At 43.2% G+C, this 72,089-nt stretch overlaps 1 long non-coding RNA gene across 1 annotated transcript; it reads left to right on the forward strand.

Annotated features, from left to right (window-relative positions):
• Positions 1–27,922: 27,922 nt before the first annotated feature.
• LOC132250647 (uncharacterized) lies at positions 27,923–46,695 on the forward strand. The gene is made up of 3 exons (XR_009462245.1): positions 27,923–27,981; positions 38,901–39,138; positions 45,954–46,695. It is a non-coding gene; the product is annotated as an uncharacterized LOC132250647 (long non-coding RNA).
• The last annotated feature ends 25,394 nt before the right edge of the window (positions 46,696–72,089 follow it).

Below are 72,089 nucleotides of genomic sequence, written 5' to 3' on the forward strand. Positions count from 1 at the left end.
TTTGCAGTCCCCAGTTTGCAGTGCAAGGTGGAGGGCATCTGGCTATTCTGATTCTGGGCTTTTCTGGTCATCATGTGGTACTGGGAATCTTTTTCCCCCCTCTTTTGTTGCTATGATTATCAGGGTTTTTCTACCTTCCTCGGAAGCATTGGATATTGGCCACAGGGAAGGCTGGGATTTTTGGCTACTTTGTACCATTGCTTTTACTGGGACTTAAATAACCAAGAGGTTCCTGGATAGAGGGTCTTTCTTATTTCCTCAGGGTCAGACTTCTTATCACATTTGGGATCAGGAAGGAATTTTACTCCACAATCAAATGAGCATGAGCTGTAGACTTATTTATTTTCCCTTCTTTGTCATGTATCCTCTGCCTTGGACCTCATGAACATATTTAGCAAACTACTTTGTGTCTTGGTCCCACTGTGCCAGGAAACATACAAATACTTATATTAGAAAAAATAATAGCTGGGTCAATATTTATTACTTCCCAGTGTGCTAAAATTATGCAGAGTTCTTTACCAGGTACACAACAAACTAAGTCCATTTTCTGAGAAATAAACTGCTTTGTGCATGTGGGGGAAGGGAGAATATTACAAATAGGGAAAAATGACATTGAGGCCTTCACTGAAGCACATTTATCTGAAAATCAAGATAATTTTCATTCTATTACTGTCTGCCCTGCCAGCTAAACAAATGACAATACACCAAATCTACAATACACTTCAAATAGTTCAGTCATGTTTGTAAATTCAAAACATAAACTGGTGAAAAGGAGAGAAGGATGCTGCTATAAGAAACCAGCCATGATTCTAACAAATATCAGGTGGTGTTTAACACAATGATTCCCAGAGTACAATATTTTTCATGTCTTCTGTCAGCATAGTATTGGTGAGACAGTGGGAAAAGTGAAACTGTTTTCATTGCAGTCAATATTGATAGGAAGGAAAAGAGACAAAGTTCAGAGATCTTTTGAAATCTTTAAAACTAATAAAATATCAAAAAAACCTGTCTCTTTGAGAGCACACAGTAAAAATCTATGGAATTGATTTTTTCTTTTGATACATTCAAACAGATTCACAGTTCAGGATATAGTTCAGAATGAAACCTGAGAAACTTTGGTCAGAAATGACATGCTTGGCATTTGAAACAGGCCCCAGGCACTTCAAGAAAGTCTCATATTTGATTGAATTATGTTGATAGAGTATAGTTGAAATTAAGTGCTAATTCAGAGCAGCCAAAGATTGTACATGGAAAATCTGTTCCCACATAAAAGATTTTGTGTGCTCAAACTTGCCATTAGTCCTTAAAAACTGGGTTTAGTTGAAGGAACAGTTGAATTAGTTCAGTTATTAAAAGGAAATTATTTTTTATATACCCAAACACGCTCATTTGTACCGTGTTCTGTTAAAAATATTGGCCTCTAAACTAATGCATTGTAGATTCAGTTCCAAAGAGTCAGGGATGTAACTTCCAGTTTCATTTTTTTCTTTAGGTATGGGTGGGCATGTCTACACATGCATTTATGCCATCTTAGATTCACGGTGCAGTAAATTGCTATGCAGTAAGTGGGAATAAGCCAGCATCTATACTTGTAGGCACTAAAGCACATTAACACTGTATGTGGACTGCCTTGGGACTAAAGTTAGTCCCAAGTCAGTCCATATGAATAGTGTTACTGTTCAGTAAGGAGTCTACACATGCATTACTGTGCGGTGCACAGCAACTAATTGGGTGTAAATTTGATACCTGTATGTTGCAGGTATAAAATTTGTGCTCAAGTTGGCGTAAGTTACCATATTTACTGTGCAGTACAGGCATATGTAGATGTGCCTGATATGTATTTTCACTGTTACAGAATAAATATGGAAGCCTCAAAAACAAGAAAGACAAAATCCTGACATCCACAACCAGAAAAAAGGTAAGTTATATTAAGTTTTGTGATGCATCAAACTTAGTTGTATAAGGTCTTTATTCAGATGATCAAACATTGAGGGTATCAGTAAAATAATATACTTTTAAGATGCATCTTTATTCTTGATAATAAGATCCTCCTAAGTGAGAAGATTAAAAAAAGTTAAAAAATGAAGCACAAAATGTACACTAGGCTGTAGCTACTTACTATGGATTGTATTACTTTGTAAGTCATACTATGGATTGTATTACTTACTAGGGATTGTATTACTTTGACACAGTAAAAGAATGTGTGTGCTTCCATGACTTGAGAGCTATAGCAGCTGTACCTTTTGCTGCTAGAGTGATTGCCTGAGTTAGCCATAGGACAGGGATCAGACCAAAGAAAAATCCATTAATGCTCCATCTTGGAGAGTGTGCGTAAGGTTAACACCAATATCCTGTAAGAGACACAGCTGTTGAACTCCCAAATACACCTTGAAAAGATATAACATATGATATTGATAAATGATGTCAGTCATGGGAAAAGGATTGGAAATTGGGAACAGGGAATGTTTTGGGTTTCTATGAGTCCAAAATATGCTGGCAAAACTAAATACATATTTATAGACACATCAAAACCTTGCAGGTATTGAGATGGTCGATAAGGGTGCTGACAAACATGGAAAAAAAATAATGCACTTTATCAGAAGGAGCAGCACATTAGTTCAACCCAGCTCTGCAGCATCTATATAGATTGGACACTTCAGTGGGGCTTTTTGGCACTTTTATCTAATAGCTGATTCAATGAGTGATTAGATAAAAGCACCATAAAAGCCCTGCTGAAGCATCTGATCTATACAGACATTGGGCAGGCCAGATCCAACTAACACAATGCCTCTTCTGGGCATCAGCATGCCGTTTTGGAGTTTGTTTGTCTTTTATGACTGTAAGCAGCTTAAATGGCTTTCTCAGATTTAGAAAACCCACAATATTTTACTAAAAAAGAAAGACCACAATACATGAAATAGGAACAGGTTTAACAGCGAATAATTCTGTATTATCAACAATTACTTGCTTTGAAATCGTCAATAAAACATATCTAAAGATAAAAAAGAATTGGCAAAATATTGATCCCATTAATATCTATGGACTCATTGCAACAACAAGCAATGAAATAAAAGATGCATTCCATGAAGAATGTACCCAAAGATACGATAGTCTTCCAAACTACATAATCAAAATTTTTCTACGTGACTGCAATGCCAAAGAAGGATATGACTTCTTGATAAAACTAATTAGTTTTGCCACCTTTTAAATTGCATCTGTGAAGAACACCAGCTTTCCTCATAGGAATATTCATTTGTATATGCTTGCACCCAGGAATGAGTTACTATGAATCTGATAATTGTTATGAAAATAAAGTTAACAATTCAAGACACAAGAGCAATATCCAGAAACCTAAGGGAGTTTCAACTATTGTCATGTTAATGCAATAGCATGAGAGGGACCTGCTGCAAAAAATAATAAAATTATACATGATCTGCAGATACAAAACAGAATCCCTAAGGAATACAAAATAAGCCAAGAATGTCAAGTAGTCATTAAGAATAGATTTTGAGCTTTAGAGGATTGTTGTGTGAAGGTTACAGTGTATGTTGATAAGCTATAGTAGTCTTTCAGAGACAGGGTAGAGAGACCTGCAAAAAAAAATAAATAAATAAAACCAACCAAAAAACTACAAGAACAACCTCCAAATATAAAACATAAAGGATGGCTTGATGATCATTGTAAAAAAACCAACAAAACAATTGATCAACATGGAGAAAGAATATATGGAAGAAAGGATATCAACTAGGAGCATGTCTGGTAAGGGAAAAAATGTAAATATGTACTATTATTAAAATATGTAATTATAGAAAGATGGAAGAAGCACTTTAACAAGCTTGTTAATGGAGACCTTCAATAAATGGCCATTTTTTAGAAAGCTGAGGTGTTTGCAAAAGTCCGAACAGAACCATGAAGAAATCAAAACACTCGGGAACCACCAGTGCCAAGTACTAATTAATGTTATCACCGTATTATTGATAATAGATGAGGATAAACAATTTAATTGGATTGAAGTTTTAAAGAAGTGCAAAGGAATGGAACGATGTGGTCATATGCCCTATTTTAAGGAAAGGCTACAAATTGGAATGTAAGAAATATTATAGTATCTTCCTACTCATTACAGTTTAACACAATCCTATTTTGGCCACTTTTATGTATGCCTATCCCTCACATGAAAGTGAGACTGAGGAGTATCAATGTTGGTTTAAGAAAAACAAGTATACTGTGAAGCAAATATATTCAGTTAATCAACTATTTGAGAAAAGAAGGAAATATAACTGAAATATATAATTTTTGTTTATGTTATAGATATTATATTGCAAAATGTTCCCTGTACCACAATGAAATGTAAAATACCTGATCAAATTATTGGGAGAGTAAAAATCTGTGGTTTTGATTCAAAACTAGAAAATTCACCATTTGACTTCCACACACTACTTCAGTTCACAGACTCTTCCTTCACTACCTCCTTTTTGTTCTAAAACATATCATTTAAAGGCCCCCAAAAGACTACAGATTATTTTTTTCCTGGTTCCAGCTTATCTGCAGGGGTCGTAAGTGTAAGGCCTCTGCACTCAAGTCAGGTAACTATATCAGCAACACTTAATCCCTTAAGCAGGGCCAGTTGAGCTTTAACCCATGGATTGTTCTAGGGCTGCTTTTAAGGAGCTCTTTCAACACCTGGCTTCAGCTGTGAGTGGCTCTTACCCATGTGACATCCCTAGTGCCTGCTCTAGTATCCTTGTCCATGTACCTAGTCCCTAAACTTCTAAACTGGTTTGACATCAGCTCATTTACAGACCTCAACTTCTGGTAACCCCTCTGGCTTGGCTCATGAACCCTGGTGTTGACCCCAGCTCACTTCCTGACATCTAATTCTGGTAACCCCTTGGTTTACCTCTCACTTACGGATGCTCTATAATTTCCCCCAGCTCTAACCACTAGGATGAATGCCTCTGTGGACCCTGACAATAGAAGTATAAAAATAAAAGAAGCATCACACTTGGTCAGAACAAAGTTCATCATGTCTGATATTCTTTCCTGATAGTGGCTGCTTTAGTGGATGCTTTAGAGCAGGGGTTTCAAACACACCTTGCACCTTGGGAAAAATGCAACGAGCCTCACAATTTGAAAGCTAGATCCAGCCCAGGGCATAGGGTGGTTCCAGACCAAAGCATGCAGTAGCAGTGCCAACTCTGGCTCTGGTCAACTCTGTCTCTGATCCAGGGCATATAGCATAGCTCTAGCTCCTGCAACTGCCCCATGCCAGAGCTGGATCTGCCACCATGTACCATGGTGGTAGCTCTAAATCTGGCATGGGACATACAGCAGTGGCCCCAGCATTGGGCTAGTGGCCAAGGAGGGTTTGGTGGTTGGATGATGACCAGAGCTGCTTTACCCTTTGCTCATCCTCCTGCCACCGGTTACCATGTCCACTGGGAACCAAGGACCCTGGTTTCTGTGGCAGACTACTCCTTCTGAAGAAGGTAATTAAAAATGATTATCATGGATTCGACAAGGGCAAGTCATGCTTGACCAACCTGATTGCCTTCTATGATGAGATAACTGGCTGTATGGATGCCAGGAAAGCAGTGGACATAATACATCTTGACTTTAGCAAGGCTTTTGATACCATCTCCCTCAGCATTCTTGCAAGCAAGCTGAAGAATACAAGCTGGCAGGCTCAGTGGGTAGTAATCAATGGCTCAATGTCTAGATGGCAGTTGGTATCAAGCAAAATGCCCCAGGGGTTGGTCCTGGGGCAATTTTGTTCAATATCTTCATTAGTGATCTGGAAGATGGGTTGGATTGCAGCCTCAGGTAGTTCATGGATGCTACCAAGCTGGGAGGTGTAGTAGATACAGTAGAGAGTAGGGCTACAATTCAGAATGACCTAGACAAATTGGAGGCCAAAAAATTTTCATGAGGTTTAATAAAGACAAATTCAGATTCCTGCATTTAGTACAGCAGAATCTCATGCACTGCTACAGTTCGGGGACTGACTGGCTAAGTAGCAGCTCTGCAGAAAAAGACCTGGGGATTACAATGGACAATACAATCGATGTGAGTCAGCAGTGTGCTCTTGTTGCCAAGAAGGCTAACAGAACACTGGGCTGCATTTGTAGGCACATTTTGCCAGCAGATCTAGGGAAGTAATTATTTCACTCTATTCTGCACTGGTGAGGCCACATCTGGAGTACTGTGTCCAGTTTTGGGCCCCCCACTATAGAAAAGATGTGGACAGGTTGGAGAGAGCCCAGTGGAGGGCAACAAAAATGGATAGGGGGCTGGGGCACATGACTTCTGAGGAGAGGCTGAGGGAACTGGGCTTATTTAGTCTGCAGAAGAGAAAACTGAGGGGATTTGATAGAATTACCTCAAGGGTGGTTTCAAAGAGGATGGAACAAGACTGTTCTCAGTGGTGGCAGATGACAGAACAAAGAGTAATGGTCACAGGTTCCAGCAAGGGAAGTTTAGGTTAGATATTAGGAAAAAACATTCTCACTAGGAGTGTAGTGAAGCACTGGAACAGGTTACCTAAGGAGGTGGTAGATTCTGCATCCCTGCAGCCTTGGCTTTACAAAGCCCTGGCTGGAATAAGCTATTTGGGGATGGTCCTGCTTTGAGCAGGGGTTGAACTAGATGACCTCCTAAGGTGCATCCCTTCCAACACTAATTTTTCATGATTGCATGCTTCTGTGATTCTCTAACCATGCCTCCCTCCCCTCTCTCCCTTCAGCTTCTGATAGGCTGGCATGCTGGATAGAGTGGTTTTGCAGGCTGGATCTAAACAAATCATATATTTCACACCCTTGCTTTATAGGTAGAGTGTACAAAAGGATATAAGAAACAGGGCATGTGTGAAATTATCTGTCCCCTGCCATACCATCCCAGATCAAAGAAGTGTTTATGTGTTGCAACCCCTGGTGTTCCCCCCTTTGCTAACTGTGGGGGATATCTATGTTAATAAGCTGGTTAGTAAATCAATTTAGTGTTTTGGTTTTTGTTTTTTTTCTGTCTGCTTATTACTTGACTTTGCTTTCTCCAAAGATTCTTATTTGGGGTTAGGGATATCTTATAAACCTATAGGAGTTTGGGTCTCATAGCAATGCCTGAACTAGGTGTGTTGGCTATGACAGTTCATGGGCATTTGAATAGGTCTACCTGAGCAATGCAACAATAAAGGTATGCTAATGAAGTGGTCTGAATGGAGAACCAGTTTGCCTCAGACACCTTTTCAGATGTTTTGAGTTTGGAACAATGGAAAGCTATCAGAAACTGAAGAAATAAACCAGATGGAGGAAACGTCTAAGAAAGTGCTTACAGGAGGACTAAAGGGGTAACACAATGAGATGGGAAGGACTGGGAAAGAGAGAGAGGCAGGTTTGCATAGTAAGAATAGTAGGGGACAGTTTTTCGACAGGATTGATGGAGATCAGAAAAGAACGTCAAAAAGGTATCTGGACTTTACAAGGATGTGTTAGAAATGGGTGAGCTGGCGTAATAAGTAATCAGATTGCTTGTTGTGTAACAATCTCAATTCTGAGCTTGCTCTTTACTGAGAAGAGCAATGTTGTGTTCATTGGAACTCTGGGCAAAGCCTAGTTATGTATGTTTGACTGCCATTATCTATCACTGAAAAGTTTAACTGAAAAATTTAACTGAAAAATTAAATTGTAAACAGAAAACTCACATACTGAATGAGATTCTGGAAAAGTGTGTGTTTATGTGACAAGGAATATGAGGAGTCAGTACCAGTCCCAGGGACCCAAATAATTGGATCATGAGGTCTCAGCTCTAAGGAGGGAGTACTAGATGGATTGTATGCATGACAAAAATGTGCTTAGGAACCCCATTCTAAGGGTGTCTGAAATTATGTTCATTTTCTTGGAGGCTTAATAGATGCAGAGATTCAGTAGCTGGATCCCTTGAAGCTGCTCAATCAATGAATCCAGCTGAGGAGGAGCTTGGTCAGATTGTCCATGATCCAGAGGTCCCTAAAATGATTATGCAAGGGGGGACTTTTTTCTTTTTATTCCTCTGCATGATTCAGATAGAGTTTGAGCCTCAATTTGCGTTACAGATTCTGGCTCTTTTTTTCCCTTTTTTATTTTCATTTTGCAGCTTGCATGGTCAAAGTTCTGCTCTGATTTCTATACTTGGAACTGTGCTTAATTGCTACACATGTAATTTCTAGCTCTTATATGGCATGAGACATGGTTTTTAGAAAAACAGAAAATAAATCTGCATTTTACATTTGGAAAGTGAAATCACTTTCCCAGAAAATCTGTGACATTCCTTAATGCCAGACTAAATAGCAACTATCTGCATCTGGTCAGAATATCTAGTTTCAGGTGTGGTTCATCCCTTTATATTTAGTAAATGAATTAAAAATATCATTCAGCTTTTTTTGTAGCTGGCATGCTAAATTACTGCTCTTCTTAGCAGAGGCCATTTCTGTCCTGAATATAACAAAGGAACTTTTTGCATTGTGGTTATGAAATTCTTAATAGCTCCCTTCTCCCTTCCCACTGGCTCAGTTTTCCTTGTAGTAGCTTCAAAGATGCTGAGCTACAGGTCTCCTTAGACTTAGTATGAGTGCTGGTACCTTTAGGCCAATATTTTACTCGAATTTAAAACACGGCACTACATTGTGAAGAAATATAATACTCTGTTTTGTTAAGGTGGCAATGGTAATAGGTCTAGGAGCAGCAAGATACTAGGAGCAGGTAGCAGCAGTGGATCTGGAGGAGGTAAGGGATCCAGTATGTAGGTTTGATGCCAGTGGCAAGAGGTGTGATGGTAGCAGTGGGTCCAGGGGAGGGCTTTGAGGGTTACAGCAGTGAACCAAGTTTGTCACTGATTGACATGGCCCATACAACCAAAGGTCCCCAAATTGTATCACAGACCATGCCCCTAACTTTCAGTGGCCTTCCAGAAGCTCAGCGGGCCAGATAGAGCAACTATATAGGCCAGATTGAGCCAATGGGCAGTATATTTGACACCCCTGATTTAAAGGAATTGTCAACAGTCTCAAACGCAAATGTATTTTTAAATGGTGTTGCAGTTTGCATTGCATTCTTCAAAGCCTGGGTTTTGTGAAGACTATGTTGGCATTTCCCCTTCCACATTGTTCTATTCAATAAAAATGAGGACTGAAAAATAATATTCTTTGGCCATTGATTTAACCTGCACATCTGATTTCAGCGGGATAAATTCTGCTTTGATTATTTTTTTACAAACAAACCCACTGGCAACTTGATACATGACTTGGACAGGCCTCCAGCTGCCCCTAATGGGAGCACCCAAAGGCAAGCTGGTTCGAAGCTCAGAATGGACAAAGTGAAAATACAAGTAAAGACAGAAATCTGGGGTTTCTGCAGTGCTGGCAAAAAAGCATGGGTCTGGAACATGGAAGAAAGGTACTGGAATATGTATTAATAGTCTCCTTAGGAGACTACAGATATGGATTTTAAAATTAAAAAGAACAAGAAAAAAAAAAGAGGCAGGGGAGGGGGGCACCTGCTGCAGCCAAGTATACATTCTGTATGCTTCTGACAGCACCCTGGAAGGCATCCCCGTGAGCTTGACACCTTTGAATTTTAATTTTATTGCAGCTAGTTTAGAGGAAAAAGAGAACCAGATCAATGAGTTCTCCGTGGTGCTGTTTATCAAAAGTATAAGCCAGAGCAGAATTTCATGAAGTCTGCTTGGTTGGGAGAGAAGATTCCAGTGAATCGAGTTTTAGTTTCAAGCTTCCTTGAGAAGCTGATTTTTAATAAGATTAAAAATTTACATTCCCCACAGCTTCCCTAATTACATATTGGAGGTGTTATTCATGTCCCCTATGCTCAAGAAGTACATAAAACAGGGGATTGGGAAAGGTTAACTCATTTCTTTGTTAGTCAATCACCTGTGGTTTCCTGTGTGTTGATACACATGTTCCTTCTAGTGTCCTGGTAACTGGAAAGCTATTATTAGTGCAAATAAAGCTATTGGCATATACTACTAGCTCACTTGAGGATGCCTGGATGGGAAGTTTACTCAATTGTCAGGTGTTTAGATGGTATGAATAAACTGATTCAAATATTGCAGCTGTGTTCTGAGCAAATTAAAAAAAAACCTGAGGAAATGAGCGTTATTTAAATTCAAGCATGTCTTATATTATAGAAGAAATGTGATTGGTTCTTAGTTGTGCATTACCTATAATGAGGTATGGGACACTTCTTGAGCATAATTGTCCAGGAGAGTTAATTAACTCCAGATGGTCATTAATTCCTCTGGAAAGCCCTGTTGTTTTACAAAGTTTTATTACCATTATGTAATTAGTGTGTGAATGTGTGTGCACATTGCAAACACTCTTAAGAGTTCCTCTTCTTTTTAGTTAACGATATATAACAGAGATACAGGATGGATTACTTTTAAATGTTTTTACATTCAGCAATAGAAGAGATTTTGAAAGATATAGAAGGCAGTTAGACACCTAAGTGGCTTTGAACATCTTTGCCAGAATTCCTCTATAATTCTCAGGCTTTGAGAAGTCTTTGTAAAACTAATAATGATAGAAACATATCAGTGCTTGTGTTAGCTGCTGATGTATTCTTAAACACAATTTCCAGGATGCTTCTTGTTTATACGTAAATTTAATACAAAAATGTAATGAAAACATAATTATTTATGAGGTAAATCAGATACCTGAAAGCTGGAACATACCAGACTTAAGGTTTCTCATCCAACTTAAATGCTGTTGCCTTGTAAAAGAGAAGAAAATGGAGATTTTTTTCATAAAGCATGTGCACAAATGGCAAGGTGCCAGGGCCAACACAGGGAGTTACTGGCCCAGTGCCTGCTGCATGTGGTACTAGCGAATGGCAGTCAGCCTTCCCAATTATGTTCTGGATCCAAATGTACTGGATGGGAGAGCCTCACATCCTTCTCTCTCTTATCCTCCCCTGAAACTCCTAGCTCTTCCCCACACAGTGGCTGTGGCTAGTGTTTCATCTGTTATTTTACTGTGACCTCAGATAGCTCATGTGGTTAGTTCCTTTAGATAGCTTTGTCAGTCTATCTTGGAGAATACAAGTGAGAGGAGGAAACAGTGTTTTTAAAAAAATAATTTCCACTCAGAATTTGAGGAATAATTTAACAGGAGAAAGAAAAGGCATTTCCTTCATTCAAGAGCACTTCACTGGCTAAATTCCAAATGTCAGCTGCAACCAATGGCGGCATGCAAATTTCTCAGAAAAAGTAGTTTCACAATACTTTTTGTAATGGAAAGTGTTAGGCAGCCCAAATATAGGGATTGTTGCCAGTTTACATGGCCAGTATGACCAATGCCCAGTGTGTGTGGTAAGTATAGAGCTACATAAGTTTGGGGCAAAGTGTTTATATGTATGGCATGAAAATGCATTCTTATGTTGCTCCAGTATGATGCTGAGATGTGCCATGACTGCCCTTCACATAGTACCTTCCAAATTGGAAGTAGTGTAGCCAGTTGTGTGTAGCAGCATGGACATACAAATAAACTTGTTTGAGGAGGAGAGGCATATCTCAATGATGTGCTTTCCAGGTGTATTCCAGGGGTAATGGATATGTATGTGTGTGTGTGAGTACATATTCCCTTAGGGCTCCTATACATGTGCAGGTACACACACACACACGTGTATATATAATAAAACAATATATAATAGAAATAATCCCAGTAGTGCATTAGTCCTAAGTCTGAGTACTCCTGAGCTGCAGGGATAGAAATGTACAAGATAATGGAAGTATAAGGATGGCAAATTAGATGTTCCAGTTTATCCTGTCTTATCATATGAGAGAACAAAGGGTTATTTTATTAAATGGAAAGGCAGCACATCCAAATGCTAAAAAGAAATAGTCTGACATATTTTATAATTGGGCTGTCAAACTCAATGCCACAGGAGATCACTAAGGCTATGAGTTAACTAGGATTTAATAAAGGATTAGGTACCCATATGGACAGTGAGAATATCCATAGTAGTATTAGAATTAAAAATGTATGGAAGAGGTATAATGCCTCATATTGCATGTAATAAGTCAATCTCCAACCTAAGGAGAAATTTCCCCTGTGGAAAAACCTTCAGATGCTCTTCTGAAAGCATTTGCTAGTGAAATCTTGGCAGAATACTGAGTTTTTGGATCACTACTTTGGCTACTTTGCCTGATTCGTATTTTTCTATGGATTTTGTTTTAGTCTAGATGAGAGGCGAAAAAACCCACAAGTAATTCTGAATTTCCTACTAGTTCTAATTATATATATATAAAAAGGGCTTAGTCTGTCTGTCTGTGTCTGTCCATAATGCTCTTGGGGGGCGTGGCTCTCAACAGGACATGGCTGTGGCCAGTGCTGTGTCAAAAATACCCATCAAGAATGATGGGCAGGGCGAGAGGGGAAGGAGTGCTGCCACTCACCACCCCAAGCCACTGCTGTCTCCTGGGGGTGGTGGTGTGGGGCTGGACACTGGTGGCAGGGGGTGGTGCATGGCCGGATGCAGCACAGGGCGGTGGATGGTGGCAGCAGCTGCTGCATGCAAGCTTACCCCCTCCCTACTCCTGGGAGGTGGTGGTGGAGCAGGGTGGTGGGTGGCGGTGCACCATCCCATCAGCCATTCGTCACAGGCAGTTTGCCAAGAATGACAGGTGGGATGGGTGAATGGGGACAGAATACCATCACCCTGCACCACCACCGCCTACTGCTGATTGAAAAAATAGTGTCCTGTAACAGAGTTGCTATTTTATTGTTGCAGGGAAAAAACAGCTAGCAAAATGTTAAACTGTGATATGTGCCTCTCCATGTAAATGCTAATGAATGTTAAATAACCTAGAAACAGATATTTGAAGCCAGCTAGACTGAGAAGTGCAAGGCCAAAAAAAGAATAGATTTTTTTTTCTTTTGTTGCATGTGTGCACGTAGTCACCATGACAGCTAGGAGATGGAGTGTTGCATTAATGAGCAAAAACTTTCCTCTATTGACATTTTCACTCTGGCCTTCTGTCCATTCTAGAAGCAAACTTATAAACTATGAAAACCTATATAAGAACCTGTTATCCAAACAAGTTCCATGGAACAGGGACTGTGGCTTGCTCTCTATCTTGTACAACACCATTCATATTGCCAGTTCAGCGCCAATACAAGAAAACTAAAAATTGTAATAAAAAAAAAAAAAGTATTGGTGTGGCCAAAGTAGACGGTTAGGAAGAAGTTAACTGCAGAAACATCCATATACTGAGTGCCCTGATTCAATGCCCACTGATGTTATCAGTGCTGTTTCCACAGATTTCAATATGCATTAGATAAAGCTTGAAGTAAGCAAAGTAACACATTTCATATAAGCAATTTCATATAGAGATCTTCACTTGGTTTGCACAGTGTGGCACAGTATTATCCTGGAAAGAAAAATTATGTTCTGGAATAGTCAGTGATGAAGTCTGTGTTATGTAAACAGTTTGAAAACAAGTTCATATTAACAGCTGACAAGGCCTTCTGTTATTTGAAGAGGATTGTGTGCTGATTATTTGGTTGCAGAAAGGAAAGAGGTGGTAGTGGCAGCCTGCCACTGTTGAGACTTTGGGGATTTTCCCCTTTTTTGGCATTGCAGTCTTTTTTGGCATGAATGTAAAATACAGGGATCTTTATTAAAGCAAGTTGAGAGAGAGTTGTATTAATGGGAGTGTCTAAATTTACTTGTTTATTCATGTTCTCTGCTATTTTATTTCCTAATAATTAAAAAAACAAACAAACAAGACTATGCATCTTGTTGAAAGAAAAGTTCAGACAGTGTTAGCATTTGCTTACCTGGCTAAGAAACACAAGATTCCCTAAGAAATTAAATCCTTGCTGCCCTTGCAGTTAAGAAGGAAATGCTTGATGTAGTGCTTTTAGTGAGAATAATCAATAGAATTGTAAAATTAATGAATGAGAGGCAGCAACTCTTCCTGTCTATGCCCAAAAACCCATGTTAAATTGTATTTTAGGAAAAAAACTGGTTTAAATTTATAGTGTTCTAGGAAAATTTTATACTACTTTTTACTGTATGAGCAAGCATTGCCATTGGAGCTAAACTGACATTTAATTATCCATATACTATCATTTTTCTCTAACTGTACTTATGTTGGCTTGATATGTTAGTAATATGGGCTGTACATATTTTAGTTGGCTTAATTAAGAAAATTATGCTCACTGAAGCACTGAGAGACTCCAGACCTATAATTCTGGGGTATTTATTGTAAGGTGATGGATTAAACAGTAAGATGTTTAGCTAGGCTTGGGTACAGAGTCAAATTTTCAAACTTGGGATCCAGACATTAGGCACATACAGAATGCAAATACTTTACATTTGTGTGTCCCAAAAGAAATTGCTATTGCAATTATTGTTTCTTATTTGATTAGAGTAAGTCAGTTCAGGAAAAGAGCAATGGATCGTTTTGTCAATGAGTTTCTTGTTCAATAAATGACACCAGCAAAAAACAGGTTAACAGAAAAGGAATGAATGATTACAATAAAATCTACTAGAATTTCTACTAGGCTCCTAAATATATTCTAAGTGCCTAATGTAGGGGTTAAAATATGCATTTATGTCCTAGATTTACATATCTAAGTTTGAAAATTGATCCCAGCATGCATTTCTAGTTTCGCATTATTTTTTTCAAAACCAGGCTGGTCAGTAATGACCAAATGTGTACAGTAGTAGTATGTCTAATGTTCTGAAAAGGGGATGGAGGTGGTGAATCATGGAGGGTCCACTACTTGTGCACTTGGTATTGGTGCCAGGCTGAGGGATCAAAGGAGGCATAAAACTGCACCCCTTCCCCAGATTCTCTGCTGACTATGTCAGGTAGTGGTCTTTTGGCATGTTGATGTTTATAAAATGATGTTTTTCACATAATGAACAAGTTTCTGTATCACAAAAACTTGCATACAATTTGGCTTATATGAGCAAAATAGCAAGGGATTGAACAGACATGCTAAAATAATCAAATCTCTACTAACTGACTCCTTCAGTTCAGTTCTGGGAAACACAGACAGTGCAGACCCATCTGTTTTGTTATTAGCCACCCTTTACCTGTTCTGAAACAAAAGGTATAGCTTTTGTCTATGAGGCTGACTTTCCAACACTTCTCCAGAGCACTGAATTTGCTTGAAGAACAGGGAAAGATCACTTTATTTTGGTAATTATATACAAGTTGAATCTTCAGTAACAGCTTTATTGAGGTAGTCTTCTGCCTTTCCTGCCATCCTAGCAACGAGCAGGGAAAAAGATTACTCTTGTGAGTAATGTGACTGATTAATGTGGCATTAAATTGAAGCAAGATAACATTTAAGTTGCCTGAAATGGGACAAAGCTATTCATCAATTGACTTTATTAAAACAGACTGGCCAGCTTCACTGAGACTGAACACAGGCATTGGCTACTTAGGCAACAGGAAAGCATAGCAAATAGATGTCCTGTGCCATCTTCTGTCATCTTTTCATGTACATTATTTGACTTCCTTTATTTCTTGATGGTAGCAGCCTCTTATTGTAATGTTACTTTACCCTGTGCATCATTTATTGCCAATTGCTGTTAATATTATTACCTAGGTTGTAGTTTGACTTGGCAAGTGGAACTCCATTGTGTGAGGCATCTTGCAAAAATATGATGCCAAAAAAGCTCACAATTACAGCTTACTATAAGAGTGTTCATTTTAATATTTTAATTTTTTTTTTAAATTCTATGTAGCTGCATGCAAGAGTAAGTGGAAATGATGTGAGGTTTTTTAATTTAATGAGTGAAATCTAAGTTAATGTCTGCAGACAGTAGCTGATTGACAGCTCTGAAAAATAAAGTCTTTGGTTCACCTTTCAGTAACATTGGTGGTAATGCCATGCTAGTTTAATTTAAATCTATTCTGGAAGGTGTATTAGTAGCTTTGTTTACATGTTTGGCATTCATAGTGACATTATCAATAAAACTACCAGTTATGATGATGGGTTTTGTGGTGTGGACACTCATTTGCTGGTTAACTGGATTAACACTAATAGCATTGGGTAGGCCATAAAAACTGTGAAATAGTAGATATGAGCCAGATTCAGAAGGCTTTGTACCTCAGTGGTGATCTCTTAATCTTTCCCAATTATGTGGCTCATGCAGCTGTAGAATGTGCAACAAAGAAGATTCTATTGAAGGGCTGAACCTGCAATTTGCATTTCAGCACTCTTCTGTAACTCCTTATGTGGTACACATAGCTGATGATTAAGAGGGTTGTATTAGTGTTTAGCACTCAACCTGTTCTGACTTCATAATAGCCACTGCATTCTTATTTCAATAGAAATTCTGATTTCATCTTTTTATTTGTATTTTTAATTGAAGAAACTGGATCTCTTTGCAAATGTTCAAATCAGCTCTGAAAAGAGAAACAGGTGTGACATATAACTTGCTCACCAAAAAGAATCATATTTAGTTTTAATAAGTACATGCTTCTTTTTCTTAGTAGTCACAGGATGAAATCTGAAGATATGGGAGGGCCAAGATTTCACCCACAATAGCCATCATTTATTATATATAAATCTACTTTGTGTACAACCAGACTCTCCTCTTTGAGGTAAAAAACACTTCCTGCACAGCAGGCTTGACAGCATATGTCTAAAAAATGTTAATATTAAAAGCAGAAATATTTGCCCATTAAACAAAACAAAGAAAAGAGAGAACCCATGAGCAACCTGTTGCAAGCTGTCCCACAGAGAACTGCATGTGCATCTTCCCAGTGTGCCTAGTTAAGTTGTGAAAATCTCTCAATGAGTGTGTGCAAAGCAGGACAACATGTGCACATTCCGCTGCAGGTGCACGAATCCCAGCTTGTGTATACAGATTAGGGGGATCTATTTTTTCAGGAAGAACATGCAGATGAATAAGTATACATATTTATCTATGTCCATTTGAAAACTCATGGCATTGTCCCTGCAAAGCAAAACAAAAAGAGTCTATTTTTTGTGCACTGTAGTCAGCTCCTGTCACTAAAGGTGACTCTTTGCTAAGCTCTTAGTCCACTGGAAATGTTTTTGTGCTTGTTTATTGGGTAATTAAGCAAGAGTCTTACTCCTTAGTAACTGCCATTTCTTAATTAGGAAATTAATTGAATGCAAAGTGGTCTCACCATATATCACTATTTGAAGCAGGAAAATTTGGGCATGTGATCATAAATTCTTTAAAATAGCCGTGTTCATTATAAAGTTATGCTCAATTTATCTAGATTTTTTGGCCTTCATTAACAAATGACTGATCGTTGGACATTGTTTTTCAATGATGCACTCTGACCACTAACAACTGTCCATCACAAATTCATAGCTTAATAAACAAGAATATTTTCTGTATTGCCAGACTCTACCTGCCCCATATGCATACATGAAAAACACTTTAAAAAATGTGCTACACTGGAATCACTTTCATTTGGAAAGCTAATAAAATCAAAGACGAGGGGAGCAGATGTTGCTTCTTAAAATATAATATATTACACAAAATTGTTGGCATGATAAAAAGTCACTAGGACAATACAAAAGTTGTTAACTGAAATTGAGACCTGGCATGATGCCATTGATTTGAACAGAATTATATGCATATTAAAACTGGCCCATTAACTTTTGCCTGCTTTTTGCTAAACATAAAGTTGTACATTTTGTATTCAAACATTTTATTACCAAGATTAATAACTTCTTTCTTATAGAAGAATTCAAGAATATAAGAAAGAAATGGCTAGTAGAATGGAAAATGTGTAAACTCTTTTAAAAAGAAAACAAAACAAAATATAATATAATTGCTGGGTTAGTGGTTTATGCTGTGCAGACAGAATTCAGATCCTGACTTGGATCTACTACTTCATGTTTAGGTAACATTTCGGAAGATTCATGAGCTCTCAAAATAACCCTATCTTCACTTTCTCATCCCTAATGGGAAATTATCTGGTGCAGGATCTTTACCCTCAGAGCAATAGCTCTGCAAATCTCATTTATATTCTTACTATTAGAGATACAGTGAGACTGGATGACTCAGAAAACTGGTTTTGTGATCTAGAGTACTTAGTTCTAGGTCAGTATCTGGCCAAAAGTAAACATTGTTAATCACTGCTGAACTATACAAAATACAATGGTGACACAAATTCATTACAGTTCTCATTAAAGTAGGTGCTAATAACATTCATAGTCACTAAAGAAAAGCCAGTGATTAAACAGGATGGTGCCACTGTGTCCAGAGATGATTGGTGGTGGTGGTGGCATTCCCTGTGTTGAGACTGAGGGCCAGTAATCCATCTCTAAGGTGTCTAAACAGAACTTTGGCAGAATTTAGGTGCCTTTGAGCCCCTTTGTTGCCCCCACACCAAACCTTGAATTTCTGCTGAGGAGCATATACCATTCATTCATTCTAGATGAACCATGTCCCAGGAATGAGGTGAATTTGACATTAGAGTGGTGCTGGGTACATGCCAAGAGCTGCTCTCAGGTTCACTGTCTCAGATGTTCATCCCCAAGTGTTTATTTGTTTTTTTTTTGGGGGGGGGGGGTAGAATCAGGATTCTGCCTACTGGTAAGTGACTAGGGTTGAAAGCTTAACAAAATGAGATGGATACTTTCAGTAGCACATATCAAGTAATCTACCTAGAGGGAAAACATTTGTTTTTACAGTAGACTCGAGGCCTGGTTTTTTTCACCGAAGCACCCCGGGCTGATTTTCCATTCTGCTTTCCATTCCTTTTGCACAGCACCAGTGACTACACTAAATGCAAGGCAATAGTGAGTGAGGCCCATTTTTCTAGAACATCTACTTATTCCAGCATACCTTTCTTAAGGTAAGAAACAAGAAGGTAAGAAACAATGGACACCTTGGGACTCGGAGCGGGGGGGCAGCAAAGGCACCAGTCGCAGGGCTCAAGTGCCTATATACTAATGCTAGGAGCATGGGGAACAAGCACGATGAACTAGCGCTCCTGCTTGCACTAATAACCTATGACTTAGTGGGGCTAACAGAAACCTGGTGGGATTCATCCCACGACTGGGCGGTACATATTGAGGGCTATAGACTGTACAGAAAGGACAGGTCGGGGAAGAAAGGGGGGGGGGGGTTGCATTTTATGTCAGTGAGCAATATACATCAACCCTCATCAAGACAGAATCCAAGGTTGAGGAAGTAGAAGGATTGTGGGTTAGGCTACATGGGGGGCAAGGAGAAAGGGATTTGGTGGTAGGGGTCTGCTACAGACCCCCACATCAAGGGGAAGAAATAGATGCGGGGCTCCTGAGGCAACTCTCAGAGACCATAAAAGCTTAAGAGGCGGTAGTCATGGGGGATCTAAACTACCCGGACATCTGCTGGATGATGCAGACAGCAAGGTCACATCGCTCACGCAGGTTTCTAACCTGTGTACAGGACCTCCACCTGACACAGGAGGTGCATGGTCCCACTAGGGGGAATGCCATACTGGATCTGGTATTGGCAACAGGGGATGACATGATAGGGGACCTCCAGATCGGTAGCCATTTGGGAGACAGTGATCACCTTATAATAGAATTCAACATAAGACGGCGAGTGGGTAAGGTAACTAGTAGGGTGAAAGTGCTAGACTTTCGGAAAGCTGATCTCAATGCACTCAGGCGATTAGTCAAGGACGCACTGCAGAGTAGGAGTTTTGAAGTGATGGGAGCCCAAGAAGGGTGGCTGTGCCTTAAGGAAACGATCCTTCGGGCACAAAGCAAGACGATCCCCGAGCGAGGCAAAAGAGGGAAAGGGGCCAGGAGGCTTCCATGGCTGACCAGAGAAATCCAGGGCAGCCTAAGGGCCAAAAGGGGAGCACATAAAAAGTGGAAACAAAGTGAGATCACTAAAGATGAATATACCTCCTCTGCTCGTGCTTGTAGGGAGGCCAAAGCTACCATGGAGCTGAGGATGGCAACCCAAGTAAAAGACAACAAGAAATTGTTTTTTAGATATATAGGGAGTAAAAGGAAGGCCCAGGGAGGAATAGGACCCCTGCTAAATGGGCAGAAACAATTGGTGATGGACAGAGGGGACAAGGCTGAACTCCTCAATGAGTTCTTTGCCTCAGTGTTCCTAAGTGAGGGGCACGACAAGTCTCTTGCTGGGGTTGTAGAGAGGCAGCAGCAAGGCGCCAGACTTCCATACGTAGATCCTGAGATGGTGCAGAGTCACTTGGAAGAACTGGATACCTTTAAGTCGGCAGGCCCGGATGAGCTCCATCCGACGGTGCTGAAGGCACTGGCCGACATCATTGCAGAGCCACTGGCGGGAATATTCGAACGCTCGTGGCGCACGGGCCAAGTCCCGGAGGACTGGAAAAGGGCTAACATGGTCTCCATTTTCAAAAAGGGGAGGAAGGAGGACCCGGGCAACTATAGGCCAGTCAGTCTCACCTCCATCCTTGGTAAAATCTTTGAAAAAATTATCAAGGCTCACATTTGTGAGAGCCTGGCAGGGCAAATTATGCTGAGGGGAAACCAGCATGGGTTTGTGGCAGGCAGATCGTGCCTGACCAATCTAGTCTCTTTCTATGACCAGGTTACAAAACGCCTGGACACAGGAGGAGGGGTGGATGTCATATACTTAGACTTCAGGAAGGCCTTCGATACGGTATCCCACCCCATACTGGTGAACAAGTTAAGAGGCTGTGATGTGGATGACTACACAGTCCGGTGGGTGGCAAATTGGCTAGAGGGTCGCACCTAGAGAGTCGTGGTGGATGGGTCGGTCTCGACCTGGAAGGGTGTGGGCAGTGGGGTCCCGCAGGGCTCGGTCCTTGGACCGATACTCTTTAATGTCTTCATCAGTGACTTGGACGAGGGAGTCAAATGTACTCTGTCCAAGTTTGCAGATGACACAAAGCTATGGGGAGAAGTGGACACGCCGGAGGGCAGGGAACAGCTGCAGGCAGACCTGGATAGGTTGGACAAGTGGGCAGAAAACAACAGAATGCAGTTCAACAAGGAGAAATGCAAAGTGCTGCACCTAGGGAGGAAAAATGTCCAGCACACCTACAGCCTAGGGAATGACCTGCTGGAGGGCACAGAGGTGGAAAGGGATCTTGGAGTCCTAGTGGACTCCAAGATGAACATGAGCCGGCAGTGTGACGAAGCCATCAGAAAAGCCAATGGCACTTTATCGTGCATCAGCAGATGCATGACGAATAGGTCCAAGGAGGTGATACTTCCCCTCTATAGGGCGCTGGTCAGACCGCAGTTGGAGTACTGCGTGCAATTCTGGGCGCCACACTTCAAGAAGGATGCGGATAACCTGGAGAGGGTCCAGAGAAGGGCAACTCATATGGTCAAGGGCCTGCAGACCAAGCCCTACGAGGAGAGACTAGAGAAACTGGACCTTTTCAGCCTCCGCAAGAGAAGGTTGAGAGGCAACCTTGTGGCTGTCTTTAAGTTCATCACGGGGGCACAGAAGGGAATTGGTGAGGATTTATTCACCAAGGCGCCCCCGGGGGTTACAAGAAACAATGGCCGCAAGCTAGCAGAGAGCAGATTTAGATTGGACATTAGGAAGAACTTCTTTACAGTTCGAGTGGCCAAGGTCTGGAATGGGCTCGCAAGGGAGGTGGTGCTCTCCCCTACCCTGGGGGTCTTCAAGAGGAGGTTAGATGAGTATCTAGCTGGGGTCATCTAGACCCAGCACTCTTCCCTGCTTATGCAGGGGGTCAGACTTGATGATCTATTGAGGTCCCGTCCGACCCTAACATCTATGAATCTATGAATAAAGGCACGTACTTCTACTACTCATTGGCTTGTTGTAAGAGGTAATACAACTAGTTGCAGACCTGAAATTGTAATGCATGACACATTTTTAATTTACCTGTTCTTTACAACATAATATGTGATTGACTAACCATGTTGTAAAAGGTAACAGAATGTACAATTGCAGTTTATAACAAGCATATTGCCACTGAAACTGCATACTTGAAGGAGTGTTGAACTATTAAGATTAAGACAACAAAATGTAATGCTGACATGTAAGGAACAAAACATGAGTACATCAGAGCTCTTGTTTAGTACTCAGTCAAAGCTTGAAATACATATATACATGTTTTCACAGCACCTTCTTTACAACGATTATGGTTAAACTATATGCATTTAGTGGAACTGGTGACTGGCACTGATCAAAATAAAGTTTTCCCACTCACTGATTTTGCTTGATTCTACAATATCTATATACAATTCTTCTGGTATGCTTTCAAGTGTATGCACCTGACAGAATGCTTCTTCTTTTAAAAACTAGAAAAGAGTTTGCCAAAGGCAGCACAACATATGGGGCATTGTCGTCTGCCACACATGCTACATACACTCTCTCACTTAGTCATCTTGCCAAAGAAAATTTGACTATGAGATGTCTTTTTCTGGCCACATTCCTTCATGCCTACTACATGGATGACCCTCTGGGTGTGTCCAGACAAGCACACATGTGCCTTTTGCCCCATCTCAAACCCCTCTGAGATGGGGCAAGTGGCATGTGCAGGAACGAAAAAAAGTTCCCCACGCTGCAAGTTTGCAGTGCGGAGAGAAAATGAGACCCCTGGATATCCAGGGGTCTAAAAATAACGAAGCTAAATAAAGCAGGGCAGGCAACTGGAGGCTGGGTCCTCCATGGAGATGCTCTGGCTGCCAGGCCGCATGTTCAGCACCAGGGCTCCAGTGCCCATAACGGGTCGGGGGGGGCTGGAGGAGGGAGGAGACCATGGAGGGGACCCCTGCTGGCCATGCCCACTCCCCCAGCCCCCCTGATTCCTGCCTTGCCCAGCCCCACCCCCCACCTGCTGCTCTGACACCCCGATCACTTCTCTGCCCAGCCCCTCCCCCCACCTTGCCCCGACCCCCCAATCACTTCCCTGCCCACCCCATTCCCCCATCTTCCCCTGACCCCCCAATCACTTCCCTGCCCAGTCTCACCCCCCTCCAGCCCGCCAGACGCCACCAAACCCTGCCCTGCCTGGCCCCATCCCACCCAGCCTCACAACCCTCCCCGTGATCCCTGCCCCCACCCCAGCATCCCCATAGTTAAAAAAAAATAATAATCCCCAGCACTTACTGACAGCTCCAACTGCTGGCTGGCTGGCTGGCTGGCTGGCTGGCTGGCTGGCTGGCTGGGGCCCTGCCTACACAGTGAGGGGCAGAGGGACCACCCCAGCAGCCCCAGCCCAGGCCCTCCTGCACCCACTGCCCTGACGTTCATGGGAGGGCTCTGCCAGGAGGCCCTGAAGCCCCTCCATCCCAACTTCTAAGGTAAGTAGAGGCTTTTTTTTCCATTTTTTTCTGGTTTTTTTCTTCTTTATTTTGGGTTTTTTTTAAGTGACGGTGCCTGGGGTTGTGGGAGTAGCCATGGGGGCCTGGGGGTGCAAGTTGGGGGGTGAGGCTAAGCAGGGCAACCATTGGGGGGCTGCAGCAGCTGGCAGGGGATGGGGCCAGGTGGGGCAGCAATCAGGGGGCTGGGGTGGGGCATGTGGGCCTTGAGGGGGAGTGGTAGCCCCTGCAGGGGACATTTGGCCCCTGTTGGGGGGCCAAACCCCCTGTTGGGGGGCCATAGCCCTTGTGTAGGGAACAAACCCCCTGTTGGGGGACCGTAACCCCTGTGTGGGGGCCATAGCCCCTGTGGGAGGTCAGCAAAATATATATTCATGAATTCATGAAACGTATTTAGAGTTCATTTTATTATTATGATAAGGGACATGCTTTAACACTGTAGATACATCAATAAAACTTTGTCCAACTGATCACAGTCTCTGTCTCTCTCTTTATGGTGGTCTTTTCTTTTACTTTTGGAGGAACATGGATTTTGGAGTATTTTACAGAGTGACTTTCGGATTTTTTTTATCAGGGATTTTTCAGTTTTCCAATAGGGAACACCAGAATTCCTGCTAGGACCCTGCCTGCTCAGATCTGGGACCTTGGACCACTGGCTGTGGCTGACTTCCTGGCCATTTGGGGCTAGGAGGACAGACTTTGACAGTTCAAAGCAGGCCACACCCAGAACATCTTTCACGTGATAGCTACATGTGGCAGTAGTGCCACAGAGGCCAACCCTGCAGCCACAGCCCACTTCCAGTTGGCCCAGAGGAGCAGATGCCTCTAGTGGCTGTGCAGTCCCCATCTGGGTGTGATGGGTGTGTAGCAGCTCACAGTCAAGCAGCAGCCCCCACTGCCAGACCCCTGCAGTGGGTAGAGGGTACAGGGAACTCCCAGGGCTGCTTCAGCCGTCCAGCTGGCACAAAGGGTAGTGTCCCCAGGTACCAATTGGCTGGGCCCCAGAAGCTCCTGAAAGCTAGTAGCCCTCAGCTACTTGCCAGGGCAACTTTTTATACTGCTGGGGACAGCACAGCTGCTGGCCCCGGGCTCTAGCTCCCCCTGGCTGCAGATCCAGGAGGAGCCAGGCAGGGTTATCTTGCCCCAAGTGGCACAATTTGCTCCACAACAAAGTGCATGTCCAAGCACGTGCACTGAGGCAAAAAGCCCCAGCTCAAATTTGCACCGCTTCTATTTGAGCTGCTGCAAGCGCACATGCTTGGATGGGTGGATACACCCTTTGGGTGTATTCAGCTCTGCAACTTGGGCCTTTTTGGTTTCTGCTGCCCTACACTTTTGGATAGTCTTTTCTTAGGACCGGTCTCCCTCACACAATTTCCTTTTTTTTCATACCATGTCTTCAATACAGCGAATAATCTTATCTCTAATCAGACAGTCTGTGAAGTTCTCAAAAGCATAGTTTTTACTCTGTCTCTTCAGTGCTGTAAACGACCGATCTAGACCATCTCCCGTTGTTTGTCTGCACATACAAATCTCTGTCCTTCAAGGGCCTCATCCTTTTTGCTCATGCAGCACTCCTCAAGTGTGTTTAATATTACACTTAAATGCACATTTTGGTCTTCTTCAAAAGCCAGGTTTCTTCCCCAACAATATGCACAAAGACAGATCATTTGACCTTGTCATTTTCTTTTCTGCTGCCTTGACTGCCAGGTGTCACTCAGACCTTTGCCTAAATGCCTCCAGTTCTATGCTACATTGCCCAACATCAGAAGGGCAGGTGAGGATTGCAAGACATGACTAATTATCCCATTAGTTAAGTCTGCAGGCAGATTACTTACAGAGGCCCTTGTCCTTCCATGTGGCTTTGTTGCTCCACTTGCTCTCAGTTTCCAACTTCTTTTTGGAGTTCAAACTCAAATTCTTTTGAGGTCTTTCTCATTCACCACTCCTGACACTAGGTAGTGATCCCTGGGCACATTTACATAAGATGCTTTACTGTGCAGTAAGCATCTGCATCTACATATTCAGATGCTTGCTGTGCAATAATTGGCTCTAATCACAGGTAAATTTGCTACCTGCATATGCACGTAGCAAACTTACTCAAGATAAGTAATTGAGCAGTAGTGCACATGTAGACCCCTGACTGGGAGCAAATCTGCTCCTGGGCAGTAGGGGACAGGAAATTGCTCTATATCCCTGGGAGCAACCTGCTGCCAAGGCATGGGATAAATGTCCCCTTGCCCTAGCAGCAGGGGGGCTCCCAGCCCCAACTCTGCAATTGTAGGGCTTGCATTGGAATATCCTTATCCAGCCCAAGCCCTGTGATGGTGGGACCTGGGCTGGGAGATCCTTATCTCCCAGTGCCAGCTCCACAGTGGCAGGGCCAGCACTTGGAGATCCTTCTCTCCCAGCCCAAACTCTGCAGTTGTGGGACCTGGGCTGGGACATCCTTATCTCCCAGAGCCATCTCCACAGTCATGGGGCTGGCACTGGGACATCCTTCTCTCCCTACCTGAGCCCTGTGGTCATGGGACCCAGACTGGGAGATCTTCATGGAGCTGGCACTGAGAGAAAAGGATCTCACAGTCTGGATCATGCTACTGGACAGCTCTGGCTGGGATAGAAGGATTTCCCAGCCCCTGCTCCCCAATCATGGAGCAGGGTCTGGGGAGCCTGTTCCCTGACCAGTTCTGCAATCATGGAGCTAGGTAGGGAACAGGTTATCCAGTATGTTCCTCGCACAGCTCTGCAATCGTGGAGCTAGGCAGGGAACAGGCTCTCCAGCCCCCATCCTGTGATCACAGAGGCAGGGGCTAGAAACCATCCCAGTCAGGGGGAGGTCCCAGACCCATGCCCTGATAGGGTGGAGGATGCATGGGGCTTGGAAAAAGCTGCAGGGGTTGGGCAGGTCCCAGCCCCCTGCACCATTTGTTGGTGGTACATCTAGGGGGCTCACTCCTAGCTGCCCCACCAGCGGATTGGAACAGGGGGCTGGGACCTGTCCCTCCCCTGCAGCTCTTTCCCAGTCCTATGCCCCTGATCGGAGAGCCAGGGACAGGAGCCCCCTGCTAGCTTCCATGAGCAGAAAATCTGCTCCTAAGACCCTGCACATGCAGATGCCTGTCCGGGAGCATTTGCTCATGAGTAATTTACTCACAAGTAAACTGCTCCCAGATCAAATGCATGTTTAGACACACCCACTGACTTCAATAAATACAGGCATACATGAAGAAGAACAACAACAAACTTTAATTGTGGAGCACTAAGCAACTTCTTCATACCCTTTCTCTGCTTTAATTGGCTCATTTACTGAGGGACCAGCTGCCAATACCCAACCAATCTAATCTAGGTAAGGGAGCATCTCCAAATTATAACTTCTATCACCATCTGGTAGAGGAGAAAATACATTGTATTTAGAAAATTACAACTGAAATACTGACTGCTAAATGATTCACAGAACAGAAAAACCCTTTGCCTATAGCAGACTATAAAAAAAGCTTTGCCTATAGCAGACTACTTCTGAAGTTAGATTGCAGGCAAAAAAAGGGAAGTTGCTTGTATATTTATATCCACTTAGCTTCTGGTTGCTCTGCATGTCTTTACTCAGCAGCTATATACCTATAATGTGGTAGTCAGCAAAATGCAGAGGCATGTCTACATGTATTTTTCTGCTAGTATTCAGGACGTAATAGAAGTCTTTTCCTCTCAGGGATTGTTTTACTAGGTTCTGCCAGAGTAGTTTTGAATGTGAACCTTCTTATAGTTTGCTGTCATCATGAATTTTGCAAACAAAATAATCTAGTGTCTACAAGACCTTAGCAGGTAGGCAGGTAGCAAACAGAAGCTCTGTCCACACCATTGGGACTGCTGCTGTTTTAATTATGATGGCAGCACTGAAGTGGCTGTGTTCCCAATTGCTGATCAGCTTTGGTGACAGAAGGAGGTTTTTTTACATTAGGTCCCCCAGACTTTTCTGGAAGAAGCTACTTTACACTAGCAGAACTGGATCCTTTATTCTGGCAGAACATGAGTGTGTCTATATGTTAATTAATGCACAGTGGTTACTACTAAATAAATGTGCAGTAACCAGAGCTAGTGTGCAGTAGTGCTGGCGATTGCCTTTTTAGTGATGCTACTGCTCAGTAGCTTAATAATACTGCACAGTAATGTATTAGCACTGTCCGTGCTGTGGCACACTACTGTGCAGTGTTATTAGGCTACTTCACAGTTAGTGTCTTGTGTTGACATGCCAGCTAGGGGTTTTGCTGGAAGAATGATGTCCACTACAATGGATCTTTACCTACACCCTGCTAACCTAACTCTTTGAAAGACAGGAAGCAGAAGTAGGTAAATCTATCCTTAGAAGAAATGATTTAGTGCTTATCAGCCTAGGAAAGTGCATGTCCACAATTCAGCCTCCTCTATGAAGATGACTGTCACAGAGCACTCAGGTGCCCTGTGCCTGAAGAGGGGAAAACTGCTAGGGAAGGAGCCCTAGCAGTGACTAAGGAGCACAGCTGTGGGTTGCCGGGGCAACCAGGGAAGGTCAGCTGACCAGAGGGGGCAGGGCCTGGCCCTTATAAAGCCCAGGAGCTGAGGCCAGAGGCAGTTCCCTGCCAGCAGCTAGAGAGGTAGGAGCTCCCTAAGCCATGATGTGAATAGAAGCCTAACAGCAGGTATGGCTTGACCTGAGTGGAGCAATGTTGTGGTAGCCAGGTGGCTTACATTTGAGTTCTAGCCAGGAGGCTCAAGTTTGTGTTGCTGTTATAACTGGTGGTTTGGGTGAGGCTATTAGGGGTTGGAGGAGGCCTCATAGGGGACCCACAGTAGCGTGGGGACTCCAGTGCCAGTAGGGGTGCAGCATATGGGGTACATAGACCCTGGCCCCAGAGGGGGGGCACTGCTGAGGAGCCCCAGAGCAGCTGTGGTGATCCCCAGAGAGGGGGCATGGTTGAGAAGCCCCAAAGCGGGTGTGGTGAGCCCCAGAGAAGGGGTACTGTTGGAAAAACCCCAGAGCGGACGTGGCGAGCCCCAGAGAGGGGGCACGGTTGAGGAGCCCCAGAGCGGACGTGGCGAGCCCCAGAGAGGGGGCACGGTTGAGAAGGCCCAAAGAGGGGCCTGATTGGGGGAAAAAGCCGAGACATAACAGCTATTCCATCAGCGAGGCTTGGGCTGCAGTATTGGGGAGGATAGGAGCCGCAGATAGAGCCCCCTGGCAACGAGGCAGTACAATGGCAGCGTCCTGCTAATTAACATCAACTAATTAATTAACAGCAAGGTGTGGCAGGTGAAGGTGGGCGGTTGCCTCAGGAACAGGTGTGCAGGTCACAGTTTTGCTTGGCCCAGAACAGTTACCTGTTACAATGACCAACAACTGTTCAACTTTCAACATATTTACCTTAGTTGGAAAAGCTCAGTCATGAGACCTCAACTTCTGATACATTTTAGTGGAATGCTAATTAGCTGCTTGATGAATTCTGCTCACCTGTTAAGTTCTCTTTTACACATGGCTGATGTCCAACAACAACAAGTAAAGTGTTCTACCATGTATTTTTGACTGTGGTTTTCAGACTGTTTTAGTCACTTGTGATTAGATATGCTTACTTGCCAGAACAATACGTGTTTACTCAGGGATTGCTTTGTGACTGAATATTGCTCAGAGGCAATCCCTGTGTTCTCCAACTTTTTTTCTTCACCAGTAGCCATAGGACACCTTGAAACAAGACCACACAACATTAAAATCACCATAGGTTTCAACCATAATTTATGCCTGGATTTTTGAGTATTTAGAGATGAGATTTTATTTTGGCCCTGCCTTTACTTTTTAACTTTCCAGAAAATTCAAACAGACTTTTGGTTATCTTAATTTCTGAGACATGCCACCAGCCAGTTAGATTGGTCAGGGCCCATGTATTATAAAGAGATTCCATCTGTTAAGCATATGGTCATTTCCGTTAGGCAGTGCAGTTTTCTTTTTTGAATTATGCTCAACTTCTTATTAAATTGCAAAACAAGAAGAATGGGGCAGGTGTCCTACTTTCTGCTTTTGTTTCCTAGCATGCTTCTGTAAATTTAGGTACAAATCCTATCTTGAGGCCTCAAATGAAATTGAATTTAGTATTATCCCATTTGTGGACATCACAAAACTACTACACAAAATCTGGCACAATCTAGTATGGTTTGGAGACTCTTGCTTTGTGACACTCCAAGATTAAATTGGCATATGTGCCAGGATTCAGCAGCACTGATATAGATGCAAGGGAACTTGCATGACAGACACCTGACCAGTCTGTCTTAGCTCAAACCCATATTGTTAGTCTTTCATTTTCATAAGCACTAAACTAGCTGACAATTTAAATACAAAGTGTTTAAGATACCTAGTTCCAATGCCATTTGTTAATAGTGTTTGGAGTGTGATGGCAGGAGATCCATATAAATTATCTGCATTGGAAATAAATTAAGCTGCTGCTATCAAAATATTTTATTTTTAGAGTGAAGACATATGGGTAAGTTTCTGTGTCTTGTATTTTAAAATGTAATTGTATATTTTTCTCGATGGCAGTAGCAGATGGGTAATGGATGGACACAGGTTTTTTCAGGAGAGTCATGTGATTGCCAAGGGCTCCAGAGAGCTTCATCATTCATGCAAGTAAGAAAGTTAACAGGAAAAAAATGCTAAACCACAGTCTTAATTCTAGGCATTAGTTGCATGAGTCAGAGGAACCAATCCAAACTCCACTGAAGTTGATATAAAGATTCCCATTTGGATGAAACACGCACGTTTTCAGAGCCATTCTTATTTTGGCAGCTTCTTATAGATTACCTCTTCATAAACACATGGACTGGGTTAATCATGTTTAAAGACTCCCTTCATACATTTCATACAAATTTATAACCTCACTCAGGAAGAAAGCAAGCTTTTAAATAAATTCATATACCAAAGTAGAATTCTGGTATCAGGTGCCCAACAGTTTTAATGTCTACGTGGGGATTTACAAATGCTTAGCCATCAAGAAATGCTTCCACCTCAGCAAAAGTTAGGTTGGCAGAAAGAGACCATTTAGTATAGATGGAGGTAGCATACTATAGGTCAGGGGTTTTCAACCTTTTTTAGTAAGTGTACTTTCAGTTGCCGGATGCAGAGCAGGGTGGGGGACAGGGGCATGGCTGAACTCAGAGTGGGGGTGAGGAGGCATGCAGCCAGATGCCGAGCAGTGGCAGCATAGAGGGGCACCGCTCCCTTTGCCTGCCCTGCTCCTGGGAGGTGGCGACACAGGATGATGGTTGATGGCGCTCTGTTCTCATCCACCCACATGTATCACCTAGGGCCTTCCCAAGTACCCCTGGGGACATAGGATCATAGAAGTAGGGTTGGAAGGGACCTTGTAGATCTTCAAGTCCGACCCCCTGCCTGGGCAGGAGGAAAACTGGGCTCAATTGACCCCAGTCAGATAGGCATCAAGCCACTTAAAGACCCCCAGGGTAGGAGCTAGCACCACTTCCCTTGGAAGTTGGTTCCAGATCCTAGCCGCCCTTACTGTGATGTAGTTCTTACGGATGTCTAATCTAAACCTACTCTCCAACAACTTGTGGCCATTATTCCTTGTTATCCTGGGGGGCACTAGGGGAAACAAGGTCTCCCCCAAACTCTTCTGGCCCCCCCTAGTGAGTTCATAGATGGTCACCAGGTCCCCCCCCAGCCTTCTCTTGTGAAGGCTGAACAGGTTCAGGTCCTGTAGCCTCTCAGGGTAGGGTCTGCCCTGCTGTTCCCGGATCATGCGGGTGGCCCTCCTCTGGACCCTCTCAATGTTGTCCACATCCCTCTTGAAGTGGGGTGCCCGGAACTGGACACAGTACTCCAGCTGTGGCCTGACCAGTATTGCATAGAGGGGGAGGGTCATTTCCTTGGACCTACTTGAGATGCACCTGGGGATGCACGATAAGGTCTTGTTATCCCTGCCGACTGTGACCTCGCATTGTTGGCCCATGTTCATCTTGGCATCAATGATGACTCCAAGTTCCCTTTCTGCCTCTGTGCTCTCAAGAAGGGAGTTTCCCATCTTATAAGTGTGCTTCTGGTTACTACTGCCCGAGTGCAGCACCCTGCACTTTTCCGTATTGAAACGCATCCTGTTTTTGTTAGCCCACCCCTGCAACCTATCCAGGTCTTTCTGCAGTCTCTTCCTCCCTACTAACATGCCCACATCACCTCAAATTTTGGTATCATCAGCAAATTTGAACAGGTTGCTTTTCACCCCATCATCCAAATCGCTGATAAAGAAATTGAACAGTGCGGGCCCAAGGACCGAGCCCTGGGGGACTCCTCTGCCCGCTTCCCCCCAGGTCGAATATGACCCATCCACCCCCACCACCCTCTGAGCACAACCATTCATTGTGAGTGCCCTTGGTTGACAACCCCTGCTATAGGTAGTCGGTGACTTCCAAAAGAGTGGTTTTAGCAAGAAAACAAATCGCTTATGTACATACAATTCATTGGTGGTTTTTTTAAAATACTTTCCTTTTATATGTCATCATTGTCATGCCAAGTATTAATTGCTTATGCCTGGATTTCTAGAAGTATATGTAAGTAGTGAGTAGAACCCTCCACCACTAGTTATCTAATTCCCTTTCTAGTGAACAGGTGAGTTTGGCCTTTTGTGACAGTGGAAGTCAAGTTAAGCTGTGTGAAAATAGGGACACCTTTTATAGGGCTCACTGTTCTCATATTCCTAAACCAGGTTCTATCACATGTATCATCAAAGGCATCTCTAGTGAAAGAGTCTATGGAATATTCAGTAATATTTCTTTAGGGCCAAATCATAATGGCCGTACTGTTTCTTGATCCCTTACCTAAGTAAATTTTTAATTATTTTCTGTAGGAGTGTTCCTTGAGAACCATCAATAAAAACCAAGTAAAGATGGCAAAAAATATTTGGTGTATTTATATTAAAACTGTAATGCTAGTAATAATCATTGTTGCAATATTCACTTTTTCAATTTATTTTAAAACACTTATAAAAACAAGTCACTAAAATGATAAGATTAACATGGGATTGCTAAGTTTGAGCCTGTGGCTCTGAGTTTTCATAAAGAGAGGAGATGTTTTAGAAATTCTGGATCAAACTACATGGATTTCAAACACATCCTTAGTTCTATGTTGTTAAATTCAGAGTTATGTTTTACATCCAGTTCTGTGCCTTGGTGCCTAAAGATAGTTATGTACTCAGAGGATTATCAGAACAATTTTTTTTTATAGTACATTGGTCCCTGCTACATTATTACTGCTAATTACCATTTGGATATTAAATGGGCTTCATCATTCACAGGATACAACTTCTTAAACTTGAAATGTAAAACAGTGTTATGGAATGTAACAGTGCACCATCTGCTAACACAATGGTAATCACTCTTGAATTATGTAATGGGAAACAGTGAAGTTACATTTGCTAAAATGATGATGTTTGAAAGAAGAGTGAAGTGACACCTTATACACTGCCATATTTATTTGAATCCAAAAGAAGGTTTTTTTTGTTTTTTGGTTTTTTTCCCCATTCAACATGGTGCAGGGGGAGAGAAGCCCCTACGTTAGATTTGAATACTAGAGCAAGAGCTACTGCTAGTGCCTGGTCACAGCCAGGATGACATGAGGTGGATTATATGGCAGGAGGGGGAGTGCACAGAGTGGGAGATCACAGTGTGTGGGGGAGCATATGGTATGTGTGTGTGCTGGGGGGGAACAGTGGAGTCTAAGCAGTGTGTGTATGGGGAAAGAGGGGAAGCATGTGGGAGAGACTCCATGGTGCTCAGCCTAGAGAACCCAGAGGAACACTATGTAAAGTGGGAAAGGGAACCATGGGGGAGACCTCACTATAGGGGCCAGAGCTGTCACCACTGCTGCCTGGTCAGGGCCAGAGCCACCATCTGCTTTGTGCTGTGGGCCAGAATTGAAAAGAGAAATGCCCCATTGTGTAGATAGCAGTGGAGGTAGCAAGTGTTTGGAGGGGTCAGGCTCCAGGCAGAGCAGGTATAAGAGGCAATCAGTGAGGGGGGTGGTAAACATTGGGGGATAAATTACTTGAGGAGCAAGTGCCAGGGGTTAGATGCAGGGCAAGGGTCAGGGTCAGGCTGCCTGCTCCCCACTTCTGCTTTCCCTGTTACTTTCCCCCCTGCCACTGTTTTCCCCACTGCAGTGGGGGAGGGGCAGGAAATAGATTTAAGACCCCCCCACCCTGCAATAGATAGATTCAATATGGAAAACCATAGCAAACTTATAATTTTTTGTGAATAGAATCTAATTCCTGGGAGGTCGTCTTAAATTCAAAAACATCTTGTATTTAGGTAAATACACTAATTCAGAAAGGCATAAACTTTCACAAGCAATAGCTTACTTCTGCCTTCTGCTTGACTTCATACTAATATAGTTAACTGTTTCATTACAAAATCCATTGTGTCAAGAGCATGTTTAAGTTGTCACAGCTGATAATCTTTCTCATGAGTATATGCCAAGCACAATAAGATATTAAGAAGATGAGGAAAAATTGAATTAACTTAAATTCATAGGGCTGAGAGACTTGGTCATTAGAGATATTATTGTAACCATCTGCTTGATGCTACTTTGTCCAAATGGATTCACCTTAGGTGACATCTGAAATGGCATTTCAAAAATGAGAACGGTGGAATGTTTTTGAAGTCTGGATTGTTGAATGAGTTATGGCCAATTGAAAAGCCTGAGCTTGCCTGAAATAGCTGGTACTTCAAACGGCAGTTGACAAATTATTGTAGAGGAAAAAAAAAATCCTGTTTTTTCTGCAGGGCGATAAATTGGGAAGCCTAATGTATTTCTTTCATCATTAGCATTTCTTATTTAATGCTAACCATTAAACCAAGTAAAACAGACCTATGTATCATCAGAAATTAAAAATAAATTAATATATTATTTCCTACTACTTGATATAGGAATAAAGAGTAGTTGGAATAGTTGAAAGGAAACTCAGCTTCAGTTAGTTAACTTCTTCAATGTTTATTAGAATTGAAGAGGTAATAAACTTAATTTTGACCAAGTTACTGGGCAGCAGAAAAAATGGAATGCCTGACTACAATAGACAGCAAAGGTGGAAGAATAATGATCCCATTTAAAATCCCTTTGATATCATTATTGCTGCAAATTAGGATTGAACTCAGTCCTACTGGTTCACATCAGTACTGTATAATCAGACAGCTCAGGTTTTCTTAGAGAGAGAGTGGTGTTTTTAATAGGTCTTTAAAACCTCTGAATCTAGCATGGGAACGTTTTAAAAAAAAATCAGTGTTGTGATCTAGATAAGTTCAACGTTGAGCAACAGGCTAGATTGCATTCCTTGATCCATGGGGAGCTGTGGGTAGAATTTGGAAAATGCAGAAATAATGTGTTTCAATCCCTGTGTATAACCATTAGAAAAACATAATTCAATAATCTGTAGGCAAAATTTAATGAGTGACAGATGCTTTAGGCCAGTCTATGCTTTATAACCAATTAAATAATAATTTTTTTTAAATGTAGATTCAATTTGTCTAGCAAATTTCTAGTTCATATGATGTCTTAACTAGTGTGTGTGATATTCCATACTCCTATAATCAGCCTTACCTCAGGTATCTAAGATTATTTCTCTTGAAAGTATTTTGATAGAGTTTCTTTCTCTTAATTTTTCTCCTGTGGGCACTTTACTTTTTTAGAAAATGCAGAAAGATTATAACTGTATGGTAAAGCAGTTTCCTAGCAATTAAAATTTGTGCACGGAGCAGTAATACAGAATCTTGCTTCTAGTGCTAACTGTTAAAAAAACATCCTTTAAAACGGTATGTGTTTTTTTTCCATATCCAGGTTCTTGCACATCCAAATACTTGGATTTATAAGTGCAAGCTGCATACTTATGCGCTCAGATAAGTATACACTTGTTTAAACAAGTGATGAATAAGTTTTAATAAGCATTACTAACAGAATAGGCATGGTTTGCAAATCGTTAGTTAACAGCAGGAGTAAAACTGCTTAGCGGGAACAGAGAGCAGCTTATAGCTATAAGATCTAAATGCTCTGGCAGGTATGTAAAGGAGAAGCAGATATGATAAATAAGGCAGTGAAAGAACAAAGAAACTTTTATAACTAAAGGCCCAAATGTAAAAGTAATATGTTGACAATTTAATAGCAACAGAGCATCAAAGAAGGATAGGATACAAAATTATTTTTCATTGAGAATCTGTCTGATATCTTGGTTCCACTGCAGAGGATACAGGGTTTAGCATGAAGTTTGGTATAAAGAGAAATCAACCTTGCTTGTAATGAATGCTGGATAAGAGTTGAGCCATTGGCTTGACTGAATGGAGTTCTGTGTTCTGAAAATATTTTAAGCATGATTAAAACCTGACTAGGTGATGGAATCAATGTCAAACTGAAGAAAACTTCATTACTTTAGAGCAAGTCAGCAAGGGCTATTAGGCACATTCTATCAAGCAAAGAACCAAGCCCTGATGGATTCAACACAGGCTTTTTCAAGGCCTCTCATACAGATCCATAATCAATTGTGCCTGAAGCTTTTTGTGTCATCTGATCAACTGCATCCCTGCCCTTACACTGTGCCTGAGGTAACTCCTTATATATAACATTGGATTGTTGGGTGCTATGGCCTCATTTCTCTAATAAACTGTGGTGATTTTGGGTTAAAATTCTCCACATGTTGAATGTCAGACATTACTGTGCAGTTCATGGCTGCAGGTGAAACTGAGTTCCATAAGAGGATAAATTTTTAGAGATCACTTTTTCTTCTTTTTACTACAGTACACATAGAAGAAGCTTCTTGATGTCTGACTGCTTTCACCTCACTCAATATAGAAAAGATCTCTGTGTCATGTAGTGCTTTCTTTGCACATCCTTCTAGAAAATGAAATTCAAGAATGCATTTGCACTCTGTATTTCTGACCTATATACAACTCCCAAAGGTAGGGAGGAAACAAGAGAAGAGCCATTCAATGGCCAAAAATCTTACCTACACTTGTAGCATAAGGCATGTTTCTACAAAAGTAATGAGCCATGAAGTTCACATTACTTATTGTTTTATCTTAACAGTGTGTGTAGTGCCTACACCTAAGTTAGTCCACTAAGGGACCCTCTTTTCAGTTGTTCATAATTTTGAAAAACTTAAACTATATGGGGAGAAAGTTTGAAAGCTTCTTTGTTTCTTGGGTTGGTTCCCTTTCCCCTTCCTTCCTCCTACTGAAAAAAAACAAACCCAGTGGCTAGAACAGCTGAGCAACTTTCCAATAATATGGTTAGGGGAAAATGTTGGTTTTACAGGAATTTAAGTCAGTGGGCCAAGGCAGGAGGTGACAGAAGCTAGGATTGGACTCAAGGAAGCAACAGAAGAGGTTTTGTAAGCACTAGCTTCAATCTTCTCTAGATTTTTAGTTGATTGTTCTTCAGTTTCCAATCTCTTTCACTGTCTAGGAAATAGCCCTGAAATCCACTGAGAAATGGTATGTCTCTGTAGCCTCAGACTACACAAGGTATGTATCCCCCTTCTCTGAATTGAAGGGGATTGTCAGCAGGCAAAGGCGCTGTGGGAGGAAACCATCAACTGCACACAGTTTCCCCTCGGTTCTCTATAGAGTCAGGCCAGGACCCAACTGCTTAACTATATATGGGTTTACAACTTAATTTTATTAATTAATATATACACATCTACAGATAAGTAATCACTTATTCAATGATACAGGACTATATTATATACATGACTTAAACCTCCTATAGAGCTTCAACCCACACAGGTAAGCAACGCATCTGGAACCGGTAAGTATAATCAAAGACAGGTAAATGCAACACATCAACAGGGATAAACACAACTAACTATTTAAAGTCCATGAAAGAACATTGTCATGTATACAGTAGAAATCAAAGATAAAATACACCTGTACTCATAACAGTGAAACCTCAACTGACAAAATATGACACAAATGACAAAATATGAGGTGCCCACTCACCCCTCTAGGTGTTGAAGGTGCTACTATACTAGGGTCTCCCAGTCCAATAAGGGGAAGTCTGGCCAAAGCTCTGCCAGGGGCAAATGGGATGATACTCCAGGCCCCTGCAATCCCTTGTGGGCTAGGATGGGACCCCTTACCTCACAGGGGTGCTTGCTGGCTTCCTCCCCTGTGGGACACCCTTGTTCCCAATACTCATAACCCCGTGGTGATGGGAGGCTGCTCTGGCTCTGTGGAATGGGCACCTCTCCTAGCACAGTGTCTGGCCACTGGCCAAGGCTCTCTTCCCATCCTGAGACCTGCTCATGGCTCTGTGCACCATTTGGCTCACTCCTTATGGCAGGGGTTGGAGGCCTGGGCCACCTCATGCAATACCAGGGCTTGATCAGATCCTGGACCCACTTGGGGGGGGGGGGGTACTGCTGTGTTGGCAGCCTGGTTGCATGCCAGGGGTTGGAGACCTGAGCTGCCTTGAAACAACTCCTAGAGTCCCAGTCAGCTCATTGACCCTCCATGCAGTGATTTCTGCACTGCACTCTTGGCCACCTGCTGAGTTTGCAGACCTGAACCACCTCAAGCAGCTCTCAGGGTCTGAGGTTCATGCACCACTCCCTGGCTACCTGCCAGGGTTGCAGGCCTGAGCTGTCTCAAGTGGCTCCCAGGGTCTGGGCTCCATGCACTGATCCATGCACTGCTCCCTGGCCCCCTGCAAGGGGATGCAGACCAGGACTGCCATGAGCAGTCCCAAGGTATGAGCCCTGTGCACTGTTCCACATACTGATGGGGCTGAGGTATCCTTCTGAGCACTGCTTTACCCACTGGGCAGCTCTTCCTAGCCCCTTCTTCCTTTGTCCCCTGATGTGTCTCTCGTGCACTGGGCACATGGCTCCCTTTTTATTCTGTGCCCCAAGTCTTGCTGGAGCTGCAAAATGCAGGATTCACTCAGGTCCAGAAGGCTCCTGCTCTCCCCCCCCCCCCCCCCCATACACATGTGTGCACACCTTCCAGGCAGGGTGGGGGCAGCTCCACCCAGTCCTTACCTGATTGGTGGATGGGCTCTACCAATCAAAATGAAGATTTTCTGAGCCCAGGATGTGCTGGGCTGAATCAGTAAGTCTGCCACATCTCCATCCCCTGGATGTAGGAGCTGTACTCAGAAGGTAATTACTCATCTGGTTACTCTGTTACCTCAAATAGAAGATTTTACTGGTGGACTAAAGATTCAAACTCTGCTGATGACCTAAGTTCAGTCAACATAATGACCTCTATTTTTTTTTAATGTAAATGTTAAATCTAAGAAATCATATCCAAAAATATATTTTAAGACAATGTTAAGGTTTCAGAGTCAAGTATTGGAAGATTAGGAAATGCTTGTATTGAGGATGCCCATGTTTGTTTATTTTAGCCCCCCTGGTGTTAGTCTTTGATGATAGTCTTTCTGGAAGCAGGGTCATACAATGGAAAATGGCAGGCTATGATAACTATAGGCAGTGCAGGTATCTATGGTCCCTATGTCTTCTCTGATACTTCTTTATATCTCCCAGGACTTGTGAAGTAGGGAACTGCTCTTATCTTCATTTTACAGCTGCTGAACAGAGGCACTGAGAGATGCCATGCTTGGTGTCACATAGGAAGTCTGTGGCAAAGCAGAAAATTGAACTCTCTCAAATTTCAGGCTCATGCACTGAGCACTGGGCCATCTGACTGCACACATGCTGCACTAGATATTACCAAGCTACTGTATGGATAGACAAGAAGAGAGAAGTATGTTTGCTACCTACACATTGTTAGCAATAGTAACTGGCTGAGATCCAGCTTAAAAGGTAAGTGTCCTGTTGTATTCTTGAAGAATATAATTCCTTTTGCCACTTGCCTTTTGCAAGTTATTTTGCAACTACTACTTCTTTAACTATTACTTTTATTGGTTTGGAAATGTCCTGTTCAAACTTGCTGTTTTGGTTCTTTGGGATAAAAAAGTAAGTATCAGTATAATAGCAGAAAAGGTAATCTATACCGATTAAGCCTGGATGTTATAAAAAGTGGAATCAGAAATGTGTAGTCAGAACCAAAGTAATTTGGAGAAAAACCCGCAATATCCTTTATTAGGAACTTGTCTGAGGATACTGAAACTAGAGAGTTACCTGAAAAAATCACTTTCTCTTTCAAGGATTTTAACACTTCACTCATTTCTATTATCACTTTAGATCACCTACAGTGGAACTGCATTTATTATTGCAGAATTAAGCCTTCATCTTATATTTTAATAGTTTATAATAGTTCAACTTTATTGTTGAGTACAAAATAGGCCAAATTCTGCTCTCGGCTTAATCCATACAAATCAGTGGTATCAAGTCTGCTGTTCTCATGAATCACAAATGCTCACTGGTAGCAGAATCTGACCCATAACCACCTTCGGAATCAATAAATGCAGAAGGGTACATTTTTATTCTGAACAAGGCTGCAGAATAGAAAATGTGATTTTTAAATTAGGATTTTGTGCCTAATAGTGCCTGGCTTGTCTTGCGGAACTCCTGCTGAGGCTGGGTAGTTCTGCCAAGCCATGATGACTTAGGGCAGAAGAGAGCAACCCTATTGATGTACACCTTAAAGTGATGTAGGCATACAAACAAGTCAGTATGAATGAATGGAGGACATAGTTTTTCATTATATCACCTGCTCCATGGTAAGTGTTTTCATGTACCATGTGACTGATTGTGAAATTTAACCCATGTGGCAGTCAGACCACACCTCCATGCGGCACCCAATGACTAGGGAGACAACAGTCCAATTACCCATGGATCCTGTTACTTACTAGCCAGAGCAGAGCAGGAAGCAAACGCCAACACACATTGCTCACAACAGCTTTATTCAGAATGCAGACCGCTTCGGACTAGCTCCCACACCAACGGAATACGGGGAACCGTGGTGAACAATAGTTTTTTCTACATTTATACACTTTGGTTCATGTTTATTAACATGTATTCTACCCTTGTCCCTCCTATGTTCCACCCATTTCTCCTCCCATCTCAAGCTCCACCTCCTGTTTTACTGCTTGCTTCATTTGCATGGAATTGCCTATACATTTCATTCATTTACATGACTTCTTGCTATAAGCGCATGTCTAACACCTTGACTCCTTTTCTTTGGTCAATGGGCAGACTCTGACCAAAACCTGGAGGCTTCTGCACCAATCACCATTCACCTTTTTGCATATGTTCATCTCAGATTCTGTTACTATTTACATGTTGTTTTTCACGTTCCAGTCTGTTTTTCTGTCTTCGGTTGTGCCATCCTCCACCCTTATTGGGTCCCTGTATCTTATCTCATTCCTCACTGTAGCTGGTTCACAGCACAGAGTCACACAGATTTACTTGCTGCTTTTTTCTTAGAAAATGGTTGACACAGTTAAGATGGTTACTTAGCATAAACAGATGGCTGGATTAGATATCATTCTGCTTTGTGGTCAGCAGCTTTCCTAGGCCACAGGTTAAAGCCTTTGTATTCAACTGCAAATCCAGTACTCCCTAATAATCCACATTATTGTCACCCTACCAGCAGTTTACTCCTCAGTGAAAGAAGATTAAGCTAATGTGGATTTAGCTTTCAGTTAACACAGGGTAGGAGGGTGCATGTTGTTTTTGGTGACCATAGAACACTTAAGGCCCATTAAACTTTGCACTCATTTACCTTTTGGTAACATGATTGGGGACTTTGACCATTTTCTTTTTCATTGCACAGTGTGCCTTCATTTCCTTCACCTTCCAGTATGAGGTCCCAGCCTGGCTGTCGCAACCAAATTTTGTAGTCGAGACCTAACAACTTAGAATCATACAATCATAGAAAATTAGGGGTGGAAGGTACCCCAGGAGGTCATCTATTGCTCTTGCCTTCAGAAGGCCTCCTGCTCCTTGATTGACCTGCTGAGTATCAGACATTCATCCTACAAATTTGTAGGATGGGAGGCTTCTTTAAGACAAGTGGGAGGAGTGAAGGGATTTCCAGGGATTGGGGATGGTAGGGAGGAAGGGGAGGCATGTTGTTTCATTCAAATTAGCCTGGCATTCTGGAACACAGGATCTCTAGCAGGGAAGTGACATTGAAAGTGCAGCTTTCAAGGCAAGGGCTGAAAAATTGCAGAGATCTTGGGGGCAGCTCCCAAACTATGCAGCCCCTAGGAACCACAAGCAGGGGGCCACACAGGCCCCCTGAGAACCTGGCAACTCCTCCCTGGAAAGCATGATTGTCTGGGTTCTCTACCAACCCCTGGTGGCATTTTGGCAACAGTGTAATCCCTAGAAGGTGCCAGTTCTACTTAGAACAGACATGTGCATACTTCTGTCCAGGGACAATGGTGAACCAGTTCCCCAAAAAATGATATTCTTGGAATGGTTCAAGCATTTTTTCTCTCTGCACCCTTAGTGTATTAACTACTGTTGGAAAGTTACCCAGGCTATTGTCTAGTTGCAAAGAGCAATTACAGTGTCCTATACTCAGGTTTCATGTGTGTATATACATTCATACACTCAAGGATTTCATTCATATAATGTGAATGGTAATTTGGCTGTTACCCTGTTACCCTCCTTCAAGATGAGGCAGCTAGCCTGGCTGAGGGGTGCAGCTGTAAGAAGGCTAATGAGGGAGTGGCTCACTGAAAGTCAAAATCCTAGCGAGCAGAGCCAGGAGATGCAAAAAAGTACCAGAACTGGCTATGAGAAGAGACAAGCCTTCTATGGGAATCCTGTGGCCATAGGGAACACCTCCCAGTGTCCAGGAGGGTTTTTTTTTTTTTTATTTTCTTGTTTGCTTGCTTTATTTGTTAAAAGACTCAGCATGTGAGACAGGACGGGGAGGGCACTTACCTGTCCCCTTCTTCTGTGAGAAGGGGCCCTAGCCCCTGACAATGGCGCAACACTGTTGGCAAGCCCTTCTGTGCATGTGTGCAGTTTAAGAAGGGCCCAGCAATGGCAAGGCCACAGTTCATCCCAGCTCCAGTGTGAGACACATGGGCAGAAACCTGTTGTGCCCCCATTGAACGCCAGGACCCTGACCTGGACCCCCAGTGCAGTCAGAGGTGGGTGGGGTCTGTGACATGGGAGGGTCCTAGTCAGCTGCAGGGCAGCTGAGAGGAGCCGAGGAGGGTCATGCCCTCCTTTGGCTCCTACATCACCCAGACCCCAGGGAGCCATGCAACTGAAGCTGCATGAACAGGACACAAAAACAGGCATGCTTCGAGGCCCAGCATGTGAGTTAGCATAGGAGTTCATGCAGGAGGGCAAGTGGGAGGGCTGGAGGCCCTGCCAGTGAGCCCCAACAGAAGGTAGTTACAGCAGTAGCTGTATTGCCACCGGTACAATGTGGATGGCCACATGCCACACCCCGAGGATCCCCTTGGAGTCTGAGACCTTCCCCTCTGGCACTTCTGAGGTCTCCACCCAGATGGAACCTATGGTTCCGGGCTCCACACAGATAGAGCCTCTGGCTCTCAGCTGTGGGGGCTTTCTGGCATGATTCCAGGTACTTGGGACTGGGAGCATGACCACCTCCCTCTGCAAGGTATGCTCCACTTTGGAGTCTCTAAGGCACCAGATAAAGAAGTTCCAGACTGAAGACCAAAGACTGCATGCCATCAGGGATGGCGAGCAGGAGATTGACTCCTAGAGCCAGGCCCTTTATCCCAAGAAGGCCAAGGGTAGACCAAAATCACCTTCTAGGACAAGGGCGGACTCGGATCTCCCATACTGTCAAGCCAGGGGGTTGGACCAAGGTGGTCAACGGCCCCAAGGCCTGCTGCACCCGGGTCCCCTCCCCTCTGGAGGTTTGCAACAGATAAGAACCTCTTGCAGGCCCAGTAGAACCTGCTGAGCTGCCAGCTCCTGCAGGCAAGGGAGGATCACTAACAGCTACCATCCCTGATGTTGGGAGAAAAAATCACTCTTTTAAACCAAATTTATAAAACAGGCCCAAACAGCTGTTTCCTCTTGAATCTCTCCCCAGAAAGGTGTGGTGGGTCTTTTCCCTGTCCGTATCTATCACCAGTTTAAATTAATAATCACTAAAAGAACTGCTTAAGGTACATGAATAAAACATTTTATTAATTAACAGATTTTGGGACAAACAGTAAAGTTAACTACAAAGTATAAATGCACTGAAAATTATATAAATCTGAACTTTGTTAAGACCAGAGAGATTCAGAGAGAGATTTATTTATTGAAGGCTCTGCTGGCTTTTGGATATCTCCCCTTTTCACCCAGTACTTGAAGCTTACCTACTTCTGTGTGGGTTACTAGTCACTTACAGGGTTTCAGGACAGTGAGAGCCAGTATCCAATCCCACCTAGGAGGGGTGATACTTACACCAGAATCAGGGGAGCCACTACTATAGCACAATCATGCATCTGATGGGGAATTGTCAGGGAGCCGACTCCTTCCTGACTCAAGGCAGCCTCAGTGATGGATGATCCCTAGTGACAAGAGGAATCTCAGCTCAGTGCTGTGGTCCTGCTTGTTCTGTTTGACCCAGTCACTCACTTCATCCCATCTCTGTATCTCTCATCCTTCCTGTCACTTTTCTCTTTGTCCACACACACATACCCACACTGAGAGAGCCCCACCCTCACAGGGTCTCTTAAAGGGCCTTTGTGCATGTTCCATCATATCTCAAACATGCGTCTCATGGTATCCTTCGTTCATTATCTCATCCATACTCATACTTCTCATCCATAGGCTTCCGTTTTTACTAATTCCTCATTTAATTTCCCAATCATTCTCTTCTCAGCCATATTCCTTGTATATATCAGTATCATTCTACTTTTCATTTGGCGCATCCAGATAAACATTTCCATACTCAACATACCCAAACATACCTGTACATATATGATCAACACAATTGGGTGGAGCATGGTGTTAAAGACACCTGTTGCCCTCAGGGACCATCCTAATAGTATCTCCTACCACTGATGACCCACCATCTGTGCAATAGTGTTCAAGATCCTCACAATATAAGTATTATTATGCATAAACTGAAAATACATCTCAGCTTTTTCTGCATTGGCCTCCAACAATATAGTAATACTGTCATGTATTATCATTTCCTTTAAGAGGGTCAGATTCATATCAATGTGTGTGGGTATTAGTCAGTCATACAGGATGAAATCTTCCTCCACCAACATATTGTAGGTAACTGGTATGCTAATAACACATATGTCTGGATATGATGTTGATATCTCACATCCACAAAATGTATTATTCTTCCAAGTAATTGAAACTTCATATCAATAGTTCCATAACAGAGTAGTATACCAAGTACTTATACAAATAGTGTCGATCTATTATGTATATAGCAGTAGAGATATTTTTGTCATATATAATACTAAAATGAGATTCATAGTCTGATATATTCTTATTATTGTTACAAGTATCTCTTACAATGTCATAACTACTTTCACAAATGTATCCAATCTCATATGCTTTACAATGACGTACATCTATTAATTCATCAGAACTTGGAATGGCCCATAAAGCACTTATTTTTAGTCTCATTATGGATCCATTTATCCTTCTTTCCATGTAAATAATAGGGCTATTAGTTTTTACCTTTGCCTTTATAACTGTAGATACCCTAGCTATTACAACTTTTTGATGGGGACAGTATTCAAAATGTTCTAATAACCACAAATCTGATAGATAATTTTCCATTTCAGTAGCAATCCTAGATATTAAATGTCTTATTTTGATGGGAATGATCCCTGAATATCCCAAACAGATTATACCACTTATGTTTTTCACCCAACTGTGCTTGTGCACAAGTTAATGCGAAACCTGTGTTGTTCTGAACTTTTTCAAGTGCTCTGATCATCAGTAGCTGTTGTAACTGGGAAACCTTGTGCCAAGCTGGGAGTACCCTAGCATTGTTTAAAGCCTGTCTTCCAGTGATGAAGTTATAGGACCCCATAGCTCTCTTAGACGTTGGGCAGCCCTTGACAATTTATTCATTGTCACACTGTGTTTAATATTCCCAATCCAGTTCCAATACCCCTTGAGACACTTCCTGTGTCTCGGGTTTTCTGGTAGGGTCTGTCCAATTCAATGGCATTTATCAACCAATTTATCCAACCTTCAGCTAAGGTGGGTGTGAATGACTTCCATTCAGGTTGGATCCTGGAAACACTATCCATATCTATCTGCAGCTTTACCTGGTGGATCATATATATAGGTTCAGTAATTAATTTTTTTTTTTTTTATTCCACACTTCACATATGATAAACCTGCTTCAAATAAGGTCAGGATCAGTTCTACCATTACCCCCCAAAAAAATTGGCAAAATTTTTACGCTGCAATATCCACCATGATATGTATGATCTGAAGTAGTTTCTATATTCCATTTACCATAAGCTGCCTCATTGTATACATTCCAACAAAGTAATGAACAATAATCATCATTAGTATACTTGGTCCAATAGTAAATAGAATCAAGGTCTTCCTGATTGAATGGTACTTTCTCAAGGAGTGGATCAATAACAGTGATTAAATATTTCTTAGATAGCAGATCAATTAAAATTACAGGAGTTTTGTTAATCACTATGAATTGCACATAAATAACATAGTAATAGTTAACAATTTTTTTTTTTTTTTTTTTTTAGGTATCATCCAGATTACGCATGATTCCATATCCTTAGTAATGTTCTTAAACTGGACCAAGTCAGGGTTACTGGATTGCACTTGTATGGAATTATTGTTACTATGAGTATACATGTCATAGCCACAAGTTATAACTAGTAAACCCTTAATTGTAGCTGACCATTCACAAATAGCTTGATATTTACATCATTGTGCTAGTCTTCAAACCCATTGTGCAGAACTATCTTTGTTCTGTTGCCATGCCTGAAAGATATCTATTCCTGATCAATCTTGATTGTTATCCAACTGACAGGTTATCGTTACATTAGTCGCCCTATACAACTATACAATAGGAAGTCTTCCCATGCTGACATTATCATACAGTCCACTCAACAATCTCCTAGAGTCAACATCCCAGATTGTTCTAGACCAAACCACCCCTTTGGTCATAATGGATGACATTAGGAGATTTGCTTCAGTCTTGTCTTCTGTACACTGTCATCTATAAATATTGTCAACAGGAGAGTCATTAAGAATATAGCTGTTACATCCATCTTCATGATAAAGGGTCCTGTAGATATTAAGTAAATATACACATTCTAATATCACTCAGTAACCTTTCTACAATTTGTTAGGATGAATGGAACCATTTTATACCCTCTTTCCAGTTTTTCCTGACTTCTAACCAATAAATAGTGGGGCTTGCCTTATCAACAATGTCATAGGGACCATTCCATAAAGGTGATAAGCAGTGCTTGGTTTCTTTAAAACATCTGACCATGACCTTGGTGCCTATTGGCCACTTGATGGTCTTTAAAGGTCCGAACCATTTATTCATGATTTTTATGTTATGTCCCAAATTCAAGGTAACTTGATTCTGTACTCATTTGATCTCTGTTAACATAGAATCTACCCACTTTGATTGACACTTGATTGGTTGAAAATCGGTCAGCACATCACTAACCAAAAACCAGGACCCAGGCATTCACATTTCTTTCCTTGTGTTTGCAAGGTGCAGTGTGAATCCGTGGGAAGCAATGGTGCCTCTGACTGTCAACAATATTAAGGGTAATTTCACTTCCCAATCTTTTTCCATTGCTTTTGATGACTTTTCTTAGTGAAGTTTTAAGATGGTGCAGTTTGTGTGCTCTACTAATCCTGAGAATTCTGGGTGGTAGGCTGGATTATAGGAAAGAATTGCTCTACGTTCAATGCCTTGCACAGTTTCTTTGTCACTGCTCCGATAAAGTGGGGCCCTTCATCTGACTTGCTGATTAATGGCATTCCCCAATGAGCAAATACCTTGAGAAGCAAAACCCTAACAGTGGCTATAGCTGTACATGCTTTTGCAGGGAAAGCCTCAACCCACTTTGTAAAGGTGTCAATTTTAACTAGGCAGTGTTGGTTTCCATGCTGCGTTGTCACCAGTGACTCTATAAAATCTATCTGTATCGTGTGCCATGGTCCCACAATCAGACAATGCTTCAAAGGAACTTTCTTTACTTTGGGATCTAGGTTATTAATGGCACATACAATACAATTATTCATACTTTCATAGATGGTAGGGTCAGAATGGACCTGAGCAGATCATCAAGTCCAACCCCTGCCATAGCAGGAAAGAGTACTGGAGTCAAATGATCCCAGCAAGGTGTTCGTCTAAACTCCTCTTAAAGACCCCCAGGCTAGGAGCCAGCACCACTTCTCTTGGAAGTTGGTTCCAGGTCCTAGCCACCCTGACTGTGAAGTAGCACCTCCTGATGTCTAGTCTGAATCTACCCTCTGCCAGCTTGTGACCATTATTTCTAGTTACTCCTGGTAGTGCTCGGGGGAACAGGGACTCCCCCAATGCCTGCTGGTCCCCTCTGACTAGTATGTAACAGTTTGTATTGATAAAGTTCTGTACATCTTTGACTATGCCTGGTCACCAGACATATCTCAGAAGACGACTCACTTTTCTCAGTATTGAAGTGCCCAATACTGTGAGCTACATTGATTAGCTCTTGGCAGATGGTCTCAGGTGCCACTCATATGTAAGAGTTGTCTAAGCACTGAGCTATGACTAGTCCAGAGGGTTCCTGCCAAACTCGCCAATTCCTGTGCATGTCAATCTCAACGAATTTCATGATAGAAATATCCTGTTTCTACAACTCAATCAAATCAACTGAAACCCAGCCAAGTCATGAGTGGCTACAGAGCTCTGGGAGCGGGCCTTAGGGGGGTGGGGGCACAGGTGGTTTTTTTTTTTTTTTTTTTCCCCTATCCTCCCAGTTACAGGTCATGGGCTGAGGAAGAAGAGACAGATGGAGGTAGTCAACAAAAGACTGTGGTGCTGGTGTCATCATAAAGGCTTTGGCTTCCATGATCACAGTCTGCTGTTTGGTGAGAGGCAGTGGTCTGCTGAGAAGAGATAGCCTCCACCTCACTTCACTGGGGAGGAAGCTCTTCTCAGCCAGAATAGCTGACCTGCTCGACTAGGCTTTAAACTAAGCTCACCAGGGGATGGGTGGAAAAATGCCAAAGCAAGCCCATTAGGCAACCACTACAAAACCAGCAGGATAGGGTACCCAAGGAAATCCACTCCTACCCCAGCCCTGGAATGGTGTCCCCCCTCGGAATGCAAGGCAGCCTAGGGCTTCCAATGGGACACTTATGTGTCTGTACACCAATGCCAGGAGCTTGGGGAACAAGCAGGAGGAAATGGTCCTCCTGCTAAACAAGAATGACTACGCTCTCACAGGGATAATGGAGACCTAGTGGGACTCCTCCTATGACTGGGCCACAAATATAGATGGCTATACCCTGTACAGGAGAGAGCATGTGGAAAAAAGAGGTAGCCTTCAATGTCAAGGAAAGCGACACATCCCTGCAGGCTGACATTGGCACCCACATTGGCACGGAGGACAACTGCAGACCCTCTGGGTTAAAATACATGGGGAACATGGCACAGGGGACACAATGCTAGGATTCTACTACAGACCTCCAAACCAGGAACAAGAGCTAGACCAGGAATTTGCCAGAGAACTGACTGAGGCTGCATGCTTTCAGTACATGGTTGTCACCTCATCCAATGCACCAAATGCCCTGATGGAAGATATGTAGGAGAGACCAAACACCAACTGCGCACCACAATGAATGCACACTGGAAATCCATCAAAGACAGAAACACTCAATTACCGGTGGGGGGACATTTCTCACAGGAGGGCCACTCTCTCTCCAATCTCTGTCGTGATCCTCAAGGGAAACTTACACAACACTTCCCAGAGACGAGCCTATGAGCTCCATTTCATCAACTTGCTGGATACTAGAGATCATGGACTAAACATAGACATTGGATTTTTGATACATTATAATCTGCCTGGCAACTGACTCCCCAGTCCAGCCCAGCCCCTGGCTTGTTTACTTTTCATTCCATCCAGGAAGAGCACACACCAACTGCTGAAGCTTCCTTAGCCTGACGAAGGGTTTTTGAACCCAAAAGCTTGCTTAATAACTATTCTCCAACCATTTGGGTTGGTCTAATAAAAGATACCAAATTCACCCAAGGAACCTTGTCTGGTTGTCACAGGGGACTTCAAGTACCCCAATATCTCATGGGATGAGTACTTGGCCAAATCTGAATGGTCACTAAGCTTCTTCACATGTGTGGATGAGCTCTACATGACTCAAGAAGTCTATGTACTGTCAAGAGGTAAAGCACTGCTGGACCTGGTACTGGCTAAAGGGGATGATCTAGTCAGTGACCTAAGAATTGAAGGAAAGCTGGGAGACAGTGACCACGAGCTGATCACTTTTACTTTTCATCACAAAGATGGCAAGTCAGCCAGCAATGCAGACATCCTTGAATTTAGGAAAGCTGATTTTGATAAGCTCAGGAGGCTTGTTGTTGATGTCCTAAGGGGCCAGGACACAACAGGGAAGGGAGTCCAAGATGAGTGGTTGCTCGTTAAGGGAGTGATCCTGAAAGCACAAGGTATGTCCATCCCATCTCAGAGGAAAGGTAGCAAAAGGGCACAGCAGCCCCCTTGGCTCTTCAGGGAACTCATGGACCTCCGGTGCCTAAAAAGAGAGGCTTATAAATGATGGAAGACAGAAATCATGACAAAAGAGAAGTATTCTGGACTGATCTGTATCTGTAGGGAGTGAACCGGGAAAGCCAAAGCTGCAACTGAACTCCAACTGGCTTTATGTATCAAGGACAATAAAAAGTCCTTTTTCAGATATGTGGGGAGTCAAAAGAAAAGCAAGGGTAATATTGGTCCCCTGCTAAACCAAATGGGACAACTGACACCCAGGAAAAAGCCAACCTGCTTAATGGGTACTTTGCATCAGCTTTTCAACAGCCCAAAGGGACCGCCCTGCCTAGCATGATGTGGGATGGCCGGGGAAGGGTGAAGTTATACCTAGCATCGTTGTAGACCTTGTAAAGGAACACCTCAAGAGGCTGGATGCCTTCAAGTCAGCTAGTCCTGACAGATTGCACCCCCGAGTATGTAAGGAGCTGGATGTCATCCTCCCACTGAACTCAGCCTTGGTGAGGCCTTATCTAGAGTATTGCATCCATTCTGGGCTCTAGAATTCAAGAAGGATGTGGAGAAGCTTGACAGAGTCCAGAGGTGAGCCACGTGTATGATCAGAGGGCAAGAGAATAGGTCTTACAATGACAGGTGAGAGCCATAGGACTCTTCAGCCTGGAAAAGCGCAGGCTCAGGGGTAACCTAGTAGCAACCTAGCATATAAGGGGTGTGCATCATGATTTGGGGGAACACCTGTTCACCAGAGTGCCCCAAGGGATGACAAGGTCAGATGGTCACAAACTGTTTTAGGCTGGACATAAGAAAACATTTCTTTACTATCCGAGACCCCAAGGCCTGGAATATACCCCCTCCAGAGGTGTTGTAAACACTTACTCTAGGCTTTTTTAAGAAATGTTTGGATGCTTATCTTGCTGGGATCCTTTGACCCTAGCAGACTTCCTGGCCCTGGGCCAGGGGGCTGGACCTGATAATCTTCCGAGGTCCCTTCCAGCCCTAATGTTTATGAAATCTATGAAAATCTATAAGACAGGGAAGTCTACACATCACACCCTTTAGAACATGAAGCTTAGGCAAGAAAAAGCCTTTCCTGGAGTTACTCTAAGGTAGTGAAACACAGCATTTCTACCAGGACTCAGGCTCTGCCTAAATGGCAGAATGGAGCCTATTATATATTCATCCTCAGGGCATGGGAATTTTTGGCAGTGTATTATCCTGGGTCCTGCAAGATGGGCTAATACTTGCACTTATGGGTAATGCTTATTTGTGAACTGACTTTTATATCTGAATATGTTCTCATGTTGAAGTGTGAGACACATAAATGCATGTCCTGCCCTGCCCCACTACTCGTGGTGGGCAGGAGCCATTGGGAAACTTCAGTGACAACTAATCCTGGGGGCTGGGCAGTGGGCTTACCCCCTCCCCATCTGCACCAGAGCAGTAGGATAAAAAGCCCCCAAGTGGTGGTGGCAGCAGTGGTGGGTGATGTCAGGTATCACAATGAGCCAGGAGGAAGGTGCTGAGGGCCAGGCCAAGGGCAAGGTGGTAGTCCCCAGTGAAAAGGCTATGCAGCTGAGCAGCCCCAGCTTGTGTACCAAGGGCTTCACCATCACCTGCTTGCTGGGGCTGCAGCCTCCCCTGGCTGCTATCACCACTTCTGAAGGCAAAGGTCATGAACAGCCAGGCGATGCTAGGTGGTGGTGCCCTGCCACTGGGGCTAAGCTCCCTGTATGGGCATCCCTACCTGCTGTCCACCCACTTGCCCTTCCTGACACCCTGCACCGAACCCTGCCACTTGGCAGCAGGTCACCATCTTGGGTCAGCAGACGTGCTGTCTTGTGATAGCCCATGGGGTTCCCTACCACCTGCACCTACTGGGACACACATGCCCCTTACACCCAAACACCCCCCCACACACACACACCACACACACACCCAACATACTCTCCCACACTTTCTTAGATGCAACCCCCACAATCTACACCCACCCCCTAACACTCATGACCCTACCATTCCTCCAACACACATTCCCCACACATACACTATACCACACCCCCCTCCACCAGCACCACCACCACCACCACCACACAGTGCTGGTGACTGGGAGGAGGTACCAGAGGGAGGCACTGAGGTGGGGGGCAAAATATTATTTTACCCAGGGCATTATTTTCCCTAAGGCCAGTTCTGGCTATAGGTGAAGAATGGACTTCTCATCCATTCTCATTCTTGTTGAGTGCTGGTAATATGAGGTAGATAGTTCCTTACATCTTGAAGCAGGCTTCTAGAAGTTAATTTTGCTGAGTAAATTCCAGGAATAAACTAGATGGAAATAATACTTCAGAGATGAAACTTTAACAACATTTCTTCTGCTTTATTAAGCACAGTGTAAGGTTATGGTGGTTCATGCTTGAGTCCTTCACACTTTTGCAGTGTTTGCAGTTCTGTAGCTGAGTGTTGTGGCCTGGCTTTGCCCAGTCAGCAGAAGCAGAGTTCCAGTCTTCAGATTCTATTAAGGGGCATGCCTCCCCTTGAGTTCCTATAAAGTCATTGGAATTAACTGTAACGATCCGTGAGGTCTGATTAGATTTGGTGGGTTGAGTAAGTGTATTTGTTAACAGTATTTTGGACACAGGCTTAGACTTTGTTTTTTTAGCTTCTGATCCAAATCAGATGTGATTCAGAATAACACCATACCTGGGGAGCTCCCAGATGGATTGTGGCACAGGGATGGAGAAGAAATTGCCTTGCCTTTACCTTGCATGTAGTGAGATGATTTCTAATAGCAGAACAATAATGTGGCAGTGGTTCCTCTTGTAGTCACAAGAGATACCATGTTTGTCCATTAAAGACCACATTTCAGTTACCAAGAGCCTACTTCTGCTGCCAGTGAAGGTAATAGCAAAGCACCACTGTCTTCTGGGAGAGTGTAACAGTTCATACTTTCTCCTTGCTCCAGGGGCAGTGCTGCTTGTATTCCCTACTCCACTCTAACCAGCCCTTCTCCCCAGGTGTCCCTGCTTATTTTACCTGCCACAGCTTAATCTTATTCAGTGTGCAGGTCTCTGAAGAGAAGGAGAGCCAAACTGATGGGATATGATTTTGCTGGATCTCCTGGTATTCCACATTCTTAATTTGGACTTTCGTCTACCTGGTATGTATTTTGTTTTTCTTTCCCCAAGTGAATTCCTTCCTCTAAAAGCTTCAAAATCCATGTGAACAGACCCAATACACAACGGCCTTCCTTGTGACCTGCTTGGCCTCCCTCCATTTTCCCCAGCTTACTTGAGTCGGTTCCCCTGGGTCCATTCTATGCCTTCTTCCCATTCAGTCTTATGCCTTCCCTGATGTTTGGGCTTTTTCTTTACATCTCAGGGGTATGACCTCCAGAATATCTTGTTCTCCTTAAAATTACTCTTCCCACCCCCCACCTCCTTTTTTTTTCTTGTAATAAGGATTGAAGGGACCTTGCTACAGGGAATAAGTCTTTAGTGTTTAAGCATTTTAATCCATTTAGGGAGAAGCAACAACTATGGATGCATGGTAGGAAATACAGAAAGTGTGGACACTTGGTGGGGCTCACCTTTGCATTCATTTGTGGCTGATAATTTCAGGAAGAGAGAGGGATGTGTTGGTATCATAGAAAATGTACTATGGATTCATGTGAGTGGAAGATAAGATGTTCAGAGGCAGTAGTTCTAAGACATATGGTGCATATTTTCTACCTGCTGCTGTTGGCAATAGTTAGATAGAGAAAGCACCTTCAAAGTTTTGTGCTGCTAGCGTGTCTGTGTCTTAGATTTCCTAGCCCTGGAACAAACTAGAAACCAAAATAAAGAATTTAAATAAGATTTTTCCACTCTTAGTGCTTGGTAAGGTCAAAGCAGAAAATGCTAGACATTTTGAAGAAGCTAGAGAAAAACAGGACTACCTAGATATTCCAGTTAGAAGCCTCCATCTGGAGGGAGATATTCACCCTAAACGTTCCCTTTCTTAAATTTTATCCCATTTTCTATTTTAAACCTTATTTAAAATGTGAAAGAGGTAATGAACTTATTAACTCTCCCAATAGTTAATAATTCTGCTTCCCTTTGTCATTCACACCTTTCAAGACAACAGTCTTCATGTCTTGTAGTCATCATCTAATGAAGATATACATATTACATTTAATTTGGTTTTCTAGTGATTAAATGTATCTAGAACCGGATAACTTGTTCCAGGTACACTAATACAAAAATCAGAGAGACGTGTATTTTGAAGGGTCACAAAAATGTTTTAATCCATTTTGTTCTGTAGAACTGTTTCCATAAGTAAGATGTAATTACAAAGAGAACTTTGTTTCTAGCCCCAAAGAAAGTAATTGAAATATTACAGTGCAATCTTGTCTTCTTAGTGTTCAGACATTCTGCAACAAAAGCTCTGAGGGGCGTTAACTAATCTATTCATCTTGCTAGATTGTTAACAACACAAGCATCATTTTTTTTTACCTTTACGTGTTGAAGTTTAGCATAAATATCCCACTAACATACTTATCCCACAGTCCCAAATCTTTCTACATATCTTTTCAGAAACAGAAAAATAAAATGTGTTCCTTTCATGATTGCCACAACCTTTGGCATTTCCCATAATGCAATACAAAATTCAACTGTATGCTGCCAACTGAAAAGATAGAGGAATAAAAAGCAATATCTCAAAGTGCTGTAATCATAATAGGTTATATAATTTGACTAGAGATTAATTTTTTTTTTTTTTAATTCACCTGAGGCTGTCACTGGACTCCTAGTGCACCATTCTGGAGTGTTATAGAACGTGTGTGTCCTGATAGCCAAAAAAGTCACAGCACAATGATGAGTCAGTTAAAAAATGTTTTGATCATTTTGAGGTCTTTGGATTTGCTCACAAGTTGCTTTATAGATAGAGGTTATGCTGATTTACATCTGGATTACTCTGTCAGATGCACGGAAATAAGTCCAGAATTATATTGCCATAATTTTGAGCAGAAGTTGCTCTCTGCCCCTTGCATATGTGTTAAAAAAGGTCAGAGTTATCCATTTGCTCATAAGTAACATGGTCGTTCCAAACTTATGCCCATTAAGACTTTCTACTTCCTCTCACCTAATCATGTATTCTATATATTCATGCTGATATATGTATCACACTAAAAAACTCCTAAACTTGAATTTATTATATAATAAATTATATGCAGGTACTGTGACAGCTGTTGACCTTCAGCCTTATGCCCAACATATTTAATGTGAATTATTACATAGTAACTTCAGCTTTATTGTGATTCATTGCTTAACTACACCTGCATGGACAAGGGATAAACCCTAATAATATTGTCACTGTGATACAGTAAATAATTACCTCCTTGAAGGTAAAGTTAATGTAGTTTTATAACAAAATCTTACAACCTTACAAAACCTTATACAAATTTATTTTATATGAAGAATATTAGACTGACTTTTCCTTGTGTTAGACCGAAACCAGCCTAAACAATGTCTTTCTTATTTAAGACTTGCTGTCCTACTTAGAAGACCATCTGGGAACTGGATGGCTGACACTGAGTCCTGTTACGAAATTGTCAATGAGTTCCATTTTTGTCACTTTATGTGCATTAAAAGCAAACCAGGCTTACTTTCCTTAAAAAAAAAAAAAAAAAAAAAAGGGCCAAACATAGTAGTCTGAATTTCCACTTGAGATGGAGGTTTTCAAGTAATATGTGACTTTGCAGAAAGTTTAGAAACTTGTCGTACTGAATGATTGAAACTAGAACATCTGTAAGAATCCCTTAACAGTATCTTTTGTCTTAATGTTGTTAAATTGATTTTCTTGTTAGGAACTTGCATTTGTTTGGCCATATTTAGTTTGGATTAACTGACTGCTTTTATTCTAAAATCTCACCCTGAATCTAGGATAATTATATTTCCCTAAAATTAGATTTTTTTTGTCTGAGATGATCATGCCACATTTTGAGGCAGAACTTTGATTAGTCTGATCAAATAGTTAAAAGGATCTCCTATGAGACCTCTGAAAAAGTGACCATTGTGCCTCAATTTTCCCTCTTCCCTTTTGTCTGTCTTCTCTCATTCAACTGTAATATTTCTGAGGAAGGGACTATGCATTACTAGGAGCTTGGGTAAAATTGGGCTCTGATCTCTACTATTGTCACTGCTAGCAAAAGTTAAGGCAGTTGTACAATTGTGGACTAACTGCCACATAGGAATTCTATGTCTTATTCCCCAAACAGTACAACCTGCCATGCCAGGTGTTGATGGCAGGTCACAGAAGTCTAGGAATTGGGCATAAAATTCCTCAGACTCCAATCATGTGGCTGCCAACATGGGGAAGCACCTGCAGCTGGAGAGCAGAATACTCCCTGTTCCCCAGCTGCACCCATGCACACATAGAAGTGGCAGCTGGGGAGCCACAAGCTCTCCACTGTCCAGGTTTCACTTCCATGTGTGTCCAGGAGCATAAAGAAGTGGACAAATAGCTGGGCCTTCCAGCTGCTCATCCACTTTTTAAAGGCTGCCATGAGCTCAATGTTAGGGAGACTTTCCCTGATGTCAAGCACACAGTACCCCAGACAGCTCATAGTGCCCCAAACCTTTGAAAAGTGGGTGTGCAGCTGGAAGACACGACCTGCATGCCTCTCTGCTTTTGTGAGCTCCCTCGGCATCATAAGCCTGACACTGGGGACAGACTCCTTGAAGTTGGATTCATAGTCCCTTCAATAGTATAGTTGTGTGTACAGGATATCCCTTATCCCCCACTGCATGAACCAATTTAAAGAGGTGTGCAGCAAGGGATGGAGAATCTCCCTCATCCCCATCTGCTCACACCAAGTTCCTTTTTAAAGGGGCATATGGTACAGTGGATAGGAGAAGCACTCACTGCACTCACCCATTTAAAGAGCCACCCATCCCATACAGCTGGGAATAGGGGAGCTCCCCATGCACCACTGCTTCCATCTGGGTTTTTTTTAAGGGCACAAGCAGCAGAGAATGAAAGAAATTCTGGGAACAGAGCTGGGTTTGGGATTCAGAGCTTCCCCCAGTCCTAACCCATCAATTAGGTAAGGGGGCACTTTATCCTAGATTCCACACCAGCCTGGTACCAAAACCTGATGCTCACCTTAGCATCAGGATTTTGCACCAGGAGACTCTGGTCTCAGTTGGGACTTAGGGCTGCCTGCTGTGTTATCCTGAGGATCAGGAAAAATAGGGCTGTCCCAGACCCTGCTGCTGCCTCATGCCCTGAAGCTTGCTGGGACACAGGGGTGATTAATACTTAAAGAGGCTTAAAGAGTGGGGGCTGAAAGGCAAGAATAAAGATGTTTAAGTTGCTGTACCCAGCAAGCCCACATCTCAATTTTGACAATCAGCCATTGTCAGCATGGAAACCAGTATAGCCCCCAGTCAGATTCTGGAGTGGGGCTGGCCAGGTCCTGATGCTGACAATCAGCTGCTTGTTGGCATCAGGATGATGGGGCACGCCACGTTATATTTATGGTTCCATACAAACCAGCCACAGAAATGTTACATTTTTTGAGGAATATCTTTGTGGCTGGTTTGCCATCTTATGGTTCCATAAATTCAATGAACATGTGGCATCTTGCTTTTTCTGGTGCAATTGACACAAATTATGCCAAAAATGTAACATGTGCCAGGGATCTGTGTTACAAATAACTGACAATAAATATTAAGCATTAGTTAAATGCATTGTAATTCACATTAACTTTCTTGCATGCTGTCTACTAATTTTATCCAACACATACTGAGACACATATTTAGCAAAGGCCAGTACAAAGGACCATATGGTCATCATCAGCATGGAGATCTAATTTTCATCTTCATTGCTTAGAGGCCCCTATATTTAGTGGGGTATGTTTTGCTACTTTGAGATACCACTTAATACCTTTTAATTTTGGTTTGTAGAATTGAAGAATTGGTGATGAAGATGTAACTTTGAAGGGGCTTCACTTTTCTGCCCATACACTGGAGGTTGAAGTTGAAAATTAACTGAAGGACTGTATAATCTTTAACATAATTAATAAAACTCAATTAGTGTGTACATTTTTTTAAAAATATTGGGAAGCCCAACAATGTTGGTAATAATTCAGAAAATAATTACGACACCCCTGTCCTACCACATGACATTCAATTTATGATATCCTTGAGTAATTATTGGAGCTCAGGGATTTTTGTCAAGATATGGCCACCTCAAAACATGCGCTGCATCTGGTGGAAGCAGAATGGAACACTAGTGAAAGCGTAACAATTTTGTGGAAGGTCTTCTAAAGAACGACAAAAATTCTTCAGCATGAACAGCTAACAATGGGTGACTTCTATCATACTTGGTTAAAATGCCATTTGGAAATAGCAAAAACTTCATCCCCTTTAGCTCTGTCTATAACAGCTTCCATAGGAAAAAAAATGAGAAAAAATATTTTTGAAAGTGATCTTTCTTTCTTGTATATATCTAAATCCCAGATATCAAGTCCTTCTGTCAGGAGAGAAAAAGCAAGGCAGCACTTCTTTTAACCAATACATGGAAAAAATGGAATTTGCTTCATTTGGAAGAAGTTTCACTTAATGATATTATAGAATCAAAGGCACATATCTCTAAAAGTGAAAGATTGGATGCTGACCTGGATTTTCTTAACCCTCATGAAATCTCCAGAGAGGAAAAGATCTGAATAAATGAAAGCTCCAAAAAGATAAGGTCATATCTTGAGTCATTCAAGTACAGGGAACACCAAAAAAAACAAAAAAAAAATCATGACTGAACTGTATTAACTGGCAAAAAGCTGTAATGGAAGTTCCATCAATACAAGAGAGTGTTGAAAGAACATTTTCCAGCCTCAATTTTTTTTATCAGTACAGCAGTCCAGTATAACAGAAGATACTAGATGCTACTTTAGTTTTGGCAACAAGTAATTGTCTTGACAACACAGACACTAGGCTTGTGTGAATAGAGAACTATTCAATTCATATTTGGCTGATTCAGAGGCCAGAAATTCAATTTGTAGGTTTGGATCACTTTTCTGAATTGATTTGGCCAAATCGGCTTCAGAAGATTTGGCGCCAATTCAGAGCGTTTTGGAGATTTGGCCATAGAGTATAATGAGGAATCAATGAAGTATTTATAACTTTGTCATTTTTTTGCTGATTCATATGAATCTTACAGGGATGGTAGCACCTGCTGAGGGCATGAGGCCTGCCAATTTTCAAGGAGATAGGTGCAGGTGTTTCTGGGAAACTACACCTCAAGCAAAACTTGTGACGTGAGTGATACTGTGTGTGTTAAGGCACAGAGGGGTAAAACTGCAGGCCTGCTAGGCCCTGCTGTGGCCATGAAGCCTTCCAGATGTCAAGGAGACAGGTGCAGGGGCATTCTGGGGCCTGCACCTCAGGGTGGTAACAGGCAAAACTTATGACATGGGTGCTTCTGTAACTGACTGTGTCTGTCTTAGGGTACAAGGGGGTAAAACTGCAGGCCTGCTAGGCCCTGCTGCAGCCATGAAACCTGCCAGCTGTCAAGAAGATAGGTGCAGAGGGGTTCTGGGGCCCTGCACCTGAGGGCTGCTGACAGGCAAAACTCGTGACACGGGTGGGTGACACTGTGTGTGTGTGTGTGTGTGTGTGTGTGTGTGTGTGTGTGTGTGTGTGTGTGTGTGTGCGTGCACCCTGACTGGCGCTGGGGCTTCTGCACAACACAGTAGTGTGCCATAATGAGGCCGCCTCCTCCCTGACAGCCTCAGTTCAGTCCACCATTTTGCATGACAACAAGCAAAATAACTTAGTGACTCAGTACCAGTAACACCAGCAACATCTCAAGTAGCCAAATTTTCAGCCCTCCTTTCCTCTCAAGTAGAAGCAGCTGCATGTCTGTTATGTGGGGCCCTCACTGTGTGACTGTGTGTGTGTGTGTGTGTGTGTGTGTGTGTATTTGTGATCAGGTGCACCCTTCCTGGTGCTGGGGCCTCTGCACAACACAGTAGTGTGCCCCAGTAAAGCCATCTCCTCCCCTACAGCCTCAGCTAAGTCTGCCACTTTCCATGGCAACAGGTAAGACAATCTGGTCTTTTTAGTAGGGCAACTGTATAGGTAGAGAAATGTATTTTAGCAAGTGTTTGGCTAAGGAAGCACCTGCAGTTGGCGTGTCTCCTGGTCCTGGATGGAAGGAATAGTAAAGAAGCCAGAGACTGGCCTGGCATGCAGTGCAGGTAAGAAAGCCAGTCAGTGAAAATAGAAATAGAGGCATCGGGGGTGAGGGACAGGCTGGGTAGGGGGGAAGTGGGGCGTAGGAGCACAGGTAAAATTGCAGAGATATGTGGGGAGTCGGGATGTTTGGCAGGTTTCAGTGTGTCAGAATTCCACTGTTTGTATTGAGTCCATGAATTTCTGTACCTACTACTAGGAGGCTGATGAAGTGTAGGTCATCAGCCCTGGACTGAAAAATGGTTTGAAAATTCAAACAAGCACCTAACCTCATCACCAGAACTGAAGCCAACTTCCTACAGCTCAAAATCCAAATCTGCCAACTATCTCCAGTACCCCCACAAATTACACATGAGACAACAATACCCAACTACCTGTGAGGGCACATTCCTCACCAAAAAAATCCACTCTGCCTCCAGTCTCTCAGGCCTGATCCTGAGAGGGAACAATTTATAAACTACTTTTCACAGCCAGGCCTATGAACTTCACTGCATCAGTTTACGAGGTACAGAAACTCATGGACTCAATATAGATTAGACAGTGGAATTCTGACCTACTGCAGCCTACCGGACATCCTGACTCCCCAGATACCTCTGCAATCTGTACCAGATACCGCTGCTACATCCCCCTCCCCCCGCTTCCCCCAACCCGAGCCCGTCCCTGACCCCCTGATGCCTCAATTTCTATTTTTACTCACTGGCTTTTGTGCCTCCATTGCATGCCAGGCCATCCTCTGGCTTCTTTACTTTTCCTTCCATCTAGGACCAGGAAACACACCAACTGCAGGTGCTTCTTCAGCCTGGCAAAGGGTTTTTCAACCTGAAAGCTTGCATCCCAGGCAGCTAAACTGAGCTCAACTGGAGACTCACAACTCCACTGCAATCAGCAAGCCTCAGGCCTGTCAAAGACGTGACAGGTTTGGGCTTTCCCCAGACAGGACTGTGTGTGTACATGCATTAGCTGGAGGTTATGGTAACTTACATTTTGTGCCTTGTTGCTTACATAAACAGTTAAATGTTCTTCTTCCATCTCTATGCCATTCTCTTACCATTTACCCTTTTACACACACTTGTACATAAAGGCTATGCAACGTTCATTCACTTATGTCAAGCAGAAGGATACAAAATGGAGTTTTTAAGTTGCTTATAGGACAAGACTAACATGGTTATATTTCACTATTATTACACTCTATGTTAATATCAGCTACATTAGTTCAGTTCATACTACATGTGGAGTTTCACTGAGTCTCCACATCCTGCATGATTATGTGCTGCAGGATGCTCACCTCTGCTTGTTTCTCCCACAGTATCTTGCCCTGTTTGATGCTGCAGTGGAAGTAGCCCACCACCTTCCTACATTTTGAAATGAGATGGCTCATAGTGGTAGTGGTGGCGGCACCATCACCTGTAGCCCTGTCCCCCTCCAAGGTGTCTCTGACTATGAGGTGCAGTCTGTGTGCCACACAGTGGATGCCAAAAAAGTTGGCACCACAGACAGCCTTGACCATATTGGCCCCATTGTCAGTGACCATGAACCTGAGGGTGAGCTCGGCCTCCCCAACAAGCCATCCCTGCACCATGCAGTTCATGACCACTGTTAGACCCCAACTGCATGCGGCACCCAATTACTAGGGAGATGACGACCCAATTGCTCATGGATCCTGTTACTCATTAGCTAGAACAAGCAGGGAGAAAACACCAGCACTCATTTCTCACAACATCTTTATTCAAAATGGAGACAGCTTCGGGCAAAGGTAACAAAAAACCAACAAACCAGGGACCTGTCTAGAACAATAGTTATTTCCCACTTTTATACACTTTAGTTCAGGTTCATTAACATTTATTCCACCTTTATCCCTCCTCCTGTTCCACCCATTTCTCCTCCCATCTCAAGTGCCACCTCTGTTTACTGTTTACTTCATCAGAATGGAATTGCCTATGAATTTCCTTCATTTACATTCTTCTCTACTAAGAACGCACACATAAGATTTTGACCTCCACTTCCTTTGGTCACTTCCTGTTTCTTTCTGGTTTCTTGCTGACTCCTTCTTCAGCTCCAAGGTCTTGCTTCTGTTTTATCTCCTGATGATAGCTGGTGGACTGAATCTTGTTCCTCTTGCACAATGGGCTCTTATACTACGACCTTGCTAGAAAACTGCTTGCCTACACATTTGCAATGTTATTTTTAATATATCATTCTGCCTTGTGACCAGCAGCTTTTGATGAAGTCACAGATTAGAGCCTTGTATTCAGCTGCAAATCCAGTGCTCCCCAAGATCCAAATAGTGTTACCCTAACAACCACCATGATCTCCCTTGCCATGTGGGACTCATCCAGCACCTTGGCTTGGAGGAGAGCTCACTGACAGCCTGACAGATTGCACCAGTGACCTGTGAGAGAGAGGTAGGTGTGATCGCCACCCCGGCTGCTCCAGAGATTGGAGGTGAAGTGCAAGGCTACCTGTGGCCCTGCCTTATGCAGTTCCTCCCTCCAGTACTCCCTACATGCCTCATACAGAAAGGGCACCACCGTCATGCTAAAGGTAGTATGTGCAAGCACTTGGTAAGATAGGTCCATAAGTGCCATATGTCACCTGAACCCTGGCCGCTCAACTAAGAAAGGCTGGCTATCCACAGCAAGCATCTCTCCAATGGTCTGGGTGATCTCGCTTGCCTTGTGAATGCACACCCCTCTGTCTGCAGCTTTCCCCCACCACTCCAGGGTGGCCTGCCTCTGCTTTGGCAGGACAGGGGCTTTGGATTGAGCAGGTGACTTCTATTTTGGCTCACACTGGTGCCAGGCTGAGAAGGAGGAAGGGCAAGGGGGTGCTGTCTCCTGAGATGCAGCAGCATTGCCATGGTGGTGAAGTGTTTCACCTCCTTGCCCCGGCTGATCTGCCTTTGGCAGCACTGACAGATAGCAAACCTGGGATCATCTGCCAGCTTAGAATGATCCCACACTACACTACTTCCCCAATTCTGGGTTGAGTGTGGGGATCCTGCTTTCTCCTTCTTCTCAGCAGGCTGAGGCACAACAGCAGGAGGAGTTGCCTCAGTTGAGTCACTTGCCTGAGCCTCCACAACCTCCTCAACTTCCTCTGACATGCTGCTTTCCAGAGAAGGAGACCTGGGTCTAGGGGAACTTTGAGGGGTGTGGAGCACAAACCTAGATTCCTCCTCGGTTCCCAGAATTGCTTGAGATGGGGCACTCGGGTCCCCTGGTTCCAGCTCCAGCTCCTCCTCTGGCAGTGGGAGGCTCACACTGGGAGATGACATTGGGGTGAAGGAGACAGTCATTTTGCTACTGGTGCCTATTTCTGGAGTTAGGGGAGGTGGTGCTGGTGCAGGAACATCAGGTACTGCTCCCACCTCCTTGCTTCCACTGGCAACAGAAGCCTCATGGCTGCTTGGAAGAGGATGCATCTATGTTGGGGGAGATGGGAGAACTTGCAGCTCTAGCTCTCACCCCACCCCCTCTACGCCTCTCCCTCCCCTGCCAGAAGACCTGGCACCTGCCTTTCCAGCATGCTTCATATTAATCTTCCCTGTGCTGCAAAAGTGTGTGACTGTGTGTGTCTGACTTCTTCTGGGTTCTTCTTTTTATTCTGGGTTGTGTAATGTGTGATTAGTTTCCTTTGTGATTATTGATTATGAATAGTAACTAATTTGTGTGTTGTTCTTCTGTAATGTGATGTGTGACTGGTTCTTGTTTTTCTTCTTCTTCTAAGACTCTGAGTTCTGTGTTGTGTGTGTTAATCTCAATCTGAATTTCTATCTGACTTCTATGTTGTCTTTGCTCTGTACGTAAACTTACTATATATAATATGAATCTCTTTTTCTTCTATGAATATCTGACTTTTTCTTCTTCTATGATGTGTGTGTGTGCAATGTGTGCTTCCCTGCACAGTGATGCATCACACTGCCAGAGAAAACACTGAACTTTCTCTTTCATATGTATTGGGGAAAAAAACAAAACAAATATAAATTGAAAAAAATGAATTGGAAGTAGAGAGATGCTAAGCTATATCCTATCCAATCCTTTCTAACAGTAAAAAGTAGCAGGACACTGACTAGAAAGCCAGTCCAGTAGCCACAATACCTTTGAGATGCTGTTCCTCAGGCAGAAACAGCTTAGAAAAGGGACAGAAAAGCCTGCAGACAGAGGCTTTTATGCTGTTTCTGTGTCCCTCCACCAGACACTGTGATTGGAAGGGCAGTCAGGGAGAAATCTCACTTGCTGGCCAGCTAAAGATGCCGGTCCTTCCCTCACTGCTCCTCCTCGCTCTTCTAAGTTTCTGTTTCCCCTCAAAAACTTCCTTCAGAATCTCCAATTCTTTTCTGAATTGATTTGGAGGTTCCAAATAGATTCAGAAAGTTTAAAGCTTTGAACAATTTGATTCAGATTTGGAGATTGTGCCTCCGAATTGGGCTGAATCTCCAAATTGAATCACAAACTGAAGCTTCACACAGTCCTAACAGGAACCCTGACAGTCACATAAAGTTGAAGTCAAGTGCTGTCAAGTAAGAAAAAGAACGTGACCTGTATACTTCTTATATAAGTATTTTTAAATTTTAAAACTGTCTGCTTTAAAAATCTATTTCTTATTTTAAAATTAGTAAATTACTTTTATGCTGGGTGAAAGATTTGATTTGTACCAGTAACTGAGCCACAATTCCCCCCCCCCCTTTTTTTTTTTGGTGGCTTGAACTGGAACTAAACCTGATCTGATTGAGTTCATCTGAACCTGAATGTGATCCAAACCCAAATAAGTACGTGTTCAGTTCCCTGCTCATGAGTTCCACACTGAACTTTCCTTTCCACAAATTAATGTATATCCTAACAATGAGAATCTAACCTCTTATCAAGACCAGCCACTTAATGTTGTAATTTAGTGAAGAAAGAAGAAAGGATGGTGTCTTTGAATGTGTCTTTCCAGACTGGCAGCATGTTTCTCTGACATCACTGAACTGCACTTTGATTCCTGAACTTGACAGGTGTGTGTGTGTGTGTGTGTGTGTGTGTGTGTGTGTGTGTGTATTTTTGAGATTGTCATTTTTAAAGGATTTTGTTGATTTCTCCCTATGATTAGCAATCACTCTAATACATTATCACATTTTACAAACAAATGGGAATTGTGCAGCCCAGCTGCATACTTCATAATCTAAACAAGTGTGATTAAGTTTAGGAAAGTGGTGGCAAAGATGTCTGAGAAGTAGTGACTGGGAAATATTACTGCACTGCTGCAGGATGTTTCCCTGTCAACCATGATTCTATAGTGTGAATGAACAATAAAACTGTTTTGGGCATGAAAAGTGTTTAATTAGAGTTTGGGGAAAGCTGAGCTCCTCCAGGGGGAAATTTAGGAGTGAGGGTTTGAAGCTGGGGTTGGCCTGTGGTTTGAGAAATACATTGTGTCAGTAGTTACACTGCATTGATTCCAGGTTGCTGTTGCTGGTTGAAAAAGACAGCATACTATAGAAAAGATGCCCCCCCCCCACCTTTCCCTTCCACCCCATCCCTCTCTTATTCTCAATAAGATTGCTAAAAACCTGCTAGTCTCCACCCTCTCTCTAGTGACATTGGGACAGGGCATGGCAGTTTCTCTAGAATCCTACACCCAATTAAAGATTTTTCACTATTTACAGTCTGGCTAACAAGCCACATTGAGAAGTGTTAGGTCCCTCTCCAGAGTCAGACAATTTCAAAATAATAATAATTAAAAAAACATTCCTGCCTTTGTCTACGCAGGACAGAAGGTGGGGCTTCCATTCCTTCCACTCCCCCACCCAGCAGTTGCGTTTGTGAGGGTGCTGGCCCAGGCTTTTCTGGGTAGCCTTCAAGGAACACTTTTCAATAGAGAGGTGGTGTGGATGTTGCCCACTGCCTCCCATGGGCATTCTTTCAGCTTGTTACCCTCCCAGTCCATAAGGGAATATAGTTTTCCATGTTTCTCTTTTGAGTCCAATAACTCTCGGACCAAGTATTCCTTCTTAACCATGAAAGTTTAGAAGTTACAGGAGGTGGAGGAGGTTGGGTCCCATATGGAGGCCAGTTTAATGTGTAGAGCCTGAAAAGGGACATGTGGAAAAACCAGATGGATTTTTTGTGTTCATAAAAATTGCATGTTGAAAATTACTCGATTGATTTTTTGGGTAACGTGGAAGGGGCCAATGCATCTGGTCCAATTTTTGAATGGGTCAATGGGTACAAAGATGTTCCAATGATAAACATGCCTGTTGGCCTAATGAGTAGGCCATTCATAATGGTCTGCGTGTTGCTTGTATGTCTCCCTTATTTTTTCTATGTGATATTTTAGTTCCAACTAGACAGCCTGCACATGTTGCACCACACTATGTTTACAGGTTATAGGAATTAATGGATAAGACGGTATGTAGCTGGGAATGGAACCTAAACTTGTAAAAGAATGGGCTCCACAACTCCCATGTAGAGTTGTTTTGATGAATATCTCCACCCTCCCCTTCCCCATGCACCCCTTACACTTGTGTGCTTGTCTCCTTCAGTTTCCATTCTGTTTCCTTACAGTTCAGAGAAAAAGTACTACAACTGTATGATGTGTAACCAAGATTTGGCAAGAGGCATTTGAAACTAGATGGTCAGTGTAACAGAAACAGTTTTAAGATAATCAAGATTAAGAATAAAAGTCCACTAATTCAGAAAGCGGTAGCATTTAAATAAATTTAACAGCTGTTCAGTTAAATTTAATTAAATTGTCTGTTATTAATATAGACCAGTGGTGCTTACATTTTTGGCCCTGCAAGCCAAGTGAATGGCACAAGTCTGGTCTGCAGGCTGAATCAGGCCCGATACCACAACCACACACCAGGATCAGTCCTTTGGACTCCATGCTGCCTTTACTCAGTCCTGTGCTGCCCCCACCCCACCAGGATTGGGCTCTGGGGGCCCTATGCTGCTGCCGTCCAACCCTGTGGGCTGGGATTAGGTCCTGCAACATCCTGCTATTAATGCATCCTGCACCACATGCTATTAATGCACTGTAAGCTTACTGCACAGAAAAAATACTGTGCAGTAAGCTTTCCCCAAAAGCATCTCTACACATGAACCCATTGGGAGCACTTTTGCCCCCAACAGGAAAAATTCAATGCAGAGATACTCCTACCCTGCTCTGCCCCATACAGCATCCCAGGGGCACTCCATGCTCCCCCAGTTGCCAGCCCTGGGCTGACAGAGAGCACCAGGGTCGGGCCTGGGCTCTGAGGGCTTGGGAGAGCTGTCCTACCTCCCAGTCCTGCACCTTGATAGACAGTAACTTTCCCAATACCATCCTTGATTGAGGGAAGGGGACAGTTTCCCAGCCCTGCACCCTTATCTGATGACTGGGGCACAGGGCTGGGAAACAACTGCTCAGGGAGGGGACAGTTTCCCCCATCCCGCTGCCTGGGCTGACCTGGAGTAATTTGTTCCTAGTCAGCTGTCTATATGTGCACTACTGATCAGTAGCTACTGCATGGTTAATCTACTGTCTGTATCTATGCTTAGTAGTAGGGCTGTGTGAAGCTTTGGTAACCAATTAAATTCAGAAGAGATTCGGCTCGATTTGGCAGCCAAATATCCAAATTTGAATCAAATCAGGAGACCCATTCAAAGGTCTGAATCAAATTGGAAGCCTCTGAATTTATTTGAAGAGATTTGGAGAGATTTTGAAGCAAACAGAAACTGAGAAGAGGGAGGGGGATGGGGTGATTGTCCATATATTCCATATATAAACCACCCTCCTAACTCCACACCTATTTGCTTTTTTTTTTTTTTTTTTAATTTGCTTGAGGTACACTTTCACAAAAAACCCTGCACCCCTCTGCCCGAAACCCAAAGCCCTCATGCCCACATGAGGGTCTACCATACCTGCTGCATCCATCCTTCTCTGCCTTAACACACACGAGTGATATGAGTTTTTCTTTCAACAGTTTGAGGTACACTTTCACAGAAACCCCTGCACCTATCTCCTTGAAACTTGGCAGGCTTCATACCCTCAAAAGGGGCTATCACTAGGGCTGGACAAATAGGGAAATATTTGATTCAGATGATTCAGAGGACAGCGATTCAATTTGGAAGATTTGGCGCTGATTCAGAGAGATTCAGTGATTCAGATCACCTGGGAGGAGAGAGGCACAGCCAGGCAGCTGCAGGTTCTCCTGAACCACCTCCTGCTGTGCCTGCCTCTCCTCAGGTGGGGGGAGTTGCAGGAGAAGCCCCCATGACTGCCCTACATGACCCCATCCCCCACCCAGCCCCAGCCTCCTGGCACGTAAAAAAAAAAAAAATCAACAAACCCCCGAAATCACTGGCTGTAACTGCAGCTGTGGGGGCTCTGGGGCCTCCTGGCAGAGCGTCGTCCTGTGAAGACCCCACTCCCTGATCAACCCCTCTGCCTGTCCCTGCCCTTGATGGCCTCACATCCCAGCCCCAGAAGTCTGGGGAGTGGGAAAAAAAAACACACTCACCAGCAGTAGCAGTGGCTGTAGGGGCTCTGGGTCAACTTGGCACTTAAAAAAAATAAAGCCCCACACTCACTGGCTGCAGCAGGGCCTATAAGGGCTCAGGGCCCCTGAGGGCTCATGGCAGAGCCCCCCCATGCAGCATAGGGCAGTGGGGATCGCCCCCCTGCCTGGCACCCGCGCAGCAGTTGCCCCATTGTGCGGGTGCAGTGTGCCACACACTGCCTGGGAGCTGGGGCCACTATGGCTGAGTGCTGCCAGGCTCTGGGTGATGGCTGGAGCATCCGCAGCTATGGGACAGCACATGGCACCCTGATGAGCCATGCTGCACCTGCAGCATGGGGCAGCTGCCGCATGGGTGCCAGGTGGGGCAGCCAATTCCTACTGCCCCCCACTGCCCCATGCTGTGTGTGGGGGGGGGTCTCTGACATGATTGCCCAGAGGCCCTGATCCCCACTGCCAGAGCCAGTGAGTGTGGGGCTTTTTTCTGTTTTTCTCAGCTGCCAGGGGCTGGGACTGGGCAGGGAATGGGGCTGAGCAGGGCAGCCATGGGGGCTACTCCTGCAGCTCCCCGAGGAAAGTGGCAGCAGTACAGAGCCCCTGCTCTCAGCACTGCCATGCCCGCATCCCATGACCCCCCAAACCCCTCCCAAAGTAACACACCCCCCTGTCCTGGCTGGGCAGTTTGTCCCAGCCCCAATTCCTCCCTCCCCCATGCCCCTTCTCTCCCCCAACCCCAACAGACTTGCCAGCTGGAGGCAGCTGTCAGGTACCTGTTTATTCTATGGTCAAATCTCTGAATCAGCTGAAGCTTTTCTGAAGCTTTTCCAAATTGATTCAGATGCTTCAAATCAATTCGGATCTTTTACTTGGTCTCCTGATTTGATTCAGATTCAGAGATCCAGTCCCTGAATCAGGCCAAATTCCTTTGAATCAGCTACCAAAGCTTTGCACAGGCCTAGCTATCGTCCCTGCTGCTTTCATCCAAATCTGCAAAAAAAGGACAAAGTTCTAAGTTTTGTAGTGATTTCCCATTATAGTCTATGACTGAATCTCTGAATCTGAATCAGCCAAATCAAATTGGGACAGTGATTTGAATCACTGAATTGAATCACTGTCCCTCCAAATTGGTCGAATCCAAATCCAAAGTGAATACTTGCTGCTTTGCACAGGCTTACTTAGTAGCCAACCACACAGTAGAGTAACTTACTGCACAGTAAGTGGTGCACACATGTACACTATGATGTTTTACTGAGCAGTAGATTAATCTACTATAAAAAATCCCCAATAATATGCATATAGAAATTGCAAGTTCAGAGAAAACACTAAGGATTCACTATACAGCTGAGAGAGACACCTTTCTAGTAGCAATCTCATGTCTGTATGTTATTTTATTTTTGTTTGTCATAATAAAACCAATACTTTTTATAGTTTAAAAGAAAATATTTATATGTAGCTTTAATAAAGGCTAAGCCTTCATTTCAACTAGTAAACCTTTTTTTTTTTTTTTTGGTTTGATAGGATAAGACAAATTGTGGTTTGGCTGGAGTTCAGGTCAAACTGTAGCAAAACCAGTTCTTCTTTTTTTTTCTTTTAAAATGCATTCCCACCCCTTCCCCAACCATTTCTGACTTTGTTTCTCCCTCTCTATTCCCTATAGATAAGTATAAGTAAGCTAAGTTGTAGGATAATCTTTCACATTTTATTTTGGGAAGTAAGTTTTATTTTTCTCTGCCCTCTGAAAATAAGTGCCCTGATATTTTGATGTCCACTGTTTTATAAGTGATAATTATTATGTTTGAATTAACTTTTTTTACTGCTTTCATATTGTGTGATTATTGTTTTAGACCTATTTATGTAAGTTAGCATAAGTCATGTCAAGTTTCCATCTTGTAATGTCAAGCCTCCATCCTATCCCATGCCCGGTTGTGTAACCTATGACTCATAATACCCCTCCTATGTAACTTGGTTTCTGAATGAATGGGGATGAATGAGGGTGCTTGAGAGACAATGGCAGTAGGTCTAAAAATAGCTCCTTCTGAATGATCGAACTATCAACACCAATACCTGGACCAATGACCCAGCCCTTGGAACCACTCTCAGCATTCAAGAAACAAAAGATGAGGCAACCCATCATTGTGCCAAGGCTGCATATGCTCAGTAAGAACATCGGGAACCCTCTGGAACAGGACTGACATTGCCTGGATAGGCCCTCCCCATAGTAGATCATAGGTAGTCTGCCCCATAAAAAGGGGTAGTGAAGACTGACTCCTTGGGAACACTATTTCCATCTGGACCAGACCAGCTCCACATCACACCACCTATCCACGCCAGAGGCCCTGCTGGTGACCCCATCTGGACAATACCGAGCTGAAGGAAACCCCAACTAGCCATCGAGGACACACTTTTAGTCTGGGATAGGTAGATATCACCTGCATATTTCCTCCTCCAATTTGAACTCTATCTCTCGCCTCTCGGACTTCAGCCCCTGCACCAAGCCTCATTAACCCCTGCTGCCATTGTCTGTGTGTGTGTGTGTCTGTGTGTGTATGTGCAAAAAAAAACAATAAAATATGTCACTATCTCCCCAGTTCAATAAAACCACTATCATTTATAGCCCTGAGTTGGGTTGGGTTTTACTGAGCCCTGGTCCCTTCCCTATCTTAAATTCTGGTTTCTCTCTCTCTCTCGGCTCCAGGTTCCCCCCTCCCCCCTCCATTTTCCTGATCTCTCAATTCTGTCTCCCCTTTTCTGCCACCTCTTAGCTCCTCTTTGTCCCTTTTCTGCAAGCTCCTAGCCCTGTTGTTTCCTACAATCTCTCAGCCCTGCCCCCCCCACTTTTTGCCTCCTCTTTGCCTCTTTTCTGCAAGCTCTCAGCCCTGTTGCTCTCTGCAATCTCTCAGCCCTACTCCCAGTTTTCCTCTCCCCATGTACCTCTCAGCTGCCCTGTAGTTTTCTTGCTCTGGCTCCAGGCTTCTCCCTGGCATTGCTCCTTTGCTCTGCCAGCTTTCTGCTTTCAATTAACACCAATTAACCTTAAGTTACCCCAACTCCCCTCCAGTCTGTTGGTTCTAATCCCGGCACTAGCAACTTTCATCTCAGTCTCCACCAGCAATAACCTGAAGTAACCCCAAGCCTCAGCTCCTCAGCCCAGCTCTCTCTAAGTCTACTGGTTCTAATCCCAGTCCTGGCAACTTTTACTCTCCTACACTTTTTCTCTCTCTCTCACCTTAACCTTCATCCAGGTATCCCAAGTACACGAAGCACATACATACATACCACAACACCCAAATTAGGAACTCACTTGTGTGTATGTGTAGGTGAGTGGTATGTATGTGAACTGATATACATGTATGTCACTGTGTGCATGATATACAAATTAGTGATCCGTGTATGTGTATTGGGTGGGCAGGTATTGGTAATTGATTCTGG

Source organism: Alligator mississippiensis, chromosome 5 (assembly GCF_030867095.1).
Source record: "Alligator mississippiensis isolate rAllMis1 chromosome 5, rAllMis1, whole genome shotgun sequence".
Classification (NCBI taxonomy): domain Eukaryota; kingdom Metazoa; phylum Chordata; order Crocodylia; family Alligatoridae; genus Alligator; species Alligator mississippiensis.